We start from the raw sequence: 72,089 nt of genomic DNA, 5'->3' as shown, positions 1-72,089 counted from the left end.
GCTGTTGGGGCCTGGCATCTTGAGCTTGAGGTAGGTGTAGTTGGGGACCGCCATGAACCTGGCGTAGCACGGGCACCCCAAGATGGCGTGGTAAGCCCCCTTGAATCCAACCACCTCGAAGGTGAGGACCTCCTTGCGGTAGTTGGAGGGAGTGCTAAAGCAGACGGGTAAGTCGATGCGCCCGAGGGGTCATGTGCGCTTTCCTAGTACGACGCTGTGGAAGGGCGCGGAACCACCTCGGAGCCGTGACTGGTCGAGCTCCAAGAGCTCCAGAGTGTTGACATAGAGGATGTTGAGGCCGCTGCCTCCGTCCATGAGCACTTTGGTAAGCCGGGTGTTGCCGACGATCGGGTCGACGACAAGCGGGTACTGCTCGGGGTTTGGAACATAATCGGGGTGGTCATCCCGATCAAAGGTGATTGCCTCTCGAGACCAATTGAGGTATCGGGGGGTGGCCACCTTGACCGAGAAGACCTCTCGGCGTTCCCTCTTTTGCTGGCGCGCCGTGAGGCATGCCGAGGGTCCGCCAAAGATCATGAAGGCGTTGCGTACCTCGGGGAACCCATCATCTTTATTGCCGTCCCTCTCGCCGGTGCCCCTTTTCCTAGCATCATCATCGTCGGGGAGCCCAAGCCTGGCGTAGTAACGCCGGAGCATGGTGCACTCCTCGAGGGCATGCTTCATCGGACCTTGATGGTAAGGACAGGGCTTCTTAAGCATGTCGTCAAATAGCCTGGGGCCCCGAGGGCCTCGGGGATTCCTGTGATCTGCTACGGCGACATGGCTGGCCTCGAGGACCTCCTGCTTCCCTAGGTGACCCTTCTTCTTTCTCTTGGGGATGCGGGTGGGCGAGGCCTCGGGGGCCTCGTCCTTCTGCTTCCCCTTGGCATCGTTGTTGGGGAAGATGGCCCCAACTGCCTCTTCACCCGAGGCGAAGTTGGTGGCGATGTCGAGGAGTGCGGCCGCTGTGGTTGGTACGTTTCGGCCCAATTCTCGGACCAGGTCTCGGCAGTAGGTGCCAGAGAGGAATGCTTGGACGATTTCTGAGTCACCGACGTGGGGCAACTCGGTGCATTTCTTGGAGAAGCGCCGGATGAAATCTTGAAGAGATTCATCTGGCTTCTAGCGGCAACCTTTGAGGTCCCAGGAGTTCCCGGGGCGCACGTAGGTGCCCTAGAAATTTCCGACGAAGACCCTCACCAAGTCATGCTAGTCATGGATCTGTGCGGGGGGAAGGTGTTCGAGCCAGGCTCTCGCTGAGTCTGACAAGAACAAAGGGAGGTTGCGGATGATGAGCAGGTCATCGTCCACACCACCTAGCTGACAAGCCAGGCGATAATCGGCTAGCCATAGCTCGGGGTTCGTGTCGCCGCTATACTTTGTGAGGTTGGCAGGTTGCCGGAACCAAGCTGGGAAGTGAGCGTTGTGGATGGCTCTACTAAAGACCCGAGGGCCAGGTGGCTTGGGAGAAGGACTGCGGTCCTCTTCGCTGTCGTAGCGGCTGCCTCGGTGTGGGTGGTAGCCCCGGCCGGCTCTGTCATCGTGGTGCCGTCGCCTGCCAACTACTTTGTGGTCGCCTTGTGCCTCGTGTTGGTCTCTAGGTCGATCACGCACCGAGGGGGCCCTGTTGGCCATCGGCACGCGAGCGGGCTCGGGATGGACCGAGGCACCCTGGCCCCGGCGAGGTTGCGCTGTGGGTTGCTCTGAAGTGCCTCCGCACCGGCGGGAGGCGGAACTTTCGGCCTGCTGCACCGTAGCGGTCTCGAGGAGGTCACAGAGCTCTCCGCGGACCCATCGCCCCTCAGTGGTGGAGGGCTCGGGCATTGCTCGGACCAGCATCGCAGCTGCTGTGACATTCTGGCTAGCGCGATTAAAGATTGGGGGTGGCTCACCCCCTCATTGTCGTTGATGCGGTGATGGACGTCATAGGCCCTCCGTTAGGCTCCTCCACCCTCACTGCGCCCTTGCTGCTCCTACTCGAGAGTGTCCCGAAGCTGTTGTAGGAGGAGTCGGTCTTGTTCGACCTTGGCTTGAAGCTCGCGGAGCTGCTCCAGGTCTAGGCGTCGATGCTCCCCGTGGACGGGATTCTCGTTCCGCGCTGCCGGGGCTTCGAGACGCGGAGGTGTGGCATCGCCTGGCCCTGGCCGAGGCGGGGAAGGGTTGCCTGTCCTCTCGTCCTCTTCGCCTGCCCTTGGCATCCTGAGCCCGACATGGAAGCACTCACGAGATGGATCGTAAGTCCCTTCGTCGTCGGAGTCGGAGTAGCCGAAGCAGTAGTCGCTTGCAGTCATGAAGCGGTGCATGGCTTCGGGGTCACAAAGACTGGAGAAGTCTGCTCTAGCCCACGTCTCATCTTCTTCCGAGGAGTCGGCATGGGCATGCGCCGATGTTGCGGGGGAGAAGTCGAGGGTGAAACGTTGGTGGAGTTCTGAGGGCTCTGCGTGCTTGGAAGCGTAGGCGGAAGCGAAGGTGGCGGCAACGTTTATCAACCTAAAGGGGTACGGGGATGGTGCTACTGCTGGGTGCTGCTCTGCTGGGGCTGGCCCCTCAGGAGGTGGCGGGATAGAGCTTGATGACGAGGCATCGCCGGAATCTTTTCCTTGCCCAAGCTCAGGTTAGATAAGTCCCCGACCAGGGACTCTGCACCAACAGCTGGGCAAGGGATACCGGCGGAGCACAGTGCGTCGCCCCGAGCTTGTGTGGTGTCGAAGCATTCCCGCTCGCGTCACGCCTGGCGAGTGCTACGGGAGCCACGGCCCGGACACTGCCTGCGCCTGGGCCGTGGGTCTGTGGTAATGTCATCGGGCTATGGAGCTCAGGGTGCGAGGAGTACCATATTGTATCCACATCCTAAAAACATGAACTCTAGGCTCCCGAACCATACCACCGTGCTGAGACGCAATGGTCGTACGGGGTCTGCCATCCGGAACTTGCTGGGACGATGAAGCTAACACGCAGCATGCCCCTATCTGGCACGCCAACTATCGGTGTTTTGGACTGGGGGGTCCTTAACCAACGAGTGAATTTGTGCTGCATGCCCCTAATCCCTGATGGTGATATAAAGAGACACAAAGTTTATACTGGTTTAGGCAATCAACGCCCTACGTCTAGTCTAAGAGATCGATCTTGTATTCCTTGCACCAGAGTGCTCGTAGTAGAGGGTTACAAGCTAGGTGAGAGAGGGAGCTAGCCCCAGGTCTCGGCCGGGGGTGGTGCGGGCTGCTTGAGGCGTTGTTCTCAAGCAGTGTAGAAGTGTGTGGTTCTATTGGTGAGTTCCTCTTTCTGCTCGTCGTTCTCCTCGTCCCTAGAAATGGCCCCGGCCCCTCCCTTTTATACTCTAAGGGAGAACCAGGACATACATATGTTGCTACATAGCGTCCGATAAAGTGGGATGGCGTGTCCGAGCCCTACAGCCAGCCACTGTTGTGGTATGGTCGATGGAGTGGCCCCGTCCTTGGCGTGCAGAAGTGACGCGCCGGTCATACTTGATCTTATGCATCGTGGGGCTCTAGTACAGCTTGAGGCAGGGCATGGCGGGTGACGTGCCGGTCATCGTGCGATGATGTCGTAGGGGGCCGAGGCTCTGCAGATGCTGAGGCCGAGCCATCATGGGGGCTCGGTGGACATGGATCCCTAGGCTGCCGAGCCCCTGAAGCAAACTGCCGAGGCTTTGGAGGGAATTATTGGTCCTGGGTACCGATTCTGAGGCCACAGTATCCCGGTCGTGGCTCCCCACGCCGCGTTGTTCTCAGAGCAGGAGTTGGCAGCACAGTGAGGCATGGGCGTCAACCATGTGCATAGCGGCGGGCACAGTGGTGGGTAACCCCTGTCCAGTCCCACCCCCCGTCCCATCGGCCATTCCGCTGTACTGTGCCGAGCATGCGGCCGATGTCAGTGGCAGCAGTTGGCTGAGTTAATGCGATGCGACATTTTGTTAGAGGGACAAGTGAAGGAAGAGGCAGCGGAGTGTTGCCGAGCCCGCCTCGAGCGAGGCGGAGGGTCGGCGACCCGGCCGAGGCCTACGACGAGGGGGGGGTCGGCCGAGGCCTTCGGTGGGGGATCGCCCGAGGCCAGCGGTGAGGGGGCCTCGAGCGATACGGAGAATTGGCCGAGGCCTTTGGTGAGAGGTCGCCCAAGGCCAGCGATTGTTAGCTGGTTTCAATCTTTACAAAGTCTAAGCAGTCATTTTTTGGTTCTTGCTTAGGGTACCCCTTCTCGCGGTATCCAACAGACTTGGCGAAGAATAGGCATACCCAAATACAACTCCTGATAGATGGAGGTTGAATTCTACAATCTAAGAGGAAACTAAAATGGGACGCCTGAAGCAGAGTCCGAGTACAACTCGAACTTGAACTGTTTTCAAATCCGTGTGGAGTCGGAAATTGAAAAATCTAAAATTTTCTCAACGAGTTCATCCATCGTGTCTTCAGATTAAACTAGAGAAACTTGATCTTCTGGAGTCTGAATGAGGCGGGCCTACAGAATGCCGCCATCATCTGCCACACAGACCCAGGAAGCAAACACAAACTCAGAACCTGGCGAGAAATTCATCTTGATGTCGAGGTTCGTCAAGCTCACGAGCGCAAATTCACCGAAAGCTCCTACTTGGTGCGTTAGGTGTCGGTGTTTGATGACCGACAACCTGTCAGGAGATTACCCGGGACAGTGTTTGAAGGGCTTCGACGTAGGTTGAATTCGACGCTTAGCACACAAGACAACGATTTATACTGGTTCGGACCCTCGTAATCGAGTAATAGCCTTTACGTCTAGTCGGCATGATGCCTTTTGTGTGATTGTATGATTGAGTTGATTGTACAAGGGGTACCACCTACCTTTCTTTATATAGTCCAGAGGGTAGGGTGGCTTAATCTAGTCCTAGTCAATTACTATTGGAGAGTCCTAGTCCTATTACATAGACTACTTTCTCTAGATGTCTGACTAGGTTGGTTCTTCAATACTTGGAGATCACGTCACCTTGTTCCGTGTATTCAAGCAAACCTCGGGCTGGCCTAGTGAAAGTCCCTAGTTTGGTTTTGGATAATTGATGAAACCCTAAATACTAATCTTTATCTTGAGTGTTGTGATATGAGCAAGGTTGGTTCATACCAAGTGGTGGAGCCTAGATGATTATGGTGGATGGAGATGACCAAAAGTGATCAAGTGCTTCACTTTTGGAGAAAAGAAGAAAGAGAAAAACAAAAATGGGCTCAAGGCAAAGATATAACCTATAGAGCTATTTTTGGTTTGGACTCAAGACACCGTATAGGGTGTGAGTTATTTAGGATTGATAGCCGTATTATTAAGAGGGGAAATTCTTCAGGAATTATGGTTGTCAAGTGCCACTAGGTGATGTTGATCATACATATGCATTAGAACCTACTGAGCTAACTAATTAATCCTTGGAAAATACTTTGGAAAATGCTAACATACATGCACAAGTGTTTGATACATCTTGGTGTTAGCACATGAGAGCAAGAGATCGAAATCGCGCTTGAAAGAAGAGAAAGAAGTGCGTCGGATAGAGCATCGGACACGGAGGTCTCAATGTCCAACGGTTAACCCTAATGGCACAGTAAGGACAGAGAGCAGCACGGGCATCGGATGGTGACATCGCCGCATCCGACGGTCGGCTCCCGTAGAGGCAGAGGCGCACGCGCAGCATCGGACAAAGAGGAAATAGGGGCATCAGACAAAATGGGAACACTGTTCCTCCCTGTCCGACGCCACTTGGTTCGAGCGAGCGCACGGTGGAGCGACACATGGAGGCATCGGACCGGATGGTCTGTCCGACGGTCCACGTCGGACGCGTGTCCGACAAAAGTGACCTCTCTGAAGTGCGTCGGACGGCGCGGGGCATTTTGTCCGATGACACGTCCGACGGTCTAGTTGAGTGTGCGGCAACGACTCGATTTGAACTTGGACACATGGCGCAACGCAGCTGGTCAAGGGAAGGCGTCGGACAGGGGACTGTTTTGTCCGACGCCCCCGTATTTCTTGTCCGATGGTCGGTTTCGGTGACTAACGGCTATGTGAGCCCTTGGGGCTCTATATATTGACTTTGGTCGGCTCTAGCTCACACTCTTGGACATTTTTACATGTGATACATCCCTTTGAGCTAAGCAAACTCCCTCCCACTCATCTCTCTTGCTTGATTGTGAATCCAAAGTGAGATTGAGTGCATCCTAGTGTATTTGCTTGAGTGATAGCATCTAGTGGCACTTGGGGATCGTTTTGCCGGTGGATTTCTTATTACTCTTGGTGATTACCATCACCTAGCCGGCTTAGAGGATTGAAGGAGGATTAGCAAGATTGGTGATTGTTCTTGGCCATCTCCATTGATTGTGAGGGGTTCTTATGCCTTCCCCGGTGGAGCGCCAAAGGCAACTCTAGTGGATTGCGCGTGTCATTGAGTTATCTCACTTTGGGGTAGGTTCTTGTGGCGCCTATTGAGAGCCTAGGTGTGTGATACCTATTAGCCACCAAACCACCAAGTGTTGGTCGACATAACAGGACTAGCTTGCCAGCAAGCAAGTGAACCTTAGGAGAAAAACATTGAGTCTCTTGTGATTGGCATTCTCTCGGTGATTAATTGGTTGTCATTGGTCTTCATATTGTGATTGGCTTCATCATCTTCACCACATCGGTATAAAAGATCACTACCTCTCTTGTATTACATTCCTAGTTGTGCTAAGCCCTTTAGTGTAATTAGTTTTGAGGGCTAGCTTACTTTCTTGCAAAGTAGTTTGGTTAGTGAGACTCTTTAGTTACTCTTTGAGAGCTCACTAACTTAGTGGTAGTGACTTATCCATTGTGTGACATAGAGATAATAATTGACTAGAATTGTTGGATAGGTGACTTGCAACACTCTCACTAGGCTAGGCAAAATTGCATTACGCCATTTATTGTACTAATCAAATTGGTCTAGTGATTTTGTAGATTTTAAATTAGGCTATTCACCCCTCTCTAGCCAATTAGGACCTTTCAAGTGGTATCGGAGCCGTGGTCACCGGTAGAATCAAGGCTTAACATCCTTTGGTGTAAATATGGCTCAAGTTGTGTTCAACCATGTGGGGGGCAAACCGCCGTTCTTTGATGGCACAAGTTCCTTTGATTATTGGAAGAGAAAGATGAGAATGTATCTTGGTTCAATCCATGAGAAGGTGTGGGATGTGGTGGAGAATGAATTTGTCATGCTCAATCCCACGAATCTCACCAACAATGACAAGATCAACAAGCAATACAATACAATGGCTCTCAACACCATATACAATGGTATTAATTCAAAGGCGTTTGAGCAAATCAAGGATCTTGACCTGGCTAGTCAAGGAGACATATGAGGGCACAAAAGTTGTGAAGAGTGCCAAGATTTATATGCTCAAGAATCAACTCAACAACTTCAAGATAAAGGATGATAAAACCATTCCGGAGTTGTTCTATAGATTGCAAGTCATCATTAATGATCTCAAGAGCTTGGGTGAGAAGACCAAAGATGAAGATTTTAGTCACAAGTTCTTGATGTGTCTACCAAAGAGATTCAAGACATTGAGAACCATCCTATTTAGAGGAGGCTTGGAGGGTGTGTCTCCAAATGAGGTGCTTGATGATGTGATGACCAAGGACCAATACAATGATGATGAGGAAGATGAGAAGAAGGATGAGGACAAGAAGAAGAAGAGTGTAGTATTCAAGGCTACTTCATCATCCTCCAAGAACAAGGGCAAAGGCAAGGCCAAGAAGGAAGAATCAAGTGATGAAGAGCTCTCCAATGATGATAGTGATGATGAGGCACTAGCTCTCTTTGTGCGCAAGTTTGACAAGTTTATGAAGAAGAAGGGCTATGGTGTAAGGAAGAGGAGAGACAACTTCAAGAGCAAAGACTTTGTGAGGAGGTGCTACAAATGCAACAGCACCGATCATCTTGTGGTGGATTGTCCTCAAGCTAGTGATGATGAAATTGAGAAGAAGAAGGACAATAAGGAAAAGAAGGAAAAGAAAGAGAAGAAGATGAGCTTCACCAAGAAGAAGAAGGGTGGATCTTATGTGGTGACATGTGATAGTGATGCTTCTTCAGATGATGATTCAAATGGTATTGGCTTCTATTGCTATCAACAACAAGCCATCTCTATTTGACTCACCATCATGCTTCATGGCTAAGTCCACCAAGGTAAAATATGATGTTAGTGATGATGATGATGATGCTAGAGATGATAGTGATAATGATAGTGATGATGATGAACCCACTATAGAACAACTCATGGACATGCTAGAACAAGCTAAATCACTTATTAGCTCTAAGAGTAAGAAGTGTAAAGAGTTGTCCAAGAAGTTGAAGCTCTTGAACAATCCTTTAATGAGATAAGTGCTTCTCATGAGTGTATAAAGGAAGACCATGAGGACCTTAAAGTGGCTCACACTAAGCTTGAAAAGGCTCACTCCTCACTCCAAGAGCAAAATTAGAATAAGGTTGTTGTAGCATGTGATGTGGGCATAACATGTGACATAATCAATGAATCTTTCTATGAACCCATTGTTATTGCTCCCACTAATGCTACAAGTTCATCATCCACATCCACCACCGCCACCACTTCTATCTCCACTACTAGTGATGGTTTTACTTGTGATGCCTCACTAATGGTTGAGAATGAGACTCTCAAGAGAGAGGTGGATAAGCTCACTCTTCCCTTAGGCAATGCCTATAAAGAAGATGCCCGCCTGCTAAAGTGCTTGGATAGCCAAAGATTTTTCTTCACCAAAGAAGGATTGGGCTATACCCTAAGAAAGGCAAGGTGGCCTTTGTCACTCCCAAAGCTAGCTTTGTGGAGGGCAATGGTCGGTTTTGTAATAGATGCAAGCAAGTTGGGCATATAGAGCAACATTGCATTAAAAGCAAGAACAAGAACATTGCTTTCATTAATGCTCATGCAATCCATTTTGATTCTTGTTATATGCTTACCAAGGGAGAGAAAGGTGTGAAAGCTAAGTTCATTGGTAATCCAAAGGAGGGCTCAAAGAAGAAAGCCATTTGGGCTCCAAAGGCTTTAGTTACTAACCTTCAAGGACCCAAACAAGTATGGGTACCTAAGAAACATTAAATTGTTTTGTAGGTCAATTATAAAGCCAGAGGGAGGCATTGGGTTCTTGATAGTGGGTGCTCTGAACACATGACCGGAAATGCTAGAATGTTCAACTCAATCAACTCAAGTGGCAATGGTTGTTATGATAGTGTCACATTTGGGATAATAGCAAAGGCAAGGTCATGGGGCTTGGTAAGATTGCTATATCAAATGACGAGCATTTCCAATGTGCTACTAGTAGAGAGCTTGAACTTCAATCAATTGTTGGTAGCTCAACTTTATGACCTAGGCTTCAAGTGCATATTTGGTGTTGATGATGTAGAGATCATAAGTGTAGATGGATCTAATTTGATATTCAAAGGATTTAGATATGAGAACCTCTACTTAGTAGACTTCAATGCTAGTGAGACACAATTATCAACATGCTTGCTCACTAAGTCTAGTATCGGTTGGCTTTGGCATAGAAGGCTTGGTCATGTTGGAATGAACAATTGAACAAACTAGTGAAGCATGACTTAGTTAGAGGCTTGAAAGATGTCACTTTTGAGAAAGATAAACTTTGTAGCTCTTGTCAAGCCGACAAACAAGTAGAAAATACCCATCCTAAGAAAAGCATAATGAGCACTTGCAAGGCATTTGAGTTGTTGCACATAGATCTATTTGGCCCAACCACTTACACAAGCATTGGGGTAAGCAAATATGGATTTGTGATAGTGGATGATTTCGCAAGATATACATGGGTCTTCTTTCTAGTTGATAAGAGTGATGCATATGCTACCTTCAAAACATTTGTCAAGAGATGTCACAATGAATTTGAAACAACAATCAAGAAAGTGAGAAGTGACAATGGTAGTGAGTTCAAGAATATAAGAGTTGATGAGTTATGTGATGAATATGGCATTAGACATCAATTCTTGGCTAAATACACACCTCAATCCAATGGCTAAAGAATAGAACTCTTATTGACATGGTAAGATCAATGCTAAGTGAATATGATGTGAGTAACTCATTTTGGGCCAAAGCAATCAACACGGCATGCTACTACATCAATAGACTCTATTGCCATCTCATGATGGAGAAGACACCATATAAGCTCTTGAATGGAAGAAAGCCCAATATTGTATATGAAACATCCTCAATTTTCCGTGAAGGAAAAATCCATAGAATGAATTATAATATGATGAAACCATTAGTTGATTCCATCATATTATCATATATCAGTCGATATCATAGTCATACATCATAAGATTACAAGAATACAAGATATTACATTACTGGGGAACACACCTATTACTGAGTTAATCTAGCGGAAGACTATCGAGTGAAGGCTCCTCCTTCACGGGCATCATCAGAGTTGGCGTAGTGCAGCGTAGATTCCATCTCTGAACCAAACTTGAGCGTAGGCACGAGACCTCCTAATCCTTCTAAAGTTAGCATCTCTGAGAAGTAGGAAATCTGCACACCGCCAGATGTGTGCAGGCCATGGTCAGCACCAATGAGCCTTGGTGGAAAAAGATAAACAAGGGATCTGGTGATCCTAATATTTGGCTGTGGTTTATATTCTTAGCACATGAGAAGTAAATAACAATAGTAATATATTAATAATATCCAATTTTTAACACATTCACCACCACACCATCCATATCCACCCACCAACCGTCCACCCCAAACCATCTCCACACCACCACACCATATCTCATCTCACACACTCAGGTCGACAGGCCAACTCCCTCTCGGCCTTGTCTCAACGGCCCGTAGCCCCCAAGGCTCACGACCAGAAAATACCCCAACCCTAGAGGGAGGAAAGAAGGACTCATCTCCTATCTAGTTTAAGCGAAACCCAGGAAAGGTCCATAGCCAACAAGTCGGTATATGTATCGATCGATCAACCATACACTCTGCAGAGGTTCTACATACCCACAAGATAGCCATCCTCGACGGTGCCCTGTCTAGGTAGATTTCGGCCGCTTGCTAGCCTAGAACGATGCCACCCTACCTCTCAGCCCTAGAACATCCCAAGTCTAGTCTAGGATGGCTGATACTGTGAGTCGTAGACAGAGCCGGGGCCCTCCGAATGTCAAGAGCCAGGTCCACAAGGCCTCCTAAAGTCTCAAAAGGGTGTGGGGGAAACCATGCGCCCCGTACCTCCTTGCACATGTTCACCTAGCAGTAGTGGTATTGTTCTACTAAGTAGTCCGACCGTCCCACACCATATAGGGTGAGTGGGATGTAAAGGATTCCCAGTGAGTCTGAGTACTAGTAAGTCCTTAGGGATTGACCAAGCCAGAATGTCTTCATCAGGGTTTCCATTTTACGTGCCACCACAGCACCTCTACCATGGGCTCCACCTCTCCGAGGTTCACACCCAAGGCCACCTCCAATTACCATTTACCTGCCACAGGTATCCCATATCCAAGTGCCCAGGTAGCACCACATGGCAAGACTCGCCCCAGGCTCGTCGTTATTCCAGCTTGGTCGACACAACCCTCACTCTCCACGCACCCAAGACACACGCAGCACGCTCACACACCACCAAGTCTGGCTCCCATAGCCAAACCCTTCCTAGGGGGTTCCCGCCAGCATCACATCCCCGATATAATGCGAAGTGGAGTTAATAATAAGTATAGTGGTGTAATATGCAAGCAAGCAGGCAAGCAAGCATACTTAAGCGAGCGAGTGCGCAAAGCAGGGTGACGTGGTAGAGTGGGTTGCATCAGGGTAATAATGGCTCAGGTAGTAGCATGCATCAAAGTACTAGCAAAGGAATAATTTATAAAGCGCTAGCAGTTCTAGATATTATGCAATGTCTAATAGGATTCTCTAAAAGAGGGTGCTGCCATGACACCTACGATGTAGAGGCAGTAGTGGTACAGTTCTCCATTCTTTGGTGTTCCATTAGCAGGGTCATCTCCTCCTGCGTTGACTCCATTCTGTAGTCCTTGTCGTCGTCCACGTTCTCTTGGTCCGATTGTCAGCTACCCCACGAAGCGACACGCAAGGCAAGAGAGCACTCAACACTTGAAAAGACGACAAGACATAGGAAAATCCAATAACACCAGCGAGGCAATAAGAGTTACACAACTTAGCCCTCTCGGTGGTTGTCCGATTTTCCCCAGGCCAAAGAATCACAAGTGGTGGTTTGCTAAGCACAAGCTTAAGTCATGGCCAAGCCGGTATGGCTTTACGATAAATGGTTTAAGCCAGAGCTTATCCAGAGCAAACTCCACGGCTCACGATCTTTTGATCCAGACTTGTGCTATGGACTTGTGCTCTCCAACACAAAACCCTAAACCAAATAAGGAACTCTGGCAAGCTCCTACAAGCATCACTATATGTATGTAACAATTTATTTATAAATTGTTCTTTGTTTGACCTAGCATCTACATGCTTCTCATATTACAGGAAAAATTTTAAAAAGTTCATATTTTTGGCTTCTCCAAAAACCTGGGTTGTTACAGTATACTTTTGGGTCTTTGGTTGCAAATGCTACATATTGAAGAAGGGCACTAGATTGACCAAATTTGAGAAGAAATATGATGAGGGATTCTTGCTTGGATACTCAACTACTAGCAAGGCTAATAGAGTTTGGAATTTGGCTAGTGGTACACTTGAGGAAGTCCATGATGTAGAATTTGATGAAGCCAATGGATCTCAAGAACAAGAAGAAAATCTAGATGATGTTAGAGGATCTCAATTGGTGAATGCAATAAAGAACATGGACATTGGTGACATAAGGCCAAGAGAGGTAGTGCACATTGAAGATGACAAAGATCAAGTGCTTTCCTCTCCAAATGTGCAAGCTAGTGGTTGTCAAGTGCAAAATCAACAAGTGGCAAGCTCATCTCAAGTGCATCAATCAAGTGATCAAGCTAGTGCACGCAATCGAGTTCAAATGCACCAACCCACTAATGTTGCAAGAGATCATCCCCTAGATCATATCATTGGTGATATTACAAGTGGTATGCAAACAAGATCAACATTGGCATCCTTTTGTGAACATTACTCATTTGTATCATCCATTGAGCCCACCAAGATAGAAGAAGCTTTGAATGATGTTTATTGAGTTAATGCTATGCATGAAGAACTAAACAACTTCATAAGGAACCAAGTTTGGGAATTGATAGAAAGGCCAAAGAACTACAATGTGATTGGTACCAAGTGGGTGTTTAGAAACAAGCAAGATCAAGATGGCATAGTGGTGAGAAACAAAGCAAGATTGGTAGCACAAGTGAAAGGTCCTTGTTTGGTTTTGGTAATTGAATGACAACCTAGGTGGACTAATATGTGTTTATGTGAGATACACAGGAGATTAGTCCACATATGATTATGTGATGAAGGAGCTTATTGCATATGAGACATGACATGGAGTCATGTGACTAAGGTGGAGAAGATCAAGATGAGGCTTGGCTTGATGGACAGGTTGTAAGTGTGAAGGGCAAGTCGGAGGCTTTGAAGCGCTGGACTATGTGGTGAGAAGCTTGAGCAAAGATTTGGCGCCGATGGACCAATGCAACAGTGAAGAGCAAGTGAGATCAAGATCAATGAACCAATAAGGTCACATGATGATATGAAGTGGATCATATCATTTGTTGATCGTGTTGGTGCATGTGTTGCATCAACATTGGAGATGAAATGGAATGGAATGTGCAAGACAAATGTATAACCTATCGAGTATTTCATTTCACCGGTTATAGGTGTGTAGAGAAGATTATGACTGGGTTTAGGATAGATAGCCATACTATAAAGAGGGTAAATCTTTTAGTTGCAACGGTTATCTAGTGCCACTAAGTGTGAGTTCATTTGCATATGCATTGCGCTTAGTGACGTGGTGAGGTGCAAGAGAAAAGCCTTTCAAAATGATTGAAACATGCTAACTCACACACTTGACACGTTGGTACACTTGGTGGAGTTGAGCACATTTGAAAAGGCCATGAAAATGGAGTTTGGTGAGCTAATTCTAGAATTCCTAGAATTTCCAAGCTTGTCTCGGAATATCTGAGATGGTCGGAATATCCAAAGAAATTTCCGACCGGGGTTCTCTGTTAGAAATAATTATTTCAACTTGGATATTCTGAACATGCTTGGATATTCTGAATCTGGACGAACGTGCCTAGATATTCAGAGCCTGGACGAACGCGCTTGGATATTCCGAGGCGCTTGGATATTCTAGACCTAGACGATTTTTGACCGTTGGCGCTGGACGCTCCAAAATATATCCAAAGCGGGCTTGGATATTTTGAGGCAGGATTTAACCATTAGCTATGTATGCTCTAAAATATCAGAGGCGGGTTGGATATTCCTCCATGCTTGGTGCCAAGTCTTGAGGAGAGATTAAGAGCCCTTTATGGGTGTGGATGAGAGATTGAAGATCCACCTCCTCCCCTTCCTCTCCCTCTCATGCTTGGTGCTAATTTGAGTGAGGGATTGAGAGCCTAGTGTGTGTGCATTTATGATTTGCTTTTGGTGGCACTAGGTAATCTTTATGATTGGGGATTTCTTGTTACTCTTGATGATTGTCATCACCTAGATGGCTTGGTGGATTGGTGACCCTAGTTAAGTGAATGATAGTGAAGGATGAGTGTGAACTACCAAAACTAACTACTGATAACAAGCTACTCTAGAGATAGCTAAGTGGGAGAGTGAGTGACTAATCTTTCTAGTAACTTAGCTAAACAAATAACTAGGTGAGATTTGATAGTACTTTGGGGCATAGCTCGCCTACCAACTAGGAAGTTAAATAGACAAGGTCTGCCACGAGCCCTACAATTTAATAACTAGACCTAACATGGGGAATATAGAGGACGGACAAGGCTGTCACCACTTGCCAATTACCCCAATCTATCCGGAGACCTAGCCATATCCACAAGTAATCTATAGCCTAAGCACCACGCTTAATCTATAGCCTTACTACTTCGATCCGAGCTCCGGTGAAATGAGATCAAAGTACCCTAACCAGACGATGGAACCGGTACTAACGGATAACTACTAATGAAATGATAACCTATGCTACTAATGCCAAACAAACAAGCACCTAAGCTCACTAATGACTTAATACTAATGACTAAGTCCTAGAATGTAAAGCAAGCAAATACTAGAATAAAGTACTAAAAGTAAATACTGAATAAAGTAAATGCTAAATGAAAGAATACAAGAGAGCTTTACCAAACCTAGAAGACTCTTCCAGGCGCTAAGAGAAGCTCTGACTCCACTCTACTCCACTACTAGACTGCTACTCTAAGCTAAGCTAAGCTAGACAACTAAGAGGAAGCTTGGAATGCTTTGCTCTTGAATGAGACTGAATGTGGCGACTTCCACCGTGCACCACATCCCTCTATTTATAGTGTAGAGTGGCATGGGGGGTACTTGTAGGCATGGGAAGGTTGGTGGAGGCAGGGGGCACCGCCCGGTGTAGGTGGGGCGCCGCCCAGCCCTCCATTGCACCGCCTCTTGATCCTACGGTGCTGGATGGCTCCCAATGGCGGATGTGAAGCCAACACATGGTGAAACTTGACTAGTACGTCAGTTGGTGAAGCTATGGGTCTATGACAATGGGCCCATGGATCCATGTGCTCTCCATCTTGGCCGTTGATCAACCAAAGCAAATCCTTGCTTCCAATTGGCTGAGGAGGTGCTCCCATGGATCACTGACGTGGCAGGGGGCCGAGCGATGCCTAGGTGGCACTGACCGGCGCTGACCTATGGGCCCGTGGTCCCCTGTCACATCCACTTGCTTTAAATGTTCATCTTTGTCACCTTTTTGGCCAAATTTTGCCATATTTCCTGCATACAAATAATTCTACAAGCACAAGTGGAACTAGGTGAATTTTAAACAAAATATGTCACATGTGATGTTTTCCATGCTTTTGGGTGAAATGTTGACGGTGAAAATGGGTGTTAGCAACCATCAACAGTGAGCACTAGCTAGCCCGACACCTTTGTAGCCTAATTAGGATCTTTTTAAGGTGTTTGAGAACTTAGATAGAAGGGTGAAGTCTTGGTTAGACCGATAGTTTTAATTCCACATTTGTTTCGATTAGCTGGTGCAATTATTTTTTAGAAAGAACTATTCACCCCCCTCTAGTCCACCATCTTGACCCTTCAACAAGGCTATACACAAGTTGAAGGTCTTGACTTTAGAGAAACATATGCATCAGTTGCAAGATTGGAGGCAATTAGAATCTTATTAGCCTATGCTTGTGCCCACAACATCAAGCGATATCAAATGGATGTGAAGAGTGCATTCTTGAATGGCTACATCAATGAGTCAGTATTTGTTGAGTGTTGGCATTTCTTAACATAATCACCAAGTGAGGAGGTTTTAGGTCCATCATCGGTAACGGCGTTAGAAATGCCAGTTGGTATTTCTTAACACTGTTACTAAAATTGAGTTAATCTTAGCAACGCCGCTAGGAAACACCAACTACAATAGTCCTTAATGTTTATAGACAATTCCGCAAGCGTATGGATCTATCGTTGTAGCATTTCACCTAGAAGTATGCAGGGTATCGTTATTTATATTTTCTCAAAGGAGGGCAAGGTCTACCAAGTCTAATATTGACATAAACTTGATTACATACTTGCATAATCGACCATAGTTCATGGCAGGGGTAAAATCGGTAATTGAGGATAGTGGACACACATCTAGGCTAACCTTAAGGATAAAAGGAAAACAAAGAATAAAAGAATATTCCTATGTAGAGCTGGCATGTTCTAATATAGCCATGCAAAGAACAGTCAATGATCATACAACCTATATGACTAGAGTTAGAACTAAGTTCAGGATGAACAGGGAGATCTTCGGGCACTGGTCTGCCAGGAAGCCAGGGAACTTTAAGACTCCTACACAATTCCTGAACATGGGGGAATACAAGGGATGGACATGGCTATCACCAGCTACTGCCTACCCCACTACCATGGGATATCGTCATATTCGTAGGATCCCATGTACCCGAGCCCCACGATCATGTACAAGGAATCTACCTATACCTCCTCGGGACTCCAACCCTATGGATCAACAAGCAAGGATATAGGCAACCCCAAAGGAACAACAAACCGTCACCCCAACCCTAGCTCCACTTCTACTCAAACAAGTCATATGAATGATTAAGCTCAAAGTTGAACATGTTAAGATCATAACACAAAAACTATATACTAGTTCATACATCATGATCATAACATGAAAACTATACTCTAGTTCATATGCATTGCTATATAATTGATATGAGAGCTTGATCTTGGAAGAACTATTTCTAGAAATTTCCATACCGAGTAGCTCTTCTTCCAAGGAGACAAGCTCTCCTTGTAGCTTAAGCCTTGCTCCAAACTAATACTACAAACTAAGACTAAAGAGTACAAGTAGAGAGGTGAGGTGTAGCTCCAAATGATGTGTGTGTTGAAGGTGAGCTCCTCCCCTTCTTATATAGTGAAGCATAGGTGGTTTGGTGTAGGAAAATTAGGAAACATCCCAAAACCGCCTTGGCATGGCGGCATGCAACCACCGTAGGAAGATGGGCCTAGGCTTCGTCGCCTGGGGTGCGGACGCACCTAGGGTGCAGCTGCACCCTAGCTAGATCGCCTAGCCACCGCCTTTGCCAAGTGGGCTGGTGGTTGGGCCTGGGTCCCTCCTATAGTGGTGCTCGGCCCATGTTGTTCTATGAAGGTGGGCTTCTCCATGCTTCTTCATTTGTGCATTTCTAAAATATGTGTTTGCTTCTGCGCTTTTATCTTTATTTTACATATTTTCCACTTGATTCGAAGATGTGTCCTGCAAAACATATTTTCTCGAATACAAGTGGAACTAGGTCAATAGTATATGCATGTGTGCTAAAAGTGTGTTAGTTTCTCAAGTTTTGGATTATAATTGGCGGTTGAATGTTGTCGTTAGTGACCGCCAACAAATCCCCCAAGCTTAACCTTTGCTCATCCCGAGCAAATAGCTAAGTACTTGGTTGTTGATCAGGAGTTGCTACTATGCCGATATATTTCACAAGTACCATGTCTATAACGAAGTATTCTTCCGCAATTCAAATAAGTTAGCATTTTTATCCACCCTTTACCTTGATTCATATGGGGCGTATAGCTTTTCCAAGTTCTTGGGTGGTTGCAAGACAGGATGGTTATAACATAATCACTAATCGTTCATTCCTTGATTGACCATCTATCCGGAGGTTTTATGTTTTTTTGTAAAACAAATGTAAGTTCCTCAAATGATTGCTCTCGATTGCTCAATGTGTATGAAACCTCACCAAGGCATTTGGTATTTTGCCTTCTTTTCATATCCTACCACTAAAGGCTTTTTAGTGGAGTTTTGGGTAGGTATGAAAGTGGGGGCATACTTGCATCACATATTTTGCTAAGTCAAAGACCTGACCTCAAGGAGATGCAAGTCATACACTTTGATCAAGACGTGTAAGTGTGTGGAATTTTTATAATGTCCTAATTCTAAATATTTTTTGGTACTCCTTGAATCATCAATCTCTCTCTTTTGAATGTATGCATTTATTTTGAAAGTATGGGCTATCTTTATTTCTTTCTTTTTTTTCTTTTCTTCATGCTCTTTAGCATGCATTTTTTTTTCTCTCATGCCTTTTGGCATGGATATATATTTTTTCTTTTCTCTTTTTTTAGCATAGCCCATATCTTCCTTTTTGGCATGTCTGTACCAATCTCGTTTCAAGTAGCTCGAGCCTTATTTATTTACTGATGGTCTCAATTCATGAGCTTGGTGTACCAATGTTAAATACTTTACTGGTAAAATATATTAGATACTTTTCTCTTGTCAACTTTTTTTATGGCCACTGAATTTTTGGCTTGCTAATTTTTTTATTACAGTGGATGGTATTCAGATGTTTGGCATTAGGCCTTTGCACCTCTAGATCTCGCTCGCTGAATTGGTGTTCCCGTAACAGCAACACCAAGCCAGGTCATAAAGTTATCTCTGCACTGCAAAATGTATGTGGATTGATTTTTGTTTATTTTTGAACAATCTGACGTAGGCAGGCAAAAAATGAATAATGATTTCTCACTTAAGTTAAACCTTGAAAAAGAGGGATTTCTCAATGAACTTGCCCTGATTTGTTGCAATTTATTGCCATGGCTTACATTTGTAAACTCTAGAGGATGAGTCAATGGTTGGCATTGATACACTGATGCTTGATGCAGAGCACAATTAGGTGTCAGGTTATTGAGCTTAATATATTGATATTGTAACTAAGGTAACTTTTTATGTCTTGGCATGGCCATGTTGAGTTCAGGTTATAAATATGAAGCTCAGATAATTTTACTGGCAAAAATAGAAAGATGACAAGCAGTTCAGTTTTTAGGTTATACATATACAGCTCAGATAATTTTACTAGAAAAAATAGGAAGATAACAACCATTTCAGTTTTCTAAGAATGTGACAATTCATAGATATTGTTTTCTTAAAAAAAATTATGGTCCTCTCTCTTCAATTGGATTAGTGATGATGTAAAAAAAAGCTAAAAACCAACAATGTCTCTCCATCACATGTTTTCTTAAAAAACACAGTGAATAGTCAACAAAAATGTGACGAGGCATTGCTTATTTATTAATTATATGAGTCAACAAAAATTTAAAAAGATCTATATAGTAGAGTCGGTGAGCTTGCGACGCCGTGCTCTTTGTGACCGTGTTAATTTTACGAACTTTGCTTTTTGGATTAATGTCATTTTTAATGTGGGTATTTAATTTTATAGTATTGTTTTCTTATTGTGCGATCTATGTATTTTTAATATAAAAATTTAGTTGTCCCGTAACGACGCATGGGCACACTGTATATCCCGCATTTTTTGGAACGTTTATCAAGGTTGGTCATCCGGTTTATGTACTGCAATCACTATCTTCTCAAGCTTTAGCCAGATTCATGGCTATACATTTATGCAAAAATTACTCCACAAGAAACTAACAAACGTATGTATATCCAACAGACATCGTACTAATTTAGATGTATGTGGTTGTCTGTCTAGACTTGCTTCTGCTCTCATGAAATGAACTTTGCTTTTTGGCACTGATTATGCCTTTGTCTGATTATTTATTCAGTTAATAAGTGTACATTTGTCTATCATATGTTATTATTTTTCAGTTAATGAGTGTATATTTTTTTGTGCGATATTTGTTTTGGTTCGTCCGTCTACCCATGCCTGCGATCCCACGACATCTCCCGCATGTTACAGGTTAATCTTAATTACTGATTGATCGTGCCATTCTACTTGATTGAATATTGCCTGTCATATGATAGAAGAATCACAGCAAAATAGAAAGTAGAAAATTATTATGCTATCCATATACATATTGTATGTTTGCATGCACCAGCATACATGGCAATGAGCAAAAAGAAAGAGAATTAACACAGAATGAAAGAGAATTAAGACAAAAGGAACCTCTTTGCACCTCTTGACTCTCTGAGTAAGGACAAGTTAGCACTGCAAAGGCTCAGAAAAGCTGCTGAGAACCCACGACATCTCCCGCATGTTACAGGTTAATCTTAATTACTGATTGATCATGCCATTATCCTTGATTGAATATTGCCTGTCATATGATAGAGGAATCACGGCAAAATGGAAAGTAGAAAATTATTATGCTATCCATATACATATTGCATGTTTGCATGCACCAGAATACATGGCAACGAGCAAAAGGAAAGAGAATTAACATAGAATGAAAGAAAATTAAGACAAAAGGAACCTCTTTGCACCTCTTGACTCTCTGAGTAAGGACAAGTTAGCACTGCAAAGGCTCAGAAAAGCTGCTTAGAATGCCAATGTTGAGTTTTCCTCCACTATACATACTAAACCCTATGTCCCCGTTTATCATTGCCGATGCTTTTGATGCAAAGCAATTCAATATTACCATGATCAGATATAAGTTTGAGTCTCTTGTGAGCAATCTCATAGAGGGACTCTCATCCTTTATGTGATCTGCCTCAAGGATATTGACAGGACGATGGACCCATATTGGAATATCGCACCAAAAAGTGTCCATATTTTGTCCACGATTTATTTCCCATGAATACATGCGGGTACTATGATAACACTAACTATACCAAATAAAAGATTAGAGAGAATTTGCATTACCTTCAGAAGGATTTATTTATTAAGTTCTTTGGACTCTACAGGTAGTTTTAAAATATCTGTTTTCATGTCTTACCTCGTATCCTAATTCAAAATTTTGTAGTTTAATTAGAATATTTATGTGATTATATATATAATATTCAATACAAGAATAATCTATGCATGATCTTCTTGAAAGATTTCTGCAGTGTAAAGACATCTTCGTTTTTCATGCATGCATGTGCTAACGCTACGATAAAAACAAAAGGACAATATATCAATTAAAAAATAAAAACAAAACTCAAGCTCAAAGTCAAAGAGATAAATTATGGATGTTTGAATTTTGTCATCCATTATCTACCGGCGTGCCTATAAAATAGACTGAATAAACAATTAAACATAGATAGAAAACTAAATTAATGAAATGATCATTGCAAGACATTGATCATCTCATAGCTTCGGACAATATCGCAAAGCTACTAAAACTGTAACCGTACCCTCACCTCAAACATTGTCCAGATAAATGGATTATAATGAAAGAAATAGATATCGGAGATTTCTTCCTGCCAATATAAAACATTATCTTAGCCGCATTACGGAAATGTATATAAAGTAGAGTTTGTGAGCCCGCGACGCTGCGCACTCCGTGACTGTGTTAAATTCATAAACTTTGCTTTTTGGATTAAATAAATGTCACTTTAACGTTGGTATTTAATTTTTACAGTATTGTTATCTTATCGTACGATCCGTATGTTTTTAATATAAATTATTAGTTATCCCGTAGCAATGCACGGATACGCTAGTAGAAAATACGCAATAAATTAGCGGTATAGGTATTGCTTGGACGATGCTTGCTCATGTGAACAAATCGACAGCCTCCTGACATCGGTATTTTATAGCAAAACAAGGCATTCTCGTCTCGTGTGTCTCGACTTTTCCGTCGTCACGACAAGCGTCTACCCCCCCGGAGGCAAAGCTCGCGCTAGGAAAATATATTATCAATTCGCCGAGCTCGGTGAGGGCAACCCCTCGCTGAAATTACCAGCATCCTGAGCTCGAAAAGTAATGACCCGACCAATACGGCCTCTTTGCAGAGTTCGATCAGGCCAATACGACCTCTTCGCCGAGTTTGGAAAGTAATGTGATGAGGCCAATACGACCTCTTCGTCGAGCTCGGAAAGCAATCTGATTAGGCCAATATGACATCACCGCCATCGTAAAAATAATAGGGATCAGGCCAATACTACCTCTCCGCCATCGTAGAAATAATAGGGATCAGGCCAATACAACCTCTCCGTCATTGTAGAAATAATAGGGATCAGGCCAATACGACCTCTCCGCCATCGTAGAAATAATAGGGATCATAACTAGCTTGGAGTAATGCATCTCACGTAAACTGATAAAGCAGCTCATCTAAACTTGTCAACGCATCAGATTAGATGCTCACCAGGAAACGTAACAACCGGCATGATGTATATGCGATGCAGCTGCAAGAACCAGCGAGTTGCTTGCTTCTCGGCAACTTGATGCAGGAGCAGGGCGCGGCGTGAGAGCCTATGCGTTGGCTTGCTTCTCGGCGACTTGATGCAGGCGACGGCGTGTTATGCGTGACGAGAGAGTTTGGCAGAGGTTCGGCGTGAATGCGTGGAACCGAAGGGGCCCTCCTGTTGGCCAGAGTGCCGGTTTATACAAGGGGAAGGCAGGAGGCGATTGGCCTCCTCGCCAAGCAAACACGTTTAGATTAGATCGAAAAAGAAAGATATTTCTCTAACCAACAGCCCATGAATCAGGAATTTGCTTCCTAACGACTTATCCAACCAGGCCCATCAGCTTAGCATACGTGTGCATGTACACGTACACGATCTGTATTTGACCATAAATCATATTATTAAATTCCATGCGCTCTCCGACGGAACTTCATTAGTAAATTAAGTTCAACGTTGGAGATGCATGGCCCACGTGTCATAGGCTTCTCCACAATTAACAACTTTATAAACACACATGCCTTTGGTATTGCTTCAAAATAAATGGCATATATCATTATTATTTTTTTGATAAAAATAATCATCAAACAGTATAGACTATGTCTATAGATGCTACACAAGTTTGCATGTACCGAGCTCTATTTATTTTTCATCTGGGTGGTTATTCTTGTCTCTCTCTTTCCAATACGACTCATTATTAGTGTACCTGCAAGTTTGCATGTACCGGGCTTCATCGGATGGATATATATGACTGGCGTAGAGAAATATATTGGATATCTCGTTCGGTTATGGGATTGCATGGACGTACGCGGACTCCCGAGACCTGGGCGTAGCCGCGTAGGGGAGCAGGCCGATTTACCGGTCTATAAAGTGGAGTTTGTGAGCCTGCGACGCCACGCACATCGTGACTATGTTAAATTCGTCAACTTTGCTTTTTGGATTAAATAAATGTCACTTCAACGTTGGTATTTAATTTTTACAGTATTGTTATCTTACCGTGCGATCCGTGTGTTTTTAGTATAAATTATTAGTTATTCCGTAGCAACGCACGGACACGCTACCTAGTATATAGTAGAAAATACGCAATAAATTAGCGGTATAGGTATTGCTTGGACGATGCTTGCTCATGTGAACAAATCGACAGCCTCCTGACATCGGTATTTTATAGCAAAGCGGCGACTTTTCCGTCGTCACGACAAGCGTCTACCCCCCGGAGGCAAAGCTCGCGCTAGGAAAATATATTATCAATTCGCCGAGCTCGGTGAGGGCAACCCCTCGCTGAAATTACCAGCATCCTGAGCTCGAAAAGTAATGACCCGACCAATACGGCCTCTTTGCAGAGTTCGATCAGGCCAATACGACCTCTTCACCGAGTTTGGAAAGTAATGTGATGAGGCCAATACGACCTCTTCGTCGAGCTCGGAAAGCAATCTGATTAGGCCAATATGACATCACCGCCATCGTAGAAATAATAGGGATCAGGCCAATACGACCTCTCCGCCATTGTAGAAATAATAGGGATCGGGCCAATACGACCTCTCCGTCATCATAGAAATAATAGGGATCATAACTAGCTTGGAGTAATGCATCTCACGTAAACTGATAAAGCAGCTCATCTAAACTTGTCAACGCATCAGATTAGTCATCCTATGCAGGAATGCACATGCTCGCGACCATGAGAGGTGGAGATGCTCCTTTTGCTCTCTCTCTCTCGACCGTGAGAGGTGCAGCAGGGAAGGTAAAGCACCTCACTGAGATTCTCCACTTCTTGCTCTCTCTCTCGACCGTGAAAGATCCTTATTTGGTTTTGGTAATTAAATGATAACCTTAGGTGGACTAATATGTGTTTAATGTAGGTAATTAGTCCACAGGTATATGTAACACCCGGTTTTAAGAACAAAACCAGATACACACCATATGTGAGCCCTGGAAGTCAAATCTCACATATAGCTACAAATAAGGGTAATATCAAAAGACAATGCTTAAATACATAGCATATTAGTATAAAGAATATAACCTCATAGTATAGACAGCGGAAAGACAATTCCGATCTTCGGGTGAATACTCCAACTCCACAGGGACAATTGACTGGTTGACCACGAGCCTAATTCCTCCAAACTCTAGCAATCTGATACCCATCCGGGATTTTTATCCAAATATTTGAAAAATAAAACAAGCGTAAGTATATGTCGTACTCAACAAATATAACACGGGGTTCATGAGGCTCAAAAGGCTTACACTGGTTTAACTGCGATTAGCTTTTAATGAGTCATCTTTTAATAATTGAGTAGCAACAAGTTTATTCACAAGCCCATATAAATACATGATCAGGTAAACATGAATAATGAATAGCATAAACAATTAACCATTAATGGGCATCTTCATCATCCATATCATTAGTGTTCATCATCTATTCCGTAAGGGTTCCAAGGTCGCTCGTGACCGTGAGCACGGCTGATATACCAGTTTTACACTCTGCAGAGGTTGTACACTTTCACTGTGAGTCGTGATTTACCCTTTCACCCGAGGTAGCTAATCTCTTGACCCACTTTGAAGGAAGATCGACAGGGTTCACTATGAAGCCTTTCAAAGGTTCGTCTAACAAGTTAGGGCTATTAGATTCACTCAGCAAACAGATGTAGAGCCCCCTTCCCGATGGCACATTGACACGCAGCCTATACACATGGGGATAGAGGCCGCACTATACCCAATTCGTCAATTCTTACGTCAATAAAGGTAACCACTAACAAGCTAGAAAAGGTCCTCATACTGAGCTAAAGCCAGAGTCATATAGCCCTCACAATTGTACTGTAAGTCCTAGATGATCACTTACAGATAAGTCCTTACGGAGAGGAATCTAGAACACCATGAAAATAGCCCAATGCTCTAGCCCCCTTGTTCCATGTTGCTAAAAAGCATCTTTTAGTGTTTATTGTATATACCATTAGTCAAGTTACAAGATCATGGTCGTAGTTGAGCACTAGCATCAAGCTACCCAATGCAATACCCCATAGATATCAAGGCGTACAAAGTACTAGAAAATTCTTAGTGGTAGTCAAGGTAGACACATGCAGTATGAATTAAGTGATTAAAGGTGAATATGTAACAAGGATGGTCCCATGCTATACTTGCCTTAAACACCGATCCTTCGGTAAGCTTTAATCTTCAACGTTCTTCTTCTTCTTTTGAACGTGTATATCTCACCGACTGGACATGATCATATAGCACCACACAAACATCCGTGCAATCATACACGAAGCAAACAATAGATCTAAATTAGAACAGTACACCAAACATAATAAACAACAAGTAAAAATATTTTAAATATGTTCTACACGTCGCTATGAACACACAGACACGAAAAGCACGCTAATCGAAACTACAGTTGTAAAGAAGCGAATGCAGGGTTTTATAAAAGAAAAGAGAAGACTATAAGCTTGATTTATGTTAATTAGGAAAAACTATGTGAGTAGCATTAATTTAGATTAGACAAATTATATTTTAATATAAAAACCAAGTTGAGGTTGATCATATTTTATCATATAAATATTATCACATAATTTACTTTATCTTTGCAAAAGAAAAGAAACACGTGAGAACATCTAAATGAGTTTATATGACCATGTTTAGCCTAAACAAAAACATATTTAATCTGACATTAATCAAGTTAACAGTTACTTACAAAAGATCGATACTATCCTATTTTGCTTTTATTTAAAAAAAACGTGTTTGCATAAACATTAATCAATTTAATATTTTAAATTATAAAATTCACAAGTATAGCACATGAAGACGTCAGTACTAGTACGTAGATTAAGCCAACAAAAATCTAATGTAATTTGGATGGACTGACATGAGGCCACGTCCAATTAAGATCAGTGCTTGTGAGTAGAAAAAGTACGTCCAGTACTTGGATAAATATAGCAAAAAAAAAGTGTTGAGCTTGTACGGAGCTGGAATAGGCGGACTAAAAATTGCTAACAAATAATACGATCACGATCTGCTCTAGGAATAGATTATAAGGATGCAGACGGCGATTGAGTGTATGATTTGTAGATAGCTAGTATACTCACATGTAAACGGTGGGCAGTTGTGCTCCGCTCATATGCAGATTTGCACGTAAGCATGCATCTGCATGTGTGCTTGCTATGGCGAGAATAGAGGCATGAGCCTGGCTTGCTCGAGGATGGCAGCAGCTGGCAAGGACGACGCTGGTGCCCAGAGGTAGATGGCCGGCGCGCAGAACAGCAAGCATGGCAACATATATAAGAGTTGATTTCCCGACAAACAGGGTGGCCAAGCTGGCCATGGTGCTTAGCGACAGGACGAAACAATGGTGACCGTTCTGGTTGGAGGCCGGTCGGACTCCACGCCGGCAACGAACTCGATCGGGTGCCAAGGAGATGAGAATGATAGCTTGACGGTGCTTCTTCTCGACATGGTTTTCTCAGGCTTGGGTTTGGGCGTTGCTGCAGCAAGGTTCACGGTCAGCAACGGGAGAACACGGAGGCAAACATGAATACAGGGCCAAACAGTAATATAGGATCACTTTGAGCAGGACTAGCCTCACCTCGCCAGCAATGAACAGCAGCGGCTCGGCTACGCAGCGCAGTGCGATGACGACGACGACGGCGAGAGAAAAAGAAGAAAAAAAATTCTAATTTACTACATAAGGGATTTGCTAAACTAGGGGCTTTCCTTACGGTAGTTTTGGTGTGCTTTGCCCAAAGGGTTGGTGCATATTTATTGGGAGAAAAACTTCCCACATCTACATCAACTAGGAATATGGTACTAATTGATGTTGCACCCTCCACATTTACTAATGGGCCTAAATAATCATTAAAGCCCATAAGTAAATAAATGCATGGGCCTTTAGGATTTATTAGGATTATTGCACCTGGGCTTTGAGCGTTGCAAATAATGAGAGATTTATTATTTTCGGAATTAATTAATTTCGTGGATAAAATAATTATAGAAAAGTCCAGAATTGATATTTAAGCCACGAAAAATACTCCGAGACCTCCGAAAATTTGGAGAAAATTCTCAGAGACACTTTGGATCATGATGAACCCAAATAAAATATTTGGAGCTCATAAAAATATTGTTGGGAACTTGGAACATAAAGATTAAGGTAAAGGAGGTAGGAATTAAATTCCAGAAAGAAGCTGGAAAATTCCTAGAGATAGATATTCGTCTCCTAAACGTAAAAACACACATATTTTGCACATAGAAACACGAAGTGGGACTGGCATGAATGCAACAAACATGTTTCTACCTTATGATAGATTTTAATTTAATAAAAATTTTTATTTTCCTATGTTTTCATGAGCACATAAATTCTCAATTAATTCATTTTAGCTCTATTTCTAAAAATTCAAATTTTAGGGTGTTACAGTACATGTGTGTGAGCAACATATACCATGGAGGTGAGAATGGTTCGAAGATGTTGCAAAGCTCACACATACGATGAAGGAGCTCATTGCATATGAGACATGACGTTAAGTCATGTGATCAAGATGGAGAAGATCAAGACATGACTTGGCTCGACGGACCAGTTGTAAGTGTGAAGAGTGAGTTGAGTGATGACTTGGCGTCGATGGACCGAAGCAACGGTAAAGAGCAAGTGAAGTCAAGATCGATGAACTAATACGATCACGTGATGATATGAAGTGGATCATATCATTGTTGATCATGTTGATGCATGTGTTGCATGAACATTGAAGGAGATGGAATGGAATGTGCAAGATAAAGGTATAACCTAGGGCATTTCATTTCACCGGTCATAGTCGTGTAGAGAAGTTGAAGACCGGGTTTAGGATAGATGGTCGTACTATTAAGAGGGGCAAACTTGTTTGCATATCGGTCATCTAGTGCCACTTAAATGATCTAACTTTGTATACGTGTTAGGATCGAGTGGCGTTGAGAAAAGAGTGCTAATCCTTTAGGAAATATTTGTGAAAAGCTAACACACGTGCACAAGATGGTGATCACTTGGTGGTGTTAGCACAATTGTAAAAGGTGCTAGAAAAGTTGAAGAATTGGAGGTGAAACCGGGCTCGTGGTGCTGCCCTTAGGGGCACCGCCACCCCTATGGCGGTGACCGGCTAGGAGGCCAAGAGCAGCGGGTTGCTCTGGGGGCACCGCCACCCCTTGTCCGGTGGCACCGCCACCCCTAGGGCGGTGCCCACCTGGACATGGCCGAGGAGAGCTGGTGCAGGGGATGGCACCGGAAATGGCGGTGTGCACCGCCACAGGCGCGACGGTGCACCGCCGTAGGCACCGCCACCCTGTCCGGTGGCACCGCCCCTTTTCAACAGAGAGCAGGGGAAACCGGGACAGGCACCACCGTCCCTGGGCGGTGTACCGCTCTAATTTTCGTGAGAGAAGAGATTTCGGGGTGTTGGTCGGGGTGGCACCGCCACCTATCCGGTGACCGTCTGACCAGTCAACTAGCCACCTGGGCATCTCATGATTTAACGCCGAGCCTTGGATCTATTTTTTAAAAAGAGTTGAGGAGTCTATCCATAGAAATCAGAGCTGCTGGCCGTCTTTAGTCTCAAGGCATACCACCGGCCGGAGCTCCCTCCGCGCTGGGTGCGGCTCTGCTGCTTATCTGTTCCTGTTCGTGTGGAAGCATGTATACATGCCCGAGTTCATGCACCAATCTCGTAGCTTGCATGTCTTCCAATAATTAACTTGCGTACGGACTATTTGTTGCTTTGCTGATGGAAATACAGTAATAAACGTAACCGTGTACGTGTCCGCCCATATTCTCTCGTTGATCTGCTTGATCGTCATGCTCTCCGTGTCTCATTCACGCTCGGTCATCGTGGTCAGTCCCGGCGAGAGTTTCACAAGAGTTTTATTTACATTTAATAACCTGTCACATATATAATTTTGATGACATGGTAGCATTTTAATAAAGAGAGAAGAATTAAGTTCTATGGGGGATGAAACTATTTTTTGTATGATTACCAACTCTCTATGAGTCACAGAATTAAATGTCTATGAAGCCATAGAATAAAACTTTGCATTGAGAGTGAGTGTTTCATCCAAGTTTTATTTCATTCTATATGACATGTCAGTCTTGAAAACAATGAAATGAACGTTCCAGTTTCTAACACACCCGTATTTTAGAAACAGTGTAGAAGAATTTTATCCCTATAAAACTCTCTCTACTCCCATAAAACTTTTATTCTTTTAGAGATTGGCCTGGGACTGACATGAAGGACTTGAATCATCATGGGACCGAGTAAATTAATCCTACTCAGGCTCGGCATCATGATCGTGGTGGATTCGGATTAGCATGGGACCGAGGGTTGCCTCGAGCGCAGCAAATTGATCTGGGAGAACCGCAGACGGATTGCAATTTGGAACCGCACGGTGATGACCTTTAACCTTTTCGTTCGGCTTATAAGTCATATTTTCTCAGGTAATGAATAATATTTTTCTCTCACAATAAATCAATCAACAGTACTTTTAGTCATGGCTTATCAGCGTGAACAGAGCACCTAGTTTCGCCTCGTTCCACGTGCAACAGCCACCAGCCAGAAATTTTTCACCGCCTTCGCTAGAACCGCAGCGGCTCTTAACTTGGTGACTCGCCGAAAATCGTACTTCTGGTTCGGACTTCAACTTCGCCTTGGACATAGATTTTTTTTTGATACAATCGCCTTGGACATAGATTGATCCCCGCCGGAACACGATTTTTATTTTGAGGTTCGTCAAACTCCTGGTTGCAAAATTGCCAAAAGCCTCTACCTGGCATAATCCATTTATTAACTGCATATTTCATATTCATTCATTTAATTTGCTAGAGATATAGCAGAACATTTATTTCTTTTTAATAGGAGATTCAACCTCAATTGCTTTCTTTATTGACTTGATATAATTGTTACAAGCGACTTTTGTCATGGACTTTTTCTCTGAATCTGGGTTCTCATCAGAGAAACATTCACAATTATAGAGGCAGCGCTGTCGATAATTATTATTTTCTCTAAATATTCTCACAATATGAGATTATATTATATCTTTGCCATTTCTCGAACAAAAGATAATTCATTGTTTTGCGTTCCAAACACTGATGATGTGTGCGCATAGTGTGCGGGTTCCATCTTCATGATGACCTTCTTCGTGAGGCGCATCCTTCTTCGTGAGGTGATCCGTGATTGACGGACGCACACGGACATCCTGCTCGAGCCCGCCGCCGCCGCTGTAATGGCCTCCTTGCCTCCCTCCCGTCCGTTCCCCACGGACTCTGTGCCGCGAGGCGAAGAAGGAGATCATGGTGGCGCCGGCGCAAGCACGTGAAGGAGTCGAGTGACGTGGACTCGCTGGATGCGGGAAGGGGCGGCCACGGTGCCTCTCTCAGTCTGCTTCTTCCTGGTGCGCCTCGCCGTCTCCGGCGAGAACTAGCTTGCCTGCGAACACGACCACAAGAAGGTAAGCCTTCGATCAACTCCCTCTGTTTCTTCCCAACCGGGAATCCGCAATTGCGTGGGTTTTGGTTTTGGGACTGCTTGTTGTTGCACGCGTTTCTCAATGAACGTGTTGCATCTTGATTCTTGTTTCACCCTGTTCGAGTCTGCTGGAATGGCGTCTAAGGGTGCTGACAATACATCATTTGGCTTCGAGTTTGGAGGAATATTTTCTCTTATGATCATTTTTCTTCCGTAAAAGTAATATTTGACATTGAAATATTTATGGTGCCAAGCGCCCAGTGACGCGCCATTATCACAATCTGAGAGAAGAGAAGGGAGCAGTGGCGGACCCAAGATTTCAAACTTGGGTATGCCCAAGCCCAAGCTAAAGAAAATATATTACAAATTGAGCCAAGATCAAAGAAGAACTATATCATACATATGAACATCTTATACATATGTGGCAAAATGTTGGGTATGCCCAGGAATACCCTGGCACAACACCAGGTCCGCCCATGAAAGGGAGAGTACATTTCTATACCAGAAATAACCCTAGTACAGGGCAACACTTCTTGCGCTCATACAGTAAAGGACAAAAACGTACAGAATATGACGTTGGACATGAGGTCTTGACGTTTGGTGATGGCATAGAGACATTGGAATGGAAAGCCACCATTGATCCACCTTACCCTATCAACGCCAGGACTCCTATTTGCTTGCCAGGATTCTTCTATTGGAGTGCGGTCCAGTCCGTGGCTGACGTTGACCACGGCAAGCTCGCCACAGATGTTATCCTTCGATCCAGCATGCGCGATGATACGTTCACGGTGCACCCCAATCCTCCATGCAGGAGCTGCCTAAGTCCCAATGACCTTATGTGTGAGCTAAGTGGCAAGCTGTGCTATGTCCACTCCCCCTCCCTGTGCGAAGTCTCCATTTGGTTAGCACAAGATGGACAAAACATAATAACATGGTCACTACGTTGTCGTGTCAATCTGCCCATACCAAGGATTCTTCATGTTTATGCTTGTGCTTCAGCTGATCAAGGCACGGTATTCCTCTCCGTGGATGCCCGGCACCTTTTCAAGTGCAACCTCCATGATGGATCTCTTGAAACAGTAGTCAGTATGCCATATGGCTTGTTGTATGACCACGGGGAAGGGGTAAATTTCGTCATTGGTTCACGCCCTTTTTCGCATTTAATGGTGCCATATGTGGAATCTTTGCTGCGTCTTGAACCATGCTAGCCAGTTGACTGTATGGCCCCGTTCGGCTTGCTGAAACTTGGCTGAATTGGCTGAAAAACATTGTTCTGGCTGAATTGTTGTGAGAGAAAAATACTGTTCCGGCTGAAAAAAAATAAGCTGAATAGTGCGGATTATAAGGTAAGCCGAATGGGGCCTATGTTATTAATACCAATAAAAGAAAGGGTATGTTTGAATGCGTCTTGTATGTTATCAATAGATGTGGGTGTGTTGTAAGCTGTTCGTAACAAAATTACTATCCTCTTTTTTTGACAAACAACAATTAATTCATATGTGTTCTCTCTCTCTCTCTCAATGTTAACACGAGCAACGCTGTAGCACCTGATTCACAGGATGTGTTGTCTGATGCGGAATCAGTAGTCCAAGTGGATGCCACTTTTGGAGTGGGATGTGCAGCAGCCCGAAAATCATTGAGTGTATCATTCAATGTATGAAAAAATGTACTGTGTATTTCAAAGACATAATTAGTCTGTACCATGTAATATATTAATGTTTTCTTATGCAGAGATCATCCTTCGCACCGGGTTGTGGCTACATGACTTTGAGGGCAGTGGCGGAGCTTGGACCTAAATCCAGCAGGGGGCAATCATTAAAGAACAAGGCTAATCTTTAGTTTTTATCAAGCCAGAATGGCTGCAACTAATGAAGTTTACACAAGTTTAGGGGTGGCCATGGCCCCTGTTGGCCTGTGAGAAGCTCCGCCACTGTTTGAGGGTTGGGTCTACAACACCACAAAAATCATGGTGTGTACCTTAGTAAGAAACTTTCTGTTGTTGCTATGTTACAAAAAAAAAGTGCATGATCTCTACCAGCAGTCATTCATGTTTACGCAATAATGATATTTTCATGCAGGGTTCATCTTACACAGCAGAATGCGATGAGTCCTTAAAGCCAGCAGTTGTCACGACATTTGAGGATATTGAATCAGCCAGAGAGTTCTACAAAGCCTATGCTGCACATGTTGGGTTTCCGGTACGTGTCGGTCAGCACAAAGCAAAGAATGGATTGCTGATAAATAAGTGTTTCTATTGCTCAAGGGAAGGGTTCCGTAAGGCTAAAGATGAGACACAATCTGAACCTGTGCGCAGCGGGAGAAGGAAGTGTGAAAAAAAAATCACTCGATGTGGCTGCCTGGCAATGGTTGCTATCAAAGGAAAGTAAGTACATCATAACCACTTTTGTAGAACAGCACACACATGCAATTGTCACACCTAATAAACAACATCTCATAAGATCAAATAGAGAAGTTGGTGAAAAGGAATACATTGTTCAATTTCCACAGGGCTAGCATTGGCACATCAAATGCATACTGTTTCCTTCGTGCCGGCCTTGGTGGGTTTGAGAATGTTGGGTGCATATTGGAAGGACCTACAAGAATTACCACGGGAAGTTAAGGAGCTTGGTAAAGTCATCTAAGGCCAGTCTCACAGCCTGTTCGCTTGTTCGTTTCAACCAGGGTTTATTAGGCATGGTACAATATTTTTCTCACAACAAATCAGTCGTATAAACTAGCACAAGCGGCTTATAGACCAGCCGAACAGGCTATCAATGGATAGTTTCATGACGTTGTTTCCAAGACTACCATGTCATATAAAATGAAAAGAAACTTGGATGAAACACCCTCCCTCAATGCAAAGTTTCATTCTAGAGTTTTACAGGCATTTAATTTCATGACTCAGAGAGTTGGTAATCATGCCAAGAGTACACTGTCATATCATCTAAAATACCTATGTGGCAACCTATTTAATGCAAATGAAAATCACATGAAACTCCCACTGAGACTGGCCTAACGCTCAAGTGTCATCTAACTGCATTTATGGAATAAAATGCATCACCAACTTGGTTGAGTAAAAGTCAGATGAAAGCACCCATCGGTAAGATTTCTTAATGGCAATGCAGAGCTCGAGTCGAGTGTGTCTTTTAACTTGTAGTATGGACAAATCATTCGTTCACAACGTAATTTTCATCCATTCAGCTCCTTGCCTAACTTAAGCAGGGAAAGAATCGAAGGTTTCCAAGGCTACTGAATCTATGATACACACTCAGATACTTTTATAAAAATGTAATTTTATTAAGAATTGACAAGATTAATGGAACTGTAACTAAAGAACAATTTTTTTTTGTTTAGATTAGAATATTTCACTTATTACATTAGGCCCATGGATTTCTGTCACTTATTACAACTGAACAGTACTGCATGTTCAGTCTAATTCTCAAAGTCCTTGGTGCTGCAGATTCAGGGACTCACTTAGTAATGTGATTGGTAGTGCAGACCGATACCCTTTCTTCAGACAATTTCTGGAGCAATGTAGTGTGTGTTCCAAAAATTATCTAAGCCTGCAATCACTTAAATAGCCACTTGTCAAATTTTGGAAGTACATGGTGTTGCTGAATAGAGAACAAATACCTATCGGTAAAATATAATTCATAGTCACAACTGATGACGTAATATTGTGTTAGTTACTGACCAATTTTTCTATCCTTTCTTGTGACAACAACCTGCATCATACATGGCTGCTATGTTCTGTAGTGTTTAAAAAATGGTATGAGGATGCCCCAAAAAAGGAATATATTGATACTAGTTAAAAAAATTGGTATGAGGATGCCCCAAAAAAGGAATATGTTGATACGTGCTTCACAAATATTTATGTGGAACCTGGTACAGCAGGAAGGGATGTGAACACCTTTTTTTTTAGTTCAATGTGAGCACCTATTGTGGAAAACAAATATATGTTTGGAGAAATCATAGGTCTATCTATCTGCTGTAAGTTCCATTTGTTTGAGAAATTTCTAACTACCTGTAGTGAACTAATCCAAGCCATGGTCACTTACTGAGGATTTGACCTACTTGGAGAAACGCAAACAAATTTCAACCGTAGCAAAATCCAAAGAAGAAACATCTTCTTTCAAGCAAATGTGACTGGAATGTCAACAAGTTAAATGGCTGCATGTAGTGTTACCAAGCCAAGCACCTGCATGGGTCGAGATGGAGGACCAATGCATTATCAGAACTAAAAAAAATCCTAGGACATGGACTCCACTTGCACGACCTCCAAGCTGTTACCCCGAACTCAAATCAACACATAATCCTCAACAGAAGTAGATCTAGAGTATTCTCAGCTCCTTCGATTTGGACTGGAGTGGGTGAGCAACCGTCACCCAGATCGGAGCTAGTGAGCTAGGGCGTGATTGGTTCTCTTGGCTAGGCAGCCAGAGGCAGACTTGAAAATTGTAGTGATAGTTCGTTTTTCAGCCTATGCATAGGGTAGCGCGTGCTCACTCCTCAGCTCATGTTCGATGAAATGCTCCAATGGCTGCATTTGCAAGTCGGTAGTGGGTGCCTCCAGTTACATTGACATGTTCGACCGGATTTCTTGTCCAGAGAGTAGCGTGGTCCTGTTGGTGGCGGACTATCAGCTGCCTGCTAGTTGGATGTTGTATTAATTTTTTTTTTCGAAAAGCAGTTGGATGTTGTATTAGGATAATGCTGCGGGTTAGTCGAAAACAAATGCTGCAGATGGCTTTTGCCTTGGTCGTATATATACGGAAGTTCACTAGTTTCTGTAAGTCCAACTGTACGAGTTTACATTACATAAGGAAGATGGCTTGTACCATTCTACATACTTGTTAGCATTTTCTGCCCTTCTTATTGGTCTTGTGTTGTCTTTCGGTTCCTTTTTCTGAACAGGGGTACAAAGATGCACTTATGGAAGTCCAGGCTTTAAGAGTGAACTGCACTGCTTAGCTCAAGAGGCGTGAAGCCCTTGGATTGCACATTACAGGTCTTAAGAAATGTTAACCACTCCAGTCATGTCTGCAAGTTTAAACAGTCTCTTGTTCTTATGACACTGTAAATTATGCAATAGCTAGTCATTTACTTACCTTCTTGAGGTCAGGAGAAATGAGTAATTGTTCGTATGCAGATAATGAGAGATTAAGAAGAGTGTACACAGAAACTTTGTTCAAGTTTACCAACCAGGTAGGTTGCTACTATGTGCATTTATAAGGTGGTAAAATGTAGTAGTCAGATGATGTCACAACTAATTTAATTGGTATATTTCAAGGCTCACAAGTACCGTTTTCACCTATGTTCTGAAGTTAATTGAGAACAGGGTCTTCATTCCATGGGAACAGTTTCAACTGATGCTTATGTGTTGTTGATTGCCTAATTCTTCTGTAGTTTGGTTCTTTTTTTTTCGTTTGCTGGGAATGTGGAGCCAGTACAAGGATATGTATTATTATGGGATTTCAAAGTTCTCAACATTTGTTCAAGGACGTTGTGATGTCTAGGAATGTGGGGTTGTTTTATCATATGATATGCACTTTGGTTTAAAGCAGAGCCTATACTTCAAGTACGGCTACATCAACTTTTGCTATACACCATGACATCATCCTTGGTTTAAAAGCTTTTTTGCTTTGCTGTAGGCGTGCCTCAGGCAGAGCTAAGTCCTCTTTCAGTACGGATCCAGGTATCATATAACTATTTATGCAGGGAAAATGGAGCACGTGCTACTTAAAGACATCACTCCAGACTCCATTAAGCAACAATCGGAGTACAAGCAGTCAGATTTTGTGAGAACCTTAACATTGAAACTCCATCGCAGCCACTTTGGATTCATCTGGTGCTACTAGATCAAGGGCCCATTTGGGAGAGCTCCAGCTCTCCCAAACCAGATCCGAAGCACCAGATCCACCGTTGAGCAGCTCCACCGTGAATCTCGGATCCCGCTATTGTTGAAAAAAGTGTTTGGGAGAGCTCCACGGTGGATCTGCTGGGCCGGCCCAACAGCCATCCAATTACAGCCCATGAATGAGTGCTCTTCTTCCTCTCTTTGTCTCACTGGCACCTTGGACCCGCGCGCCAGTTTCCTCGTCTCGTCTTCCGTCTCGTTTCTCTCACGCAGAGGCCGCGACCATGGCGGGGAGGGCGCAGGGAAGGCGTGCGCGACCGCGGTGTGGGGGCAGAGCCGGGGCGTGTGGCCGGCGGCGGGCCAGCGCATCAGGCGTGAGCATGCGTGGAGCTGGGCCGTCCCGGCTGGACTCGGTGTTGCTGGTGGCGAGGAGTGGAGCGGCCAGGCGCGGGCCGCGCGGAGCTAGGCGAGCGCGGCGGGGCCAGAGCGACTGGCGCGGCTGCGCACGGTGAGGCCGCGGCGAGTGCGACTGGCATCGGGGCCGGCGCGGTGGAGCTGCGGCGAGCACATCCAGGCAGCGGGGCGAGCGCTGCAGGGTGCGGCCATGGCCGCGGCGTTGGAAGGCTTCGGAGAAAAGAAAAGAGACTCAACGAACCGTCATTTTTATGTAACTAGTGGCATTGTGGGTAATTTTGGCCAACTCCACAGATCCATGAGTTTTCAGAGCACCTCAGGAAATCCATGGATCTGGGTCTCAGAACTGGAGTTTTGGTGGATCTGGAGTTGATGGGACGGAGGTGTTTGGCTAAAAAATTCAGATCCGGAGCTGTTTTTTTTTTTTTGTGAATCTGGAGCACCTGGAGCTGTCCCAGACAGGCCCCAAGAGGTAGACATTGCTCAGACTACAGGTTGTACATGTTATACTTTTTGTTGTCTTATTAATAACTATGTGAGTCTCTTAATACGGCAGGGAAAAGCTATGGCAGGTCAGGTTCCGCAAAGGTGGATCTCTCTCTTTAAGGAACAAGTCAACGAAGATTCTGTGTAGCACATCAAGTAATTTCAGATCTGTAATGGTCGGCCCACATATCGACCAGTAGATCATCCATATATGATGCCATTTACTGCTCATACAAGAGTACATGAGGTGAGGTTGGTGCCAGATACATTTCCAAATTCCAATGTACGCCTGCAGACCAGTTGGGTTGATGTGCTTCACACCCGGATTAATGAAGCTGAATATACCTAAGGTAATATGCCTTACAAACCCTGTTTTCATATGCCCTTCTGCATGGTTCTTACACCTATTATATTAATTCTTCTATGTAGATACTCTTGGAATTCTGGCAGGTTCCTCACACATTAAGAAGCAGAATACTAGCAAAGGCATAAAACCACTACACAATGTATACATAATTGATGAAAAGTATGTATCCTTTGTAAAGCACCTCATGTCCTTCCTACTAAGTTCAAAGATCCTTTGTATGCCAGTCTAATGTTTCTAAATATAATGTAGAGAGAAAAAGGCAGTGGTTCCTCTGTGGGATCAACTGTCTCATACCTTCGATGTTGAGAAATATACATGCAGATGGCATCTAAAGGGCTAGTTGTGATGAGGACATCGCCACGCTGGACACACCGACGCCATGGTCTTCCCCAAGTTGCAATTCGTTTCCAACTCAGCTGCCACGTCGTCCTCGGATTCAGCAGACACGTCGTTACTGTTTCGGTCATAACTTCCTCATACGACATCGAAACGGGCCGTTCTTGGATGCGTTGGAAAGGGGACGACGATGCCGTCGTTTTGGATCTGGTCCCAGCTCCAGAAGGTCCGTGGATCATTCTGTGTGACCACGGCAAGGTGCTGCGTCACCTATTTGGGCCAACTTGGCCATGTATCGTGTCGGGCCTTAAGCCCAAGTTATGGGCGCCCAACCCCTGGCCGTCCCCAACCCTAGGTCGAGTCTTAGACTATAAACACAGCCGCCGCCGCTGCTACACAATTGGGTTTTGTTTAGAGTTTAGTTTTCCCTCGAGAAACTGAATCGTTCATTGTAACTGTGGTGACAAATCCTTTTACAGTGATCCAGGGCCCCCGTTCTTGATCTCCTCCACTGTGTCGATTAGTCCTTTGGAACCGAGTTCTTGAACCCTCTATTGATATTCGCGTCATTCATATTTGCAATTTCAGATTGCGTGTTTTACCTTCTTGCTTGCGCTCTTCGATTCGCTTGCAGAAACAGCCTTCTTGGCGAGGTCAATCAAGTTGTGCTTGGTTGATAACCAACGGAGCGGTGGTGTAACGGTTGCAGGGTTCGAATCGTATCTGATTTGAAGCCGGATCGCCAACGTCGAGATCTCCACAAATCGAACTTACCGGCTACCTCTCGGAAGATCGGGCCTGTACTCATCAATTGGTATCAGATATTTCATGTTTACCGTGAGGTATAATCTCGTTTGCCTTAGATTCATATTTGTTCATTACCTAGAGTCCACAAAAAGCCCAAAAATATTTCAATTTCCGCTGTCCTATCGCCCTTTGTGCCTTTGCAATTTCGTTTCAGATTCGTGTTGTTGAGTTTGTGTCCGTGGTCGAGTCTTGTTGCTGGTTTAGGATTGTGTTCGTGGTCATAGTTCAATCGCCCGTTGCTGTGATTTTGTTTTCCGCCGCTATCCCATCCACCGTTCCCAAACAACAAGTCGAAGCCACCACATTACTCGACTTGCCCCGCTAGCCGCCTTATGTAACTTCTCGTCGCCGCGCAAACCCTAGATAGGTTGCCAGCCGCTCTTATTTTGCCTGCATCGCAGCCCTCCTTACATCATCAGGCGAATACCTACTGCTGTGATCGGTGTTAGAGTTTAGGGACGCTTTGCCCTAACTGCCGCCGCCGTGTTGTGCCTCCCGGAAAACATACCTTGAGATACCTTCGGTAAAACAGGCATAACTTTTCGCTCGTTTATCAGAAAAATCTGAAATTTTTTGTGCAGCTTTTTGACACCATTTGGACCCGACCCAAACTTGGCTTCGCCCTGTTTGGTTTCATCAGAATTGCCAAAAAAATTCGGGAAAATATAGAAAAAAAATTGTCAAAGTTTTTGCACGCTTTTCAGAGAACATGCTGAATTTCTGTAGACCACATCCCACCTCAGTTGTAGGTGCCAATTTTTGTGGTTGCATCTTTTGTGATCCTTGTTCAGAGAAAAGTATAAAAAAAATAGTAAAAAAAAAGTTTGTTTCCTACTCGTGCCTTTTGGGAAAATCCGGGAAAAATTCAGGAAAAAGGAGAAATCCGGGCTATTTGCTTGTTCTGTGAGTTCTTTCGATCGTTCTTTGTTTTCACCTTGTTGCGCTACGTCTCGACACGTCTTAGTCAGCAACTGTGATTTGTACTTTGGATTCAGATTGAACAATCGCTACTCTGCACTCGTTAATTGCTAATCCTTGCTGTCATATTGTGTGTCTACCCATAACTCCACATATTCTTCTGTCAGCACAGGTTCATCTTGCAACTGTTACCCACGCTCAACAACAGATTGCTTCGCCACTTTGGTTTTGCTCCTGTTTGGCGTTGGTAAGAATACAGGCAAGACGGTGGTAAGCCGCTTGTGATTTTGCATTCCACTTTCACCACCACCACTTGTTTCCTTTTAGTTGATAGGGATAATACTTTGGTGTTGTCTTTTTCTATCTTCTAACCATGACAGGAACTCCGACGGACTTCAATGAGTGCGTGTCCAAGGGCGAGCTTGCAACGTTCATGACTGAACAACGCAATCTTATGACCGAGCTGACGCGCAACGTGAACAATCTGGTCACCCGCATTGAACAGCTTGAGCAACGCCCTCCACCTTATCGTGCTGATGATGAAGATGCTGGTGATGAAGATGCGTATGCTGACGGTGGTGCCCGTCGCCGCCTCAACTTCAATCGTCGCGGTATGGCAGGTAATAATCATGGTAATAATGATCCTTTTGCTAAAATTAAATTTAGTCTACCACCTTTTGCTGGTAATGTTGATCCAGAGGCATATTTAGATTGGGAGCTTGCTGTTCAAAAAAAATTTGATTCTTATAATGTTCCTGCTGAGCATAGAGTTAGACTTGCTACCAGTGAGTTTACTAATTTTGTTTTGTTCTTGTGGAGTGATCTTTGCAATGCCAATAATGCTGCTGCTGTGCCTCAAACTTGGAATGTTTTAAAGCAACGTATGAAATCTCGTTTTGTTCCTCCTTATTACCAACGTGATTTACGTTTGAAACTACAAACTTTAAAACAAGGTGATAAAGGAGTAGAAGCATACTATCAAGAATTGCTTATTGGTTTAGCACGTTGTGGTATAAATGAAGATGATGATGATGCTAGTGCTAGATTTTTTGGTGGTTTAAACCATGATATACAGAACATACTTGATTACAAAGAATGGCGCAATTTTTTCCAATTGTATCATCTTGCTATTAAGGCCGAACGAGAAGTACAAGGACGCAAACAACACCAGCCTCTCAGGTCTAACAATGGGAGGAATTTTCAGCAGCGTTCCGAGCCGGAGACGCCCAAGCTTCCTGTTGCACCACAGCCATCTACACCTCCATTTTCTTCTGGGGTAAGTAAATTGTCTAATGTGCAGTTTTCACAGCTGAAGAAAGGTGGCACTCCGGGTGCTTCTACTAGCTCCTCCTCGTCCAGCTCTAAAATCATTTGCCACCGATGCAAAGGCATGGGACATGTCATGAAGGAATGCCCCAGTCGTCGCGCTTTCATTGCTACCGAGGATGGATATGTAAGTGCTAGTGATGTTGAAGATGATTTAGCCCTTGCTGCTAACATTGATGCAGATCCCATCGAGGGCGATCATGACAAGGAGGCCATCACCATTGACTCTGTGGCTGCTGCCGCGGACTACCCTAGCCTTCTTGTGCAGCGTGTGTTGAGTACACGTGTGGGTCATGAAGAAGAGATGAAGATCCAACGCCACAATTTATTCCACATGTATCTCATTGTGCAAGGTTGTCGTGTTCTCACTATCATTGATAGCGGGAGTTGCAACAACTTGGTGAGTTCAGATTTGGTTGACAAGCTTGGCTTGACCACACGACAACATTCGTATCCATATAAACTTCAATGGTTCAATAATAGTGGTAAGACTAAGGTAACTAAATCAGCACGCATTAGCTTTTTCATAGGCTCTTATCATGATACTGCTGATTTTGATGTTGTCCCTATGCAAGCTTGTTCCATTTTGTTAGGTCGCCCATGGGAATTTGATAATGATGCCTTACACCATGGTAGAACTAATACATACACTATCATACATAAGGACAAGAAAATTACATTGCTGCCTTTGTCTCCTACGGATATTATTAAACATGCTAATGAGATCAAAAATAAATCTCCAACAGACATTGCTAAAAATAATGGGATTAAGTTAAAAGGAGGTGCTTTTCTTGCTACAACTCCTGCTACTGCTGAGTTATGTGATAATCCTGATGCACCATGTTATACTATGTTTTGTCAACCTTTTATGTCTGATGCATTGCCTGCTGTCACTAACCTTTTGCAGGAGTTCGCTGATGATGGGATGGAGTCGAGGACGACTCCAATTCTACAAGGAGGGGATAATGAGGACATCGCCAAGATGGAGTCGAGGACGACTCCAATTCGAGAAGGGGAGGATGATGAGGACATCGCCACGCTGGACACACCGACGCCGTGGTCTTCCCCAAGTTGCAATTCGTTTCCAACTCAGCTGCCACGTCGTCCTCGGATTCAGCAGACACGTCGTTACTGTTTCGGTCATAACTTCCTCATACGACATCGAAACGGGCCGTTCTTGGATGCGTTGGAAAGGGGACGACGATGCCGTCGTTTTGGATCTGGTCCCAGCTCCAGAAGGTCCGTGGATCATTCTGTGTGACCACGGCAAGGTGCTGCGTCACCTATTTGGGCCAACTTGGCCATGTATCGTGTCGGGCCTTAAGCCCAAGTTGTGGGCGCCCAACCCCTGGCCGTCCCCAACCCTAGGTCGAGTCTTAGACTATAAACACAGCCGCCACCGCTGCTACACAATTGGGTTTTGTTTATAGTTTAGTTTTCCCTCGAGAAACTGAATCGTTCATTGTAACTGTGGTGACAAATCCTTTTACAGTGATCCAGGGCCCCCGTTCTTGATCTCCTCCACTGTGTCGATTAGTCCTTTGGAACCGAGTTCTTGAACCCTCTATTGATATTCGCGTCATTCATATTTGCAATTTCAGATTGCGTGTTTTACCTTCTTGCTTGTGCTCTTCGATTCGCTTGCAGGAATAGCCTTCTTGGCGAGGTCAATCAAGTTGTGCTTGGTTGATAACCAACGGAGCGGTGGTGTAACGGTTGCAGGGTTCGAATCGTGTCTGATTTGAAGCCGGATCGCCAACGTCGAGATCTCCACAAATCGAACTTACCGGCTACCTCTCGGAAGATCGGGCCTGTACTCATCAAGTTGTCATCCTTTTTGCTGGAATGACATCTAAACTATTTGAAGGTGTGCTATGTTATGCCTCTTGAATCTTTCCTATGCACAGCCTATTCTTTTTAGGGATTTCAGTCATTATTCACTTCCCCATATTGTTGACTGTAGGTAACCTCTCGCTGCAAGGTTCCTTCGTATGCAGGTTTTATGTAAACTCCATGCTTCCAGAGGTTCTGGCATTGCAGAATAGGTGTGTATCAATGTCAACTATGTTTCCCTCTGCATGGCCATATACAGTTTCCATGCTGTTACTGCTCTGATCGATGCCCCTAAACTTTGAAAGTGATATAGCTTCACATACCTAGGATAGTATTGCAGATATACATGTTATTATATACTACCTCTGTCCCCAAAAGAATGCAATTCTAGCACAGTGTCACGTTTTAGTACCTTAAGTTTGACCAATTATAAATAGAAAAGTATCCATCTTTATGATACCAAATAAATACCATCAGATTAATTATGAAATGTATTTTCATAATAAATTAATTTAAAGACATAACTGTGAATATTATTCACTAAAAACTTGATCAAACGTGACCGACTTTTCGTGGCACGCAACCCATAGTTGCATTCTTTTCAGGACGAAGGTAGTAATTATATTGTTGAGCATGCTCCCTCTGCAACACCTTTGGTTCTATAAGCATGCCCACATGGCAGGTCCAGCACCATCTCTGATTGAACCAACAACGGTCACGGTTGCTGAACTCGCTAAATTCAATAACCCACGCCTTATCTATGTATATGTTTGGTATAAAAACCTATCAAGTTTTTGTATTAATCAAACATGGTGGTACTTGGCTTGCACTGTCACTGGGTGTAAGAAAACAGTAAAGTCACTTCCCGTGGATGGGTGCAAATGCACTGGCTCCACATGTACAGGCACAAATGGGAATCCAAGGTACAACACTATAGCCTACCATGCATGCTGAATTTTATGTTACTAGGTGCTTACTGCTTTATTGTGATTTCTATAATAGAAGTAAAAATATATTCCTTACATTATATAGGCTGCAAAATTGTCCTACACAGAAGATATTGTGATTTGTATAATAGAAGCAAGAATGCATTAAAAAAGGGCAGCCCCAGTGCACGAAGCTCCTGCTTGCGCAGGGTCCGGGGAAGGGTCCGACCACTTGGGTCTTTTGTACGCAGCCTTTCCCTGCATTTCTGCAAGAGGCTGTTTCCAGGACTTGAACCCGTGACCTCATGGTCACAAGGCAGCAGCTTTACCACTGCGCCAAGGCTCCCCTTCAAGCAAGAATGCATTACTAAAATTATATAAACTACAAAAATGTCCTGCACAAAAGATGCCATCATGTCCCTATTTTTTACTTAAACAGGGGATCACGGTTCTAGTTATGATGGCAACTTATATCCGATTCTATGTCCCTGTAGGTATCGGCTTGCTATTCTGGTGAGTGATCCCATTGACCCACCAAATGGAGATGAACCACCAACAGTAGAAATGGTCCTGTTTGGAACAACAGCTGAGGAAAATGCACTTATAAATGCTGTTAGTGGTTTTTGCGCCTTTGTTCCAACCCGAATCAGAGGCCTTTATGGAAAACAATATGAGGTAAGGATCAGTGTCTCTCCCCTGTCGTTACAACTTACAAAGGCCAGATATCGCATACCAGGTCGATGCTATTCTTGGTGTTCCTACCATTGCATTGACGGGACTGCCATCGCATGCTGAGAGTAAGTGCATCCTATGTAAGTTTCACAGTCCCCATTGCATTATATGTTGCAGAACTCATCACACCAGTAAAGACATTTCCTCAGCTTCTATTAAAGACAGAAAGCATCATAAATATCAGCTAACTATGTTAATACTATGTTTGCCTGTTGTTTCACGATCCTAAGGATGCAGCCCCCCAAACCATTACGGATACATACACCTGATCCTAACAGGGTTTGTCCTCTAATAGGTTCCCATATATAAGCCATAATATCTGTAGGCCTCGCTAGGTACAGCTATTTTGCATCAGTGTCCCGCTAGGGATCCCTGTAAGATTACCCCTAACCAAACTAGCAACTGTTTTCTCATGGCCATATTTTATTTAATAATAATTAAATAATTCCTAGGCCCATATTGAATTGCTACGGTGCTTTATAGTTTTAATCTAGTACTAGATTTTGACTTTTGTTGAGTCAACTTAAATAGGTAAACCACGTGTGCACCTATTTAGAAGTTGAAAGAGACTATGGGCGTGCCGCGCGCCGCCGCCGAGCCGTGGCGAGCGTGCGTTGCGATGCGTGCGTGCACGTGCGCGATTAATTTTGCCACTCGGGTCGATTACTGGATGGAGTAACGTATGGAGTCAGAATACGAACCGCAAGATGTGGATCCTTCCCGTAACCTGCGGTTCTGCTCGAACGGAGGAACGGTGAGTCGCGGCTATCCGCGCATGGAGATCTGCGGCGCGGCACGGTCCTACCCTCCCGTAACTCGCGTGTGTCCATGGACTTCTGGAACTCCTGTGCTACTTAACTCTAGGCTCCAGCCCGATGCTCTCACGTACTCAACACAACACATAGGCGCCACCCTCTCCGTCGAACCACCACCGAGCCTTCCCCGTCATAACCTCTGCGCGCACGGAGACTTGGGAGAGCAGGCCTCTGGAACCATCGTCCACATCTGCGACACCTGCTCGAGTGTATGCGGGTGATCAGGTTTTTGGGGAGCGCCGCCGCGACTGCTCGTTTTCCGCTACTGTGACTGCTCGTTTTCGTCGACCTCGCCGGATCTTCTTCCTGGTGCGCGCACGCCATCGTTGATCGTCTTCTTCCTGGTGTCCGTCCGAGTCGAGGAGTTGCACTGCGAACATCTTCATGCATCGGCTGTGGTCCGCGACTTCAAGCAACTCACTATGCCTAGTGAGAAAGGAGCTACCAGTGCCTTGAGCATGGGTCCCTCCGCTAGGTACAATTCCTTACTCAAAATCGTGATACTTAATTTTAGAGTAAGGTGCACTGGCGGTCCTCGAACTTGATCGGCTGTGTCATCCCGGTCCCTAAACTCATAAATCGACCGTTCAAGTCCTCAAACTTGTTCATCTGTGTCATCCCGGTTCCTAAACTCTCAAATCGCTCGTTTAGGTCCTCAAACTTGTTCGGCCGTACCATCTAGGTTCCAAAACTTTCAAATCACCCATTTAGGTCCTCAAACTTATTCAGTTGTGTCCTATCGGTCCCTAAATACTGTAAACTTGTAAATTCAATATATAATTATAGAACTGTCTAAAAATTATAAATCTAATTTTGTTAGACTTCTGATAACATGTACTTTAAATTATCATTGTGAGTTGATATTTTCTCAAGTTATCTGACTGCCGAGCTACTCAGGGTTGCTGTTTCAGATTTCATGTATAAAGTTGAATATCTGACAGAAAAGACAGGTGCTATAAGGTCCTTCTTGCCCTTGTATATTAGTGCTAAACTGCTAACATAATTATTCAGTAGCAGATAAGTTCTTAGTTGCTGTGGTGACAATGGCTGTGAGTCCAGTGATAATAATCATCTAACTGAAGACCCTTTTCATATGCATATGTTCTGTGACCCAATTGCCATTCTTATGTTTATGTGCTACATACACCCCAAGTCCGCTTGAAAGCATCTGCAGTCTACTACCCACTAAACACTGGAAATTTGTTTTTGTCCACATTCATCTTGCAGACTTTCAGTGATGATCTCCCAAAACATGAATGTGAAGAGTGTCATGACAATATGCTTCCCTTGCTAGCATGCCATTTCCACCGTCCACGAGGCCATGATGCCAGATCTGGCAAATGTGTCAACTTGCTCCATTGCTGATGCCATGGCATGTGCAACCATTTGCACTCTGTTGTTCTGTTCTTCATATCTGCTTTTCGATCTGCTCAGCTGCTAGAATTTCATAGCCCATGTGAGTGACTAATGTGTCAGGGAGGAGGGAGCAACAGTTACTTCAGTTATGCACTCTGATGCAACAATGCGAGTTCACATTTTTTTTGGCCACAAGAAAAGGCACCTTCTACTTTTTTTAAGGTGCATCCTTAGTCCCGATGGTACTTTCTTTTTGTTTAATGTGTGTTCCTGAGTGAGCCAACATTGCTGTACTTCAGAAACTTAAGGTGCATGAACCTCTGATATAGCGGTTGATGTACTGGTCTGTAGACAGTACCCAGGAGGAACTCTTGTGTGAATGTAGACAGGGCTAGATGGGAGAACCATGCTACATTTATATAATCCTTTATTCCTTTTTTGAGTAGGGGACCAATTCTTTCAACACTAATCTAACGTGGATTGTCTGAAAGAATTTATCATGCCGATGCTTCCTTCTTTGAGTAGGGGACCAATGTCTACTTTAGTTATGCAATAATTCCTCATTAGTAAACTGAGCTTGATCAAGTACTTTGAAATACTTTACTACTACCTGAAACATGATTCTAATTGTTCTAATATAGCACATCTCCATTTTCTCAGAACTAACGTATTCTTTTTCACAGGTAAAAGCGTAGCAAGAACTGTGCTTTCAATAGTTGTATAGACATGGGAGATATGAAGCATAACCAAGGTTTGAACGCTGATATTGACCCCATAACCCCCAAATAAAGAAAGAAGATTCAAAGATTAGTAAATGATCTTAAGCAGAAAAAAGGTATCATTTGTGAATGATTAACACCAGAAAGAAAACTGAGGAATAAACAATGTGAAACCGTGTATATACAATATCTGAGCACCTTCTGTTTCATAGTCAAACACCAGAACTTTCAGTGTTAGTTTCGGATGCTACCTAAAGCTAGGACTAGAGGCGTACTTCTCCAAACCATGAACTGTCAATTGGTTTGCATCAATGATGAGGTTGAAGCAAATCATGCATGGTGGTTGTTCAGATAAGTAGAGTAGAGTTGGTGCTGATTGCAAACATCTGGGCCGTTTGCTCATCATTAGCAGAGTGGGGGAATCTTTCATCAGTTGGATTGCACTTGCATTCTTCAGAAGTTAGTCAGGTATTTGACGTGACATGGAAAGATCAACTTATTTTTCAAAAAAAAAGTACAATCGCTGTGTATATAATTCAGGGAACCTTTTAAGCAGTTTCACACAACTGTCTGTTAGCTAATTGTTTTATTTGTTCAGGAAATACGTCTGAACTTGGCACAATGATATTGATGTCACTAAGTTTCCATGTTCTTCCATATAGGCACATTCCAAACTAATGAAGTATGATGTCAGTGCTGAAAGCAGCTGAGGGCTTTAGAATGTTACAGTTTATACAAGTTTAACCAGACAGTACAATCAGAATACTCTGACCAGCTGCTGTCACATGTGCTCATACCCTTTGCTTTAGTTTATGTCAAGAACGACAACATAAAGAAAACCTGCCCTCAGACTTAAACAAAAGCATCGTATCAAGCCACTGATTAGTACATTCAAACTAACCCGGTGAACACGCTAAGCCATGCTTAGAGACTGATCCAACCTCATATATATTGTCAGTAGCACCCAGCAGAGGGAGCAGAAAGCAGAGGCAGAGATAGGCAGCTACATCGACTGACAATGGGGGAGCAAGGCAGGTCAAGCAGCAACAAGATCAGAGACATTGTGAGGCTGCAACAACTTCTGAAGAAGTGGAAGTGGCTTGCACTCTCACCAAAAGCCGGCAAGAGCAGCAGCAACCATGGTGTTCCAAAGGGTTTCTTTGCAGTGTGCGTCGGCATGGAGATGAAGAGGTTTGTGATCCCCACGGAGTACCTAGGCCACTGGGCATTTGAGGAGCTCCTGAAGGAGGCAGAGGAGGAATTCGGGTTCCAGCATGAGGGGGCTCTGAGGATCCCCTGTGATGTGAAGGTGTTTGAGGGCATCCTGAGGCTGGTGGGCAGGAAGGAGGAGGCGGTGTGCTACTGTTATTCACAGCCTGGGATCTTATGCAGATGATGAGTTTCTTTCTCAACATCTCCTATTTTTTTTTTCCATTCTTGGTTCTTGGTGTTCCATGGAGAAGAGAGGAGGAAGAGTCCACAAATTGACAGGATTTGCAAATTGATACCGGAGGATGAAATGTGGGATTCACATTCTTTTTGTGTAAGATTTTAAAATGAAGGATTTGCTCCAAGCAGATTGCGTAAATGTCTCCTTTTCTTAAGAATTCATTTCCACCTTGTTCTTTGTACTTCAACTTTTACTTTCTTTTTGTAATTGTTCAGAAGTTGAACAATGTTCTTACACACATAATTGATGCATCCTCCTCGCTCACCTCTTTGCAATGATGAGGTGGCAACTATCGTCAGTCATTCTGTCCTTAGCTTCTTCGTTCAATATCCAATTTAGTTCAGTTTTGAAAGACAGAAAAGTTCAGTCCTGACTACCAAGAATCCTATAGGGAAGTCAATGCTTTAACTTAAGAGAGCTGTGCCTTAGAATAATATAACTTAATATACCTCTGCCTCTTGCTGCACACAGGTTGCTAAAAAATGATGCTACAGGTCTACAGCACATTCTTTACTCTTAGACTATGTTACTGAGACTCATTAAAGAGAGTTCCAGATCAAAAGAAATACATGCCGTACAATTACACATGGCATGAGCACTAGATCACAAAAAGCATGAAATCTTCTTCACATGTATTCCGACAGATATGCACTTCTCGAGACCAAGTAATCCCCGCGGATAAAAGATATTTGCAATCTTTTTTCAGTTCTGCCAGCTCAAAGAATATTATATCTTGTTGCAACTGGAAGAACAGCAGATCTCTGCCATCCTGTTTTCTGAACAAATCCGGACAGCACTTGGACAGATGACAAATGTAGGCTATCTTGGTTCTAGAGCCTGAACTGAAGACAAAGCTGAAGTGCCATTTGTGGAGAATATCAGTTATGTTTTCTTTCAAGGGAAGATGAATTTGAATGAAATCACTCACACTCAACTCAGGATCATCCGGCGACATGCTTGCATGCTCCGTTCCAGAACCATCTTAAGATGATCCACAGACAGTGTCACTGAAAGTGGGCCATGATGGCAAATTGTGTGCCGCTCATATATCACAATTCATAAGCATGACAAGTTTTTCAAATGCCATTAACTATTGTTGTTGATAATATGCAACAACAATAGTTACATTTTTCAAAATGTTGATAAATGTCATTAACTACTGTTGTTGAAAATATCCACAAACAGTGTCACTGAAACTGGGTTTGATGCTCAAGAATATGCAACAACACACAGAAAAAATGCCTTAAATCATGACCGGAAATCTTCATATTAACCACAGGAAAACAAAGAATGAATTATTCCTTTAATTGTTTCATGCCACCATTTTCAGAGCTCTTACAAAACAAACACTACTCCACAGATCGATTATCTACTGCTCCAAAGCTAATGCCTAATGATTTGACTGACTTGATCTAATCAAGTCAGTTTCAGCTGCAAAGAAAGAATCCTTGCATTGCACATCTTCATGGCCTGCAAATTCTGCATGACTGCGTGCATGGCTGCCTGGCTTGCTACCAAGACCTGGCCTTGGGCAATTTGGGCTCGGCCGCCGCGGTGGCTCTGCCGGTGCCGGACCGGGGGCGCCGGCGCGCCACGGCGGACTCGAGCTCGAGCGCGGCGACGGTGGCCTCGAAGTCCTCGCGGCACGGGATGCGGATGCCGGCGGCCTGCGCGAAGCCGAACTCCTCGGTGGCGCGCTCCATGAGGTCCCGGAACTCCGGCTGGCGGAGGTAGGTCGTGGGCACGACGAACCACGTACACGGCGAAGTAGCCCCTGGGCACCGCCGGCAGCTCGGCCTCGTCGAGCAGCGCGGCGCCCAGGCTGTCGTCCCCGCCGCCGCGGAGACCCCGCTCCGCCTCCTCCTGCTTCCTCTTCCTCCCCTGCAGCCTCGCCGGCGCCCGGAAGTAGCCCTTGATCGCCATCATCGCCGACGCCGACGCCGATCCAAGAACGAGACCGCCTGCTCTGCTCCTGATCTTGTCGTTCAGCTGCGCTAGTTGCTGTCTAGCTCCGAGCAGAGATCGATCAGATGGGAAATGGTGGCGTGATCGATTCAGCGCCATGCCACACCTGCCACCTGGTGGATGATGATCAAAACGGAGAGGAGAGGAGAGTGAGGGATGAAAGCATGTGTGAGCAGTGCCTTGGACTTGGAGTGTTGTTTGCAGCATGGGTATATCATGGCTGCATGCAGGTTGGTTGGGCGCGCGCCTTCTTGTGTGGACGGAGTTTGTGCTTTTTTCGAGGATGTGCTTGGATTATTAGCTGTATCCTTGCACTAAACAATGCTACTAGTAGTGTGCATGAGTAATCTACAATCAGCCTGTTCGTTTGGCTGGGCTGGATCGTTGCTGGTTCGTGAAGAAGTACTGCTGACTGATTTGGTGTGAGAGAAAAATACTGTTCCGACTGAAAATTTACGAGCAAGCCCAGCCAAACGAACAGGCTGAATGTGCAAAGTTTGCAATGCTGTATACTATATAGAAGTGTAGACTACTTCTACTTCAATTAACCTGGATAGTGTGAGCTGGGTGGGATACTTGTACTTTTGTATGTACTGATGCACAATGATTTTGCATTTGGATGCACTTTTGTATGTGTTAAGTTTTTTTGGTAAATTTTCCATGTCACATACTTCCCCCTGTGCAACGTTGAGATAACGAAATGGAGATGTTTTTTTTTATCTTGTTTTTTTACTTCTAAAACACAAACTAAGGCCCATTTTGTGTTTTTGTTATTATAACCTTCAGCTGAAACAAAACAGATCCTATATTATAATAATTCAAGGGATCCATGTCTTTTATTTTCTTCGTCTAATGAAAATCATGACAAAGCTTATGTTGTCCCTTAAGAAATAATTTGCGGCAAGTATTTGCTTCATTCATTCGTGACATTACTGGTTATTCTTCACTCCTCATATACCACAAAGAAAGCTCACAAATATGAATTACTATGTCTACAACACATGGGACCGTCAACGACTATGGCATATCCGAGATTTAAGATTTTTTTTGGGTGGCATATGAGGAATTATTCCTTGCAATAATATAATTTTCCGTTTCTCTATCTTGCATACAATTGAAATAATGTAACTATGTAAGCTAAAATAAAAATGATCTAAGTATGGAGCTAGATTGACCACGCCATGTATTTATGATATCAAATCAATATCATCAGATTGACCACGCCATGTATTTTTTATAGTAAACCTATTTAGGGATACAAATGTTAATAATACTATTTCTATAAATATAGTTAAATTTAAGATTGATTGACTCCTTAAAGTACAAGGTGTGGTATGAAGGGAGTATATCATATAAAAGCCCCCTAAAACAAACCAGTCAGCTAGATAAATAAACAGGAGTGCAAGTTAAAAGAGTCTTCACTCGAGTATTATTGCATTACTATATTATTGACTAGGACGCATAAAAGCTATCGAACATAGTAGGACTTGTAGCAACGTAACGTCGAGGAAGGGCATTGACGCATTGTTTAGGTTTTCTGGGATACGGTACGGCCGCAAGGATCGCGTATAGTACGGATGGCTCTAGGAATTACGTGGCCGGCCACCTTCCGGCATGTTTGATCCCTTCCATTCCAGCTCAGACTTGTAAGTAACAATGGATCGCTGATGCGACCTTCTCAGGGTTGATGAGCACGACGTGCCGTCCATGCATGTCCTTTAGTTCTTGATGTCACCAATGGAGTGGATGCCTGCAGCATTTATCTTATATATAATTCCATTGCCTTTGCTTTGGAATTCTTCAACTAAACTCTTCTCTATTAATATTATAATATATATATATATGGTGAGCAAAACTCTTGCCGGCTTCTTAAAAAATCCTTCAATTAAACGAGTTTTGGATTGACCCGAGAATGAAATCAACGCTTGCATTGTCAAAGATCACATGGAAATGCTCTTGTTTAGCTCGTAAGCTCAAGGCAGCTCCTCTCTGTTATATGAAATGAGCACAATATCGTGCCAGTTCGTTCAAAAAGAAAATAAAGCTTGCGGCAGGCAACTTTCTTTGAAAACTTGTAGTCCTCTTTCTTTTTTTTTTTCTTTTCTTTTCTTTTTTGAAGGCACGCAGATACAGCAGCAAAATGGCAGCTTTGGCATGTGTGACCAATCAGCTGCCAACCACTGTTACATATACATTCAGTTAGTTAGACGGCGGGGTTTCTGCAGGATGCGGAAATCAGCAGCCAGCGGCCTTGAGGAAGTTGTCGTAGGGGCTGGACGCTGGCAGCCTCAGGAACGGCTGCTGGACGTCGCCACCAACCTGTGCCTCGCCGGCACCGATGCTCTGCAGGAGGAACGGGTTTGTGTTCTGAAAACAAACCGGCAGCAGTTAGCGTCATTCTCACCCATCCCCATCGCATCTCACCCCCGACGATATTTTTTCCCGGTTTACAATCAAGCGCCCGAGGAAACACAAATTACGAGCTTGAAACTAAGCTGATCCACGCACCTGCTTGTCGGAGGCATGGGCTGCTTCAGCGAGGTAAACCTGATTGTCAGGCACGATGGTGGCCGCTTGCTTGTTTTGCTTGAAGCTCATGAGCAGAGACATCTTGTGGTGCTTTCCCATCGAAAGGGCCTCGCAGTGGCTAGTCATCTCCTGGAATGGGATGTCTCCGGCCGTTGACACCGAACACTGCCCTCCGGTCTGAGATGACGTGTCATTCACGACCTGTAATGTGCACACAGATGGTGGTCTAAACAAACAAACGAAGAGAGAAGAGTGGAACAATGAACTTTGAGAGAAAAAAAAGAACATACTGTTTCTAGAAGTTCATCAATACTGAGAAGATTTGTTGTGGCCACAGGAATAGCTGTAGCGGTCAGTAGATGAAGAGACTTCCGCAAAAGTAATGTTGTCATTTCTCAGATCGATAAGTTCAGCCTACTCAAAATTTCCATGTACCTTTAGGATGGAAAAGAAAGTAAGACATATATATAGGTGATACACATATACCTCTTGATAGTCGGTGTCATCATCAGAACTTGGCCGTGCAATCTTGCCAGGTGATTCAAGAAAGTGAGCACTAGTTGGGCACATGTCATCAGGGGAGAAATCACATAGCAGTTGACTCCTTATATTCTCTAACTCCAACTGCAAAAGTTATGGGGAAAGTTCATCCACACATTCCATGGTATCAAGTTCAGGCAAATATAAGAAATGCTTACGAAGAATGGATCGAAAATTACATCTGGTAAATCTCTTATGGAGTTCATAATGGCAAAGACCATGGATTCTCGAGAGCAACTATTTGTTAGTTCCACTGCTGAAAGAGACTTCAAGGCATTCTGATTGTCCTCAGGTAGGTCATAGAATGTTGATGGATCTTCTGTATAGTCCTTCACAACCTGAAGTTTGTTCTCATGTACCAAATGAAGGAATGGATCCATCTACAATAGTTGCGGCGCATAAAGCTTAGAACTTTCATTACAACAACAACAACAACAACAACAACAACAACAACAAAGCCTTTAAGTCCCAAACAAGTTGGGGAGTCAATCTTTCGAGTGTCATTTTTGCAATTTTTTCGTTTATATTATACATTAATAATGCATTATCGTTCTTCATGTCATTTTTGTTGCTTCCATATGTTTTTTTAAATCAATGAAAGCTTAGAACTTTCATTGATTTAAAAAAACATATGGAAGCAACAAAAATGACATGAAGAACGATAATGCATTATTAATGTATAATATAAACGAAAAAATTGCAAAAATGACACTCGAAAGATTGACTCCTTGATTATGATGACACTAGGGTGGATGACAAGTGGGTCCATCTGTGTCTATGAATGTGGGTCCAGTGTCAAATCTGCAAACGACCGATGTTTCGAGTCCCATTTTTGCAAATCGCCCAATATAAACATGCACATGGTATGCTTTGCATCTAGAAGAAAAGTAATTGGGTGCAATCGAAAAGTAATTGGTGAACACAAAAAGGTTGTGTTCATTTGATGAAAATCACATTCACTTTTGGGCACTATTCTGCTAATCACGTGCAGAAGTGTGGTGGTATTTGTCATCTGAGCACACCAGCAGATAAATTAATCTATCTGTACCTTATCTATAAGCTTGTCAGATTAAATTCCCCAACTCCTTATCTATTAGCTTCAGTCGTTCAATCTATCATTTCTCAGGAGTCAGAGTCTATTTAAGAGGATAGAACATTCATTACATGATCAAGCAAAAGCATGAATAAATCAAGTCAACCAGTTTCTCAGTCTGTGCTTTTCTCCCCCTATCAACACCCTCCTTCCTATGACATCATTCTGAATCATGTCTATTACTGTCCAACATCACACATACGGATATTTACCCCCCATTATGTAGAACATACACTGCACGTATAATATACCGAACTCTACCAAAAACAAGGAGGCTTGATTGAAGAGGCGGAGGAGTGGAATTCGCTCAGACATACCGTTCTATCATTGAGCATTGATTTACATATTGGGAGAAGAGTCGCCACATTGAAAGCTCTTGAGGCAAAAACAATCATAGATGTAGCCAGAGTAAATAAGGACCGGCGGCGAGATGGTGGCAATGAATCTAAACAAATGGTTAGGTACTTATCAGAAACCAAACTAACATGTACTTTAGTTAACTCTAGGCAAATGATAAATTGCTTCACCTGTTCCTCCAAGTGAATGGCTCATTAAAGAAAATGCAATCTGAAAACTGGGAGCAAGAGCCTCAAAAATTGATGTCTGGAAGAGCAAAAAGGAAAAAAAATAATAAACAAAGAGAATAATGTTCTCAGTGATGACCATTCCAAAAGAGCATCATGTAACTGAGGATTAAAAGATGTGGTGACTACTTAAAAAAAGAGAGAGCAATAAGCCGTATGAGAAAGATCACGCATGATAATATACAGTATCATCATTTTAATAGAAAAATAATCAAATCAAACAAATTGCAGGAAGAATAGCAATTCTCAGCAACCCAGATAAGAGATAACAATAGGAACAAAACAAATGGCAGCTATAAAAATTAAGTACCTTTGATCCCAAAAACAATAGAAGCAAACTATATGTATGAGCAATAGCTTCATAGTTTTGAGGAGTATTTTTTGGAGAAAGAGCTTGACGCCAAATAGATGAGAGCAGAAGAGTGGCCTGCTGGCTGCTTAGTCTTAACACAGTCATTTCCTGAAAGTATCCAAAAGTTAGATAAAAGGAAGTGAATAGCAGAAAAACTTTGTTCAATTGTTACTAGCCTGTAAATTTCTGAGCACAAGGTTCAACATGCTGGATTTTTTTTCTTTGGAGGGGAACGAAAAGGTTGCTCATGGCAGAACATACCGTTTCGTTGATTGACTCTGTCAAGGGACTTTGACCTTCCTTTAAGGAAGCAGAAGAATATTTCCGAGACACTGAAGAAAATCTGAGGTTTTGTCTCAAGCTTTGCGAGCCTGGCAAGTCATTGGGAGTAGCAGTTTCATCATCAATACCATGCAAAATTCTGTTCGTGCTTCCTTCATGTAAATATTCTCTAAAGGAGTTTTTGTCCCTTCTGAGCTTATCAAACAAAGCAGCTGAAGATGAGAAGACAGATACAGCCCTCGAAAGTGTTCTCTGGAAATCATGCTTTCTAAACTGATCTAGGTATTTCAAATTGGGAAAGGGAGAAACAGAAGATGGGACAAGGACAACAGAAAATATGCGGTGTGCACCAACACGTGTTTCATGATCAGGGTGAACCATCGCTAACAGCAATTGATGAAAAAGTGCTTCTGGAAATACCTGACAAGTATGACACAGGATAAACAGTTGAAAAATCACTAAGAATTACTGCTAAAATGAATTCAAAGTTTGTGCTCCAACAACATACCTTGTTCTGATACGACAAATTTGGTATTGAAGCGATTATTTGAGCTGTGCGATAAACAGCTGAGGTAGTTGCTATAGCAACAAGAGGAGTGCGTGATATGTTCTCTAGCATCACAGACATCATGTCAAGAACTGGCCCAGCATCACCTACCTGATCAACAACACCAACTAAGTTGTGATCTCATATGAGCTATATAACGCTATAATATTATGCAAACCAAGCTAGCTAAGAAGTAAGAAGCATAATACTGGCATCAAATTAGCAAGGGAAGAAAAGGTAAAGAGCAGCAAGTACAAATCACTGGTAAAGTTTCATTTGGAGGAAAACTGACCTTCTTTGACAGCTGGATTATGCATTCATCAAAAGCCTTGCGGAGTTTGTCATTCCACTTTACTACCTCCAAATCTTTGCTGCCGAGAGCTAAATGCAGTGTCTTTCTCATATGCCTCACAAGATCACTTATAGCAACCACGGTTGCTGCTGAAGCCTGAGCTCTTGATTGTTCTGCAAGAGCAGCTATCACTTCCACAATGCTGAGTTGCATCTCAGGTTGCTCCAGTATGGCCTTGTGTTCAAGATGCTTTACTAGTACTGATATCGTCAAATTAATATTTGTCCCTGCAAAAGCCAGTTGTAGCTAAATAAGTAAAGTAGTCATGTTAATGGCAAAGGTTTACTTAATGTGAATAGAGCACCTGAGTTTTCCATGAACATTTGCATGTCCAATAGAACACAAAGTGCAAGACCATTCTTGGATGACCATGAATTAGTATTATCGAAGTGGCGAAATAGGGACTCCATAACTCGGCGGAATGTGGTTGCCTCCCTGGACAGCTTGGCCATGTTATGCACACAGACTCTTGACCAAAAATAAGGATCCTTGGCATCGTCCCTACAAGACAGGAGTCAGTTAAGAACTAAAAAACAAGAGGAAATGACAAACTTAAGTTCAAAGAATGTTATATTACATAAGCAGTTGAGCTCCTCCATAGTCACTAATTATGCTCTCCCAAGAAGGTATCACAGAAAATATAAATGCAGATGGAGAGGCATGGCCCTTGGTTTTAAGGACCTCTTCCACCCACTGACAACCTGGATTTTCAGTGGCGCTATTGTCACTTTGCACCTTTCGAGGCTCATAGCTTTCCAATACTACTTGGACAACCTGACAATTATAGTGAAAATCAAGTATAAAAGTTTAAGAACACAATATATTATCGCAAAAAAAAAAAAAAAAAAAAAAAAAACTGCTCATAGCAAAAAGGTATAGCATTCAGTAAACATATAGAAGCAAAAGTGTATCACAGCTTGAAAACATTGAGCAGATCTGCATAACTAAGCAACATTCCTAGGTTGTATAGGGTGATATTCTGACTGTCATACATGAGCAAACATCTAATCTAACAATAAGAAAATAATGATAGTCTGAAGTTTCAAGGACAGATAAGTAAAACAAAGAAACTACAAGAACTACTGCAAGATACTTACGCTATCAAACTCTGATGAGATATGAGAGAGCTCACCCATAAACCAGATCTGTTCAGCACATAAAATGAACAGTATGTTAGTGCTGGAGCATATTTTGGATTGTACTTTGCGTTGCTTTTTGGTTAATAACTACATGTATTGTAAGAAGAATACAAAAGAAAATCAAAAGTGGACCAATCTTTGGAAAGACACAAAAATACTCAACATGTCCCCATTATTGTAATAAATGCAAAAGAAAACCAAAAGTGGACCAATCTTTGGAAAGACACAAAAATACTCAACATGTCCCCATTATTGTAATAAATGCAAAAGAAAACCAAAAGTGCAGCATTAAAAAAAAATCAAGGTTGTAAACTGCTAGAATTTCTTATTGGGGTTCTTAGCCAGTTTTAGCAGAACTGTAAAGAAAAGAATGGAACCCTTAGGTATATACCATGAACAATTACCAAGCCAACGACTATAAACAGAGCTTTAAGAAATGCACCTAATTGTGATGAGAATAATCATAATAAGTTTGATTGGGCTATACTTTAACACTGCAAGAAATTTTGCCAAATCGTGGGTCCACTAACAGCTTTATGTTTTTTTATCTGAGCTGAAACAGCATCTAATATTACTTGAGGAGAACATGGTAGCATAGTGAATAGATACAATGATAACTTGTTCATCATACTGTGCAGGAGACTTACCAGAGCAGAGAGAGATTGCAGGACTGCTGCACGGAGTGCATTAGCTTTCTCTTCGTCCCTTACTATTTGAGAAAGTTTGCAGAGTCTTGGAATAAGCTCTTCCAAATTGAACTGATATGTACCATCCACCTGGAACCAACTCATGACTCAGTGACTGACAGAGACTGAAATAGCATCCCGAGTATAAACTAGAAAGGTATCCACTGTCCACTACACAAATTGAATACCTGAGTGACAGTGAAATCAAACAAGGTTTCACAGCCAATGATGCACATGTCATCCTGCCTTGATTGATCCAAAAGTGTTTGTATGATGCTTAATAAGCTATTTGCCAGTAACGGCCTGCACTGAGAAAATTCACTTTCAGATCTACAACCGTTTGAAATGAACTTACAACATGCAAATATAGAAGTTACATGCAAAATCCAAACATCAAGATGTTCATTTTTAGGATGAGATGGATCTGATGCATTCTAAAAATGAATGTGAAAAACAAAACTCACATCTGTTCTTTACAAGAGACCAATAGCCTGCGGTATATTAGCACAACAACTTTCACAAAGCCATACTGCTCATTTCTCAACTCCTTGTAACACCTCTTCTCCAAGTAAGCTGTGATCTGCAGAGACACCAATACGCAAGAGAAAGCAAGTGAACTGGAAGCAACGGATTAGATGCAATTTGTAGGACACTTGAGGTGAGCACACCCCCACCTTTGGCACACGATGAGGATTTCTAGCAACATACTCGCATAGCTTCCCAATCCTCCTCTCATTTGGTCCGTCATCCTGTGGCAATGTTGATGAAATTAAGCCTGTTTTCAGACAGAATCAACTGCTGCCACACGTAGTATGGTACAAAACCATCCGTGGAAACTATAGCCCATTTAAGGGTAGCCGAGTGATGTGAACAAACAGAAAGAGGGTCATTATGCCATTGTCATCTCCTTATTGTGGAGAGCTAGTGAACGATCGAAGGATTCCAATGATGGAGACAGAAACATAGTCAAATTGGGCCTCTAGGCAGCTCATAATAGGTAATGCGCCAGTGTCAATGCCACACTGGTTCAATTCCTTCCAGCATTTCTACACAATGTGAGACCAAGGCCCCATGAAAATGCAGCAAGGAGAGCCATGGAACTGACATAAGCGGACTTGCGGAAGAAGGGGAACTTGTCAAACCTGTTTCGCGGGGAAGATGTCGGCGAGGATCTTCTTGTAGCGCTTGACGGGCTGCCTGGAGCGGGGACGCAGCGAAGGGCAGAGGTAACAGAACCCACCGCACGCCGGCAGCACCTTCCTCGACACCACCCCCAAGACCGCGCCGTCGAGCCCCATCCCCGCCCCCGACCCTCCTGCCCGGCGGGGCACCCCACCGCCTTTCTCCCGCCTCGACCTGCATTGTGGCGTGGAGGCGAACGAAATGAGGGAACAACCCTCTTTGAATGGAACACCCGGTCGGATCAGACAACGCGGGGGCCATGAGAAGGCGTTTGCGTTGTTTACCTCCGCTAGCTCGCGGGCGCGGTGGTGCGTGAGTAGGAGTAGACGGCGGGGGGCCGACGCCGTCTCCGATCTCCGCCGCCGCTTCCGACCTCACCTGCTTGCCTCCCTGTCGCCGTCGCGCCCACGACGGCGGAAGGGAGAGGGCGGGCGGCCGCGGCGGACGAAGGGGTGGGAGGCGACGCGCGCGCACGAGCACGAGCGGGTTTGGTGTGGGGAATCGAATCGAATCGAACGGAATTTCGAGGAGGGCGCGCCGCGTGCGAACCAGATTGTCCCACCTGTCAGCTGTTTGGTAGCCGGCGCCGGCCGGCTAGCATACGATTGGGCCCACGCTGCAGCCTCCTAGCATTCTCCCTGTTTTCTTTTTTCTTTTTCTTTCCTCACACATGTCGGCAGTACAACAAAATCAAGCAGGCTCCAATTGGCGTAATGCCATTGCTTCGTTTCTTATATTTCCCGAACTACCATCACAAAAACAGCTTTAGACACCTCTCCGTCCCAAAATATCTGTTGTTCTTACTTTTCAAAAAATATCTTTGACTAATTTTACATAAAAAAATATTAATATTTATAATACATAATTGATATCATTAGATAGATCTTTGAATCTATTTTCATAATATATTTATTTAGAGATACAAATATTGCACATATTTTTTATAAATCTAGTCAAATTTATGGCACGAAAACCCAAAGTGACGGTTAATTTAGGACAGAAGGAGTATGCAAGCAGTACTAGGGCCTTGTTTAGTTCCAGAGCGTAAAGTTCTGATGTGTCACATCGGGTGTCATATGAGGGTGTTGTATAGGGTGTTCGGATACTAATACAAAAATAAATTACAAAATCTGTCAGTAAACCGCTAGACGAATTTATTAAGTCTATGTAATCCGTCATTAGCACATGTGTGTATTGTAGCACTTTATTGTTAAATCATGAACTAATTAGGTTTAAAAGATTCGTCTCGCAAAGTAGTCGTAAACTGTGCAATTAGTTTTTTTTTTCTATATTTAATACTCCATGTCTCCAAACATTTAATATGATAGGGTGTAAAGTTTTGGGAGAGAAACTAAATAAGGGCATACTCCGTGAATGGTCTGACAAAGTTTTTCCTAGATGGTTAAATCCGGATCCAGATTAAGTGATCAAGTCACGTCGTAACTTTCCCACCATCTCGTCCGTCCATTCTGCATCCGAATGCGCTAAGTGATGGTCGTCCATTCTTTCCTCACTCGTCTGCTTCCACGGCGCGAAGAGCGGGCGGTGCTTGGCGACGGACTCGGCGACACCCTCACGCCCACGCCCACGCAACGCAGGCGCCACCATCCTCGGCGCGGCCTCGGCTCCTAGACACGATCCTGACCTACGCCAGACGATCTGCTCGCCATGCCGCGGCCCTCCACGACGTCACAATCGCCCCGTGCTCGCGGATGCGCTGCACGTTCTCCTCGACGCTGCGCTGGGCACGCCGCAGGCGCTACCTCCTCTGCTCTGTGACCCCGACGCGCTGGAGGACCTCCTCTGCTCCGGGGCACCGGCGGCATAGGCAAGACCGATGATGGCGCTCAACCACATCTCCAAGTCCGGCTCTACAACAACGTCCGAGGAGTCCGTGTCGCAACTGCTCTCGCACATGAAGCTTCTTCATCCCGGTGCTGCGCGCGCGCGTCGATCTGCTCGAGTCGGTCGGCGCGCTCCTGTACGACGCCACGCTCCGGGACGGCAAGCTGCTGGGGCCGAGCTGGCGCCCGCAGGGCCTCCGGTTCGAGGAGATTGCCGGCGCGCACCGCACGTATCCAGCAGCTCCGCGGCCGCGTCGCCGTTGGCGAGGGGTGCGGCGTCGACTACTAAGCCCTCCTTGGGGTGGAGCGTGTCCATGTCCTGTTCTTCCGGGACCGCACATCAGCCAAACTCCAAGGGAGGTCGTGTCCGTGTTGCTGCCCTTCATCTGGAGCACCTGCGGGCTGCACGCGGGCTCACCCGGGTGAGGCTCGGCGCGGACGGTGAGGTTCACGTTCCTAAACCGATGCACGGATTGACGGACACGGTGGGGCTGGCCGGACGTCCTGTCCAGCATACCGTGCTGCAGCGTCCAAGCGAAGGCGGGCAAGTGCGAGGAAGAAGTCCTTCTTGGACCCCTCCGCAGCGTCCCGACTTAGCTTCCTCCATGGCTACGTGCAAGCTTTTCTCTCCTCCACGGCGCGCGGGCGCGGCGCGAGTGTCCTGAAGACGCACGGTGCAGCGCGAGTGGCCTGTGGCGGGACGGGAGGACACGGCGGGGGCTCGACGCAAGTGTCCTGTAGCTTCACGAGGCGACGCGAATGACCTGCAGTGGCGCCGCGCCGGCGCTAGAGGCCTGCGGCGGCTCGGCATGGGAGGTGTCTGCGTGGGACTGAAAGGTGCCCACTCGAGGTGAACTTCCAGCTGTAGCCGAGGTTCAACTTTCGCTCGTGCCTGCCACGGCCGCCTGGCTCCGCCTGCACTGATGACTGTCGTCAAGCCGGCCTCTCCGTCCCGAGGACGCTTGAAAATCGTGTGCTTGCGGCCACGCAAGAAGACTGCAGTCTGTAGAGCTGCTGAACAAGGCCCTCCAAGGTCCAGATCCTAGCAACGCGAAATCGAGCGGCCCGCCGCGATGAGCTAATGTGGCACTCCACCGAGCCCCACGACGGTGGCAGCCCTGCCAAGCGCCGGCGCTGCTCTTCCGCCTGCTTGCTTGCCACCGGAACAAGAGAAATAAATATCCAAGTTTGGCAGTGAAAAGCCGGCGGCGCTGCTCTTTACCGGTGTCTATGCCTCACACTCATAAATAATCCTATGCATTTTTGTAATTTCAGAATTAGCAGTGAAAAGCCATGTTCTATGCAACTCTAAGGATTTACATCCCATGTCAGAAGTTTATGCTAAAAAGTTGCTTGAACAGGTTTTGATCTTGTATATTTTTGCAGTGAAAAATTTGATTAAGATCATCCTAATTCCTACTCCATTGGCTGATACCTAAAAAAAAAGGTGAATGGCTGAAAACTGATCACTGAAGGTGGTATATTCTGAAATTACATAGAGCATGGAAGGTGAAGAACTTTGTTAAAGGACTTGAGTTCTTTCAGCTTGTTGCTTCCATAGCTGAGGAAGAAGGCCCTTTCTTTTCTTCATATTACCTCTTGTCCTTTATTTCTTTGGACAATAGTCAACTCTTTCACCTATATTGTCTAAAAATTAGAACCAATCCAACCTATATTTCTTTGGCCAGTACGTGCATGGGTAACTTCAGGTTGTCCAAGACACAGGAACACAACCAGTCCTAAGAGTTCATTCAACAATTACAGAGTATATCAACTTAGTTTAAACACATCTTGTCGTTCATGCATTCTAGACCTTGCGTAATATTCATAACTTTTGTGTTCGGTGGACCTTTTAGTTTTGAATGATGATTTGTGAATAGCTACCAACCTAGCTAAGGCCAAAAGCTTTGCCTTTACACAGAAATAATATCATCGCTATTAGCAACTCCTTGTGTTCCTGTTGTCAGATATAGCTCCTTCCTAAGCTCAGTAATAAGACTTTCTTTTTCCTGAGACGGTGCATCCAACATTTATGAGGTTCCATGAAATCTAGGCCAACCAGAGTAAATAAATAAACAAATAACATGAAGAGACAAGAGTGTATACCTAATACCCATGTTATAGCATCAGATTGAGCCTTGAATGCTCTAAGAACTGAACATCAATATGCATCTTGCTCAAGCTGATGTATTTGTGTTTCCATATCTGTCTGAGGTTGAACTCTAGCCTAGTATATACAGAGAAGCGCCAATAGTATCTCTTCCATTACCAGTGATACGTCCACTGCCTTTCATGCCTCTGCTGTTCTGATATGATGATGGAAAATCATCATCGGTTCCCTGTAACCAATGCCAAATTTTTCAGTATAGCATTTCAAATGTTGTTACCTGACTAGTTCAAACCGGTGGGTAGGTGCCAATTGCCAGCCTGTCACCGGCACGAACCTGTGCGGAACAATTTCAAAATATACTTTGAACCCAATTGAAAATTCTGTTCATAAAGGTGACTATTTTATTTCTTTTTTTTTTGAGCAAACCATTTTATTTTAAATAATAATGCTCCATCGCGGTGCACCAAAGCGCAAAGCCCGGCCGGTTTAGTGTCTGAGGCCCGGCCCGTTTAGTGTCGAGGCCCGCAGCCCACCCACCAGTGATCTAGTCTACCCCACGGCCCCACCACCCCACACTCGTCGGCGTCGTTGGCGGCGATTATAACAGGATGGGGCGGTGCTGCACGGTTGCTCTCGCGGCGGCGGCGGCGGCGCTGCTGGTGTCGCTGCCTATGCTGCTGGTGTTGCCGCCGGACGCGGACACGTACGAGCAGGAGAGCCGGTACGCGATGTTCAAGGAGAGCCGCTGGCGCATCGCCTGGGCCAGGGCCGACGGGGATACCACATCTGGCCTCAACGGTCTCAGCGCCCGCTCCATAGAGGAGATCTACCGCGGGTACGGGGTCCGGAAGGAGGAGCAATCGTACGAGCAGGAGACCCGTCGGATGTTCGTGGGGTGGAAGGCCAAGTACGGCAAGACCTACAGAGACGTCGGTGAGGAGGAATGCCGGTACAGGTTGTTCAAGGGCAACCGCCGCGTCGTCGTCCAGCTCAACGCCGGCGCCGCCGGGCAAAACGTGTACGGCATCAACCAATTCGGTGACCTCACCAAAGAGGAGGTCCGCGAAAGCTGCTAACCGGAGATGGTGGATCAAGAGCTGAGCGCCAGGTGACAAGCCGCCGCCCCCGACCCGGACCCCGACCATGGGGAGGCGGATTTGGTACCAGGTAATCATATTTTTTTTATGAACTGTTGCTAGCTGTTTTTAGTTTCTTTATTATCATTGTTGTTTCTTTACATGTGGTTGATTACCATTTGCATGAAATGGGGATTATGGATTTTGTTTCCCGCTCCCACGTACTAGTCCTCTAATTATTGATTTTGTTTGGTCAACTGCACTAGTTTCTTTCGGTATCCATATGAACACAAGTAGGGATGCCTTCTGCCTGCAGACCATGAGACCAAACGCATATTTCAATGGTGTACCAGTTTGTAATGGCTTCGTATGTGCAAAGAACTCATAAGATTTTGAGTAGTGCCTTGGTCGGTAGACAAGGGAACAATATTCTAGAGCTAACCACAAGTATGTGAAGATTTTTGTTAACCTCTCTTTGGATATGATTGATTAACCTAGCAGTTCAATTTGTGTTAGTACTACTAGTATATGGTAACTGGGAATTCCTACTACCCAAAGTTGTATAATTGTGTGATTCTATTACCGACTGGAGTACACAGTATGGAAGAGAATCAAGGGTTTGGTTTTATGATCAATGAGTGTGATAGAAAAACATATTCCTTTGATCAAACATGGACAGACATTAAAGTTTCTCGTCATTTGGACTGAGATAAGCTTAGCTGGAGAGGGGAAAAAATTATAGTGTGCTTGACATGATGCTAAATAGCCTCTTGGTCTTGGAAACATCTAAAATCTGAGTCTCGTGTGGATGTTTCTTAATCCCATTGGTACTAGTGTCTGTCTACTCATATATATTCTCATTCGTTACTTTTTACTTGTTTTATATAGGTTTGCCGGTGCATTGCTACGGAACTGAAACAAAGAGAGACCGGAGGTAGCGCCATTCCTGGAGATGAAGCACACATGTGGATCTGAAAGTCACTTCTGTTTGTTGCCGGAGAATTTTAGAATAAAAATGTTGCTAATGTACGCATTTCCACCCCACGAACATCCGGTGATGAGCAGCAGCAGCAGCAGCAACCAGAAATTAAAGCGGCCATGGTAGCCAGACTCTGGCAAGCACGTCAGGTGATCAGTGGAGATCCTCCTTCCTCCCCACTGGAATATCAAGAACTACACGGCTACCTTCCTGCAAGCACTTCAAACAAGGGAGTTCAAGGTTCACAAGATCCCAAGAAACTCAATTACTCAAATACAACAGCAAACTCACTAGCGCATCAGGCATTTAGATCACAGAGCCACTCAACTGTATACACTTGTACGGCTCCTGCTCATAGTTCTTATGATTTGTGCCCTGTTGCATTGGCTTTGCAGAATGTACTCCTCTCTGTACGATGTTGTTAAGTTAATGAAGCCTGTTATAAAAAAAACGTAGTACCTGTTCCGTTCCGTACGAGTTCAATCTGGACGAGTCAGACGAATGGACGTAGGAACTGGCCTTTGGTCCGTGGGTGGATGGAGTCTTTTTTTTTTCTTTTATCCCTAGTCCCTGCATCTGCATAAGGCACTGTCATGGCACTGTCTTGATGAAGAGAGAGAAGATAAAAGTTTTATGGAAGTAGAGAGAGTTTCATGAGGATGAAACTCTTTTGCACTGTTTCCAAAATATAGGTGTGTTGGAAACTGGGAGATGAAACCCCCACTGAGACTGGCCTAACCTCCATCAGAAGGCAGGGGATGTTTACCCGTGGTAGGCTTATTCTATTTTGCGGACTTTTATCGAGTTATTATCGTAGGGTATATATCCTTATTTATTTATTTATTTACCCTCGCAAAAAAAATATTTATCTATTTATTTATTCTTTTTTCTTTTTTATTCGTGAATGAACACAAAATGGACTTATCGAGTTATTGTAGGATATATCCTTATTTATTTATTCATTATTTATTTACCCTCGCAAAAAAATTATTTATCTATTTATTCTTTATTTCTTTCTTTTTTCTTTTTATTCGTGAACGAACGCTCAGTTTAATAATTTAATACATGTAGTTTTTCATCTATGGCTATATATGGCCATCGGCCCGGGCCAGACCCGGCCCGCTGGGGTTCGGGCCGGCACGGCACGCGGGCTGCTCGGGCCGTGCCGAATCATGCTCGCTGGGGTTCGGGCCGGCACGGCACGCGGGCTGCTCGGACTGTGCCGAATCGTGCACCGTGCCTGCTCTACGGTCCAGGCACGGCCCTATGGGCCAGTAGTCGGGCCGTGCCAGCCCACAGCCCGATCCCCTTAAATCACCTTAAAAAATTCATCTAATACAACACTTAGCAAATATAGCATTCTCAATCAGATCATAAGCACAGATTATAAGTTCTAAGTTCACAGATTACAACTTTTAAGTTCACATTCACAATCACTCAATCAGATCACTTACCAAATTTCACATTCACAAATCAAAACTGAACTCAACTCCAAATAACCAAATCTAACAAAACAAAAGACACAAGAGAGACAATTAAGATAACTGAGACACAATTAAGATAACTGAGCTATTTGTGCAATGTTGCCTCATTAAAAACCTTTCTAGATAAAACTTATCCTTGTGAGAAATCCTAGAAAGAAAAAAAGAGTACATCACAGCTCTTAATTAAGTATTAAACATGTTCAAAGGTCTCAAGTCTCACAGAAAACAGAAAGTCTCATAGAAAACAGATACAGATTACAGTTACAGATCACACTCTCAACTCTCAACTCTCTAGATGTACCAGCAACAGCACCTCCAGATGTACCAGCAGCACTCCTAGTCTCAACCAGCAGCACCCCTAGATGCACCAGCAGCAACACCCCCAGATGTACCAGCTTCATCTTCATCGAGATATAAATTCTTGAATGAATCCTCCTAACTCTTGGTTGTCAACAGCATGCTATAACCTTCTTTCTCCTAACTCATGTATGGCTTGCAGGCTGTAGCCCTTTGAGACCTAGCTGCACCAAACTTTCTTTCATATTTGTTAAATAATCTGTAAATTTCAGTTCTCACATCAGCATAATATGAACTGTAATCACAACTAGTGTACTCTTTAAGTAATTGCAGAACATTAAATAGACCTCTCATCTTAGCTCTAGGATAAAGAATGCATGCAAATAAATATAACAGAGGTATGTCCTGCCAGTATTTAAGGAATTTAAGCTTCATAGGATATACAATAGACATTAGATTTTGATCTTTTTCACTTGCATGCAAATGTGAAGCAATATCAAGAAGATGGTGCAGAATAAATGCACTAGTTGGATAATAAACACCAGAAAGAATAATAGTGCTTTCATAAAATATTTCCAGGAACTCTAATATCTTCTCAGCTACATGTCAATGCCTTGCAGACAATAATTGTGACCCATAATTGGTATTAATGAACACAGAAAAAACATCATTATATGGAACCAAGTGTTTAAGCATAAGGTATGTAGCATTCCATCTAACATCTATATCTAAGCCAAACTTTTTAGGTCTAACACCCTGAGCAATACAGTAGTTACATAGCAATTCTTTGATTAGAGGAATTCAAGAAGTTAATTACAGATCTTAAATCTTCTAAGCAAGGTTTGAACTGTTTTAAACCAGATTTTACAATCAGATTAATGATATGACAAGCACAATGTTGATGCACAAGACTATAGTTAACCTTAGAAGGATTTGCAGGCTTAGATGAAGGATCAGCACCCAAATAACCAGCAAACAGAGGTGTCAAAGTACTCATAGCCCTAGCATTAGAAGAAGCATTGTCTAAAGTTATAGAGAAAACCTTATCAATCAGACCATACTCCTCAATCACACAAGCAATTCTTCCAGCAATATTTTCACTGGTATGTTTCACCTCAATCAACCTAAAACCAATAACTTTTTTCTGTAACTCCCAATCAGCACTGACATAATGAGCAACAACAGTAATGAAGTCGTCCTTAGCATTACTAGACCAAATATCTAAAGTCAATGCAACAGAGGAAATAGCAGACAAGACATGATTCTTAAGCATATTACGACGTTCAGTAAACAGCTTACTAAGATCTCTGGTGGTGGTCTATCTAGATACCTTAACAAACCTAGGGTTATGAACACGAACAATGTACTCCTCCCAGGCCTCTGTCTCACCGATACCTAACGACAGATCAAGCCTAGCAATCAAGCGACACAACTCAAATCTAGCAACATCAGGTTTATAGTCCTAGTTATGCACAAAACCATCAGGATTGTAAGCAAGTCTAGACTGAACCCTAGCACGTTGATCAGTTTTTTGCTTACAAGATTTCTGGTGCCTCTTCAAGTGACCAGTGCCAGCACTAGATCTAGCAGACAAAGTATTGTTACACATTTTATAGGTAGCTTTAGTGTAAATCTTAACTCCATTCATAGTCTCATAGATCTCATCAAAATCAGCCCACATAGCAGATTTACGCTTACCAATAGAGGTACCAGTACTAGCAATAGATGGAGTAGAGCTGGTGGAGCCGACCGTGGTCCCAGTCGCCATCGCCCCTTCACCACCGACGCCGTCCAGATCGATCGGAGCATAGTCGTCTCTGAGATCGATACCGAATAACGTAGCAGCGTCGTCATAGGTATCGTCATCGTTCTCGCCCTTGGGGGCCAGGCCTGGTAGAAGGACGCCATTGTCTTCAGCCATGGCCTCTCTAGCCCCATTCCTCAACGGTGCGAGTGGCCGCCTTGCTCGCTCTATGCCACAGTTAGAGGACGAAGCATTGACTACCGACCTACGCAAAGAGATGAAGGAGGAAGAGGAATAGACAGAATCAGAAACAATCAGACGGATCAAGATAGAAAAAGAGGGTTAGGGTTAGGGTTAAGGTTTACCTACGCAACTAGAGCTCGGTGCCGGAGAAGACGACGGCCCCCAAGAGAAGACAACACACCGTTAGCAAGGATGGCGAGCGGCGGCGGAGGGAAGACAGTAACAAGAACTCACATAATCACCAAGATCTAGAGGGGTCAAGGGGAGAGACGGAGAGGAAGATGGGAGAGGGGGAGGGTATCAGGGAGGAGAAGGGAGCGGCTCGACGGCGGCAGGCGAATCGAATTGAGGTCACCGGAGTTGGGGGCGGTCACCAGAGACGGCGAGGTGAGAGCGAGAGCGACTCGAGAGGGCGAAGCGGCGCGGGTGGGTGCCTGGATAGGGAATGAGATGACCGAATGATTTAGGGTTTGGTGAGGGAGGGGAGAGGGAGCCGACGCCGCTTATATATGAAGGAGGAGGCAGAGAGCAGCTGGGCCATCGCCTTGGGCCATGGGGAGAGGAAGAGGCGGAGAGCAGCTGGGCCGTCGCCTTTGGGCCGTGGGGGAGAGGGGGTGGCAGGCCGCTGTTGGGCTGACTCTAAAAAAACCGGGCCATGCCATGCTAGCCCACGGGTGTCGGTGTTTCAAGTAAACACCAACGAGTAAATTTGTGTTATTACACGTCTGGCCCAGATGGTGTACTAAAAAGACACAAGGTTTATACTGGTTCGGGCAGAATGTCCCTACGTCTAGTTCATGGCTGCTGCTTGTGTTATAGCACTAAAAAGTTCGTAATAAGGGTTACAAATGGGCGAGAGAGGGATAGGTCCTAAGTCTCTAGAGAAAAGGTCGAATGGGTGCTGAGGGCTAGATCGTTGCTTAGTTATGTGTTCGAGGTTCGATGCTAGTGGTTCTGCTGTGAGGCGGCGTGATGCGTGGTGCGATGATTCAATCCCTCCTCTTAGTGGGGTGCCCTGCTTTCCCTTTTATGGGCCAAGGGAGAGCATGTATTACAAATGGGAGAAAAGAGGAAAATGAGGGGCAAAGGAAGTCCTTCAAGGATGCCGGGTCTTCCTTTCCCTCTGTGCGGGCCCCGCTGACATGGTAGGCGGTAAACAGGGACAACCCCACATTGGGCGCATGTCTGCCGACCCTAACAGAGCCACGCTGGGCGTCTGTCTACTGACGATGCCATGTCCTGGCATTGTCAGCGGGTTGTCACGTCCAATCCCGCCCCAGCGGGCGGTGCGACAGACCAAGGTGCTGATCAGTGGCCATAGAGGGAGTAGGCGGCACAGTGACCGCACGTCTGTTACTGTGGGTGATACGAGTTTCCTTCTGGACCATAGTGGTTGTCATGAGCTTCCGTAAGGATCCATGCCCGAGGGCAAATGACGGCGCCCATAACACTGTAAGGCAAATATTGACGCCTACAATATTGTTTGGGCTCTAACATGCCTGGAAGGTCGCAAAGCGCCCTTCTGTCATGTCCTGACGGTACTTTCTTGTAGGTGTGCAGGGTACGGTCCACGGTATTGTGGTTGACTTGAGTGCCTTGCCTTATCTGCGCGCGCCATTATAAAAGAGTCGTGC

The 72,089-nt window shown here is 44.3% G+C and overlaps 2 protein-coding genes, 1 long non-coding RNA gene and 3 pseudogenes across 21 annotated transcripts; 4 read left to right on the top strand and 2 right to left on the bottom strand.

Moving 5' to 3' along the window:
- The first annotated feature begins 30,804 nt into the window (after nt 1–30,804).
- LOC136475677 (uncharacterized) lies at nt 30,805–38,961 on the top strand. Of its 15 annotated transcripts, none has more exons than XR_010763258.1 (9): nt 32,632–32,739; nt 32,817–33,054; nt 33,164–33,713; nt 35,776–35,874; nt 36,000–36,663; nt 36,737–37,828; nt 37,913–38,192; nt 38,272–38,368; nt 38,459–38,961. It is a non-coding gene; the product is annotated as an uncharacterized lncRNA (long non-coding RNA). The 15 variants fall into 15 exon arrangements; XR_010763259.1 differs by having other exon boundaries at nt 33,164–35,874; nt 36,000–36,093; nt 36,235–36,663; XR_010763263.1 differs by lacking the exon at nt 35,776–35,874 and having other exon boundaries at nt 33,164–33,468.
- On the top strand, nt 31,562–32,293 carry LOC136475371 (uncharacterized). The gene has a single exon (XM_066472889.1). The coding sequence runs from the start codon at nt 31,562–31,564 to the stop codon at nt 32,291–32,293; it is 732 nt and encodes a 243-aa protein (XP_066328986.1).
- A 4,460-nt stretch (nt 38,962–43,421) lies between the features above and the next one.
- LOC136475676 (auxin-induced protein X15-like) lies at nt 43,422–49,589 on the top strand. Of its 5 annotated transcripts, XR_010763248.1 has the most exons (6): nt 43,422–43,463; nt 43,560–43,641; nt 44,850–45,152; nt 47,130–47,480; nt 47,942–48,445; nt 48,640–48,929. XR_010763248.1 is itself a non-coding variant. In XM_066473261.1 (4 exons), exon 4 carries the CDS (start codon nt 48,996–48,998, stop codon nt 49,371–49,373), a length of 378 nt encoding a protein of 125 aa, XP_066329358.1. In that variant the 5' UTR covers nt 44,728–45,152; nt 47,130–47,480; nt 47,942–48,009; nt 48,936–48,995; the 3' UTR covers nt 49,374–49,589. The 5 variants fall into 5 exon arrangements, 2 of the variants coding, with proteins under 2 accessions (XP_066329358.1, XP_066329359.1); XR_010763249.1 differs by lacking the exons at nt 43,422–43,463; nt 43,560–43,641 and having other exon boundaries at nt 44,713–45,167; XM_066473261.1 differs by lacking the exons at nt 43,422–43,463; nt 43,560–43,641; nt 48,640–48,929 and adding an exon at nt 48,936–49,589 and having other exon boundaries at nt 44,728–45,152; nt 47,942–48,009.
- Nucleotides 49,590–50,938: 1,349 nt separating this feature from the next.
- LOC136468538 (uncharacterized) lies at nt 50,939–51,491 on the bottom strand (annotated as a pseudogene).
- A 1,857-nt stretch (nt 51,492–53,348) lies between these two features.
- LOC136475675 (protein SEMI-ROLLED LEAF 2-like) lies at nt 53,349–61,117 on the bottom strand (annotated as a pseudogene).
- Nucleotides 61,118–65,240: 4,123 nt separating this feature from the next.
- LOC136475674 (uncharacterized) lies at nt 65,241–67,092 on the top strand (annotated as a pseudogene).
- Nucleotides 67,093–72,089: the final 4,997 nt, after the last annotated feature.

This window comes from Miscanthus floridulus, chromosome 8 (assembly GCF_019320115.1).
Source record: "Miscanthus floridulus cultivar M001 chromosome 8, ASM1932011v1, whole genome shotgun sequence".
NCBI classification, from domain to species: Eukaryota; Viridiplantae; Streptophyta; class Magnoliopsida; order Poales; family Poaceae; genus Miscanthus; species Miscanthus floridulus.
This window is presented reverse-complemented; position numbering and strand designations above follow the sequence as displayed.

Excerpts from the sequence above, each read along its gene's own strand:
- LOC136475371 (XM_066472889.1), top strand. The coding sequence starts at position 31,562 with ATGAAAGGGAGAGTACATTTCTATACCAGAAATAACCCTAGTACAGGG.
- LOC136475676 (XM_066473261.1), top strand. The coding sequence starts at position 48,996 with ATGGGGGAGCAAGGCAGGTCAAGCAGCAACAAGATCAGAGACATTGTG.